The 65,786-nt window shown below is 34.1% G+C and overlaps 4 protein-coding genes across 4 annotated transcripts; 2 read left to right on the forward strand and 2 right to left on the reverse strand.

The window, feature by feature from the left end:
- Nucleotides 1–25,729: 25,729 nt before the first annotated feature.
- Nucleotides 25,730–29,700, reverse strand: LOC103502146 (ERBB-3 BINDING PROTEIN 1-like). Its single transcript, XM_008465990.3, has 8 exons — nt 29,607–29,700; nt 29,407–29,491; nt 29,170–29,319; nt 28,930–29,083; nt 26,429–26,644; nt 26,195–26,331; nt 26,021–26,112; nt 25,730–25,929 (listed from the first exon to the last, which is right to left on the reverse strand). The coding sequence occupies exons 1-8, from the start codon at nt 29,698–29,700 to the stop codon at nt 25,730–25,732; spliced, it is 1,128 nt and encodes a 375-aa protein (XP_008464212.2).
- Nucleotides 29,701–50,392: 20,692 nt separating this feature from the next.
- On the forward strand, nt 50,393–51,175 carry LOC103502145 (protein SLE1). Its single transcript, XM_008465989.3, has 2 exons — nt 50,393–50,570; nt 50,657–51,175. Exons 1-2 carry the CDS (start codon nt 50,456–50,458, stop codon nt 50,881–50,883), a joined length of 342 nt encoding a protein of 113 aa, XP_008464211.2. The 5' UTR covers nt 50,393–50,455; the 3' UTR covers nt 50,884–51,175.
- Nucleotides 51,176–54,120: 2,945 nt separating this feature from the next.
- On the forward strand, nt 54,121–55,485 carry LOC103502143 (protein EMB-1-like). Its single transcript, XM_008465987.3, has 2 exons — nt 54,121–54,289; nt 55,114–55,485. The coding sequence occupies exons 1-2, from the start codon at nt 54,175–54,177 to the stop codon at nt 55,278–55,280; spliced, it is 282 nt and encodes a 93-aa protein (XP_008464209.1). The 5' UTR covers nt 54,121–54,174; the 3' UTR covers nt 55,281–55,485.
- A 79-nt stretch (nt 55,486–55,564) lies between these two features.
- Nucleotides 55,565–60,354, reverse strand: LOC103502144 (chlorophyll synthase, chloroplastic). Its single transcript, XM_008465988.3, has 15 exons — nt 60,160–60,354; nt 59,877–59,921; nt 59,609–59,697; nt 59,435–59,522; nt 59,059–59,144; nt 58,885–58,971; nt 58,734–58,799; nt 58,575–58,658; nt 58,441–58,502; nt 57,822–57,897; nt 57,679–57,741; nt 57,485–57,566; nt 56,686–56,762; nt 56,163–56,210; nt 55,565–55,979 (listed from the first exon to the last, which is right to left on the reverse strand). The coding sequence occupies exons 1-15, from the start codon at nt 60,263–60,265 to the stop codon at nt 55,917–55,919; spliced, it is 1,122 nt and encodes a 373-aa protein (XP_008464210.1). The 5' UTR covers nt 60,266–60,354; the 3' UTR covers nt 55,565–55,916.
- Nucleotides 60,355–65,786: the final 5,432 nt, after the last annotated feature.

Here is a 65,786-nt window from a genome sequence, read left to right on the forward strand (position 1 = left end):
TCTTGTAATTCATCATTCTCAGTATGTCAACCTCAAACCGTGCCCCGAGACATGTCTGGACGAAGGAGGAGGAGGGCACTCTTGTGGAGTGTTTAATGGAGTTAGTGTCAATGGGGGATGAAAATCGGATAATGGTACGTTTCGGCCAGGTTACCTAGCCTAGTTGGTACCCATAATGGCTGAGAAACTACTTGACTGTAGAATAAAGACACTGAATGGGACATTCATATGAAGATATGTAATCCATATACAGAAATTTGTAATTCATGTGCTTGGTTTGGTGTATACTTTTTCAATCCAAAAAGTTTAGCATATGTATGTATTTGTTACAAAACCAACAATAAGAACGATTTTCTAAACAATGTCAACTACTCGTAATCAAAATTGTCTAACTAACCAAACTTTATAATAACCAGTAGAATTACGATTTCCCAAATGTATGAAGAATGTTATAAACAGTAGATTTGGGACACACACAAAAAGCTTGGTCATCAAAATATAGTATCATTCACAATTTTATGACATCAATTTGTCTATGAAACTAATTTGTGCAAGCATATATATTGTTACAAATTTAAATACAATAACATCAAAATGAATAGTTCCAACTACTAAGGCTTCAAAAACTAGAAGCTTCAAAATAATCAAAATCGTTAAAATCTTTTCTAAACAATTCAAGTTAAACTAAACAAATTCATCACACAAAGACTATTTTGGGATCATTGGTTTCTTTTCTCACTTCATCTTGTCTTTTCTTTTCTTTTTCTTTTTTTTTTTTTCTGCAAAACGTTTTGCTACCAATGATTCAACCATTGTCTCCCAATTTCTGTTGTCCAAATATTATTAGTATTTTCGTTTTCAAATTCAATACATAGAAATTAAAAACTTATACCTTTGTTTGCTTTTTTTTTTTTTTTTTTTTTTTTTGGTCCAACGCTAATTCGAGCGGCTCTCAATTTTTCACTAACCCTTTTTTCTTTCTTTAGTTAACTTTTTTTCATATCTTTAATTCTTCTTTATATTTATTAGATTATATATAGTATTCTGTTGGTGACCCCCTAAAAAATAAATGAATCCTATTTTAGTTTTATAAACTGTTGCAATTAATTTTTTTTTTTGCATTTAACATCTATCTTATAACAGCCAACATATTTCCTGGAAATATATTTTTAATGTCAAATTTATTTTTAAAAAAATAGAGTCATTGCTTTAGAATGAAAAAACATAACCTTGCACTAATCTTGAATTAACTGTGAACGAGTATAGATGAACGTCGAACAAAATGATGGATGAATGCGATGAAACCAACCTTTGTTTTAGTAACTTGATCGGTGTTATAAGGAGTTTTTGGGAAAGCAACCACAAAAAATTGAGACAAAATAGGTATAGTATGTTTTTTAATTTACCAAAACACAACCAATAACAAAATGTGCGACTCAAGCTACAAATATAAATAAATAAATAAATAACAAAGTAAACTCGTGCGTAAGTCTTGCTTTCTACTTTTTCTTTCTTTTTTTAACATAACTTTTCTTCACATTATGTTTTGTTTTTATATTCCTTTGCACTAAATATTTTTTTTCTTTTTTGAAATAATAACAATAATAATTATTATTGCCATAATTAGATCAATATTTTATTGGAAAATATGATTGTGGTGTTTTGACATATCTAATTCATTGGAGCAATCCTGATTGGAATCATGATAATTGAAAGACGACAAAAAGCTAAATAAAAGGCAAGGCCGTTCTTGTTAACTTAATATTGGGACTTCATGAAGAGTATGAGATTAGGGTTGATTGTCGTGGAGGTAGTTGGCCCTAGCTAGCTCCTATACAGTTATTGGAAATATCGAAAACGAACACGGAATGAAGTTGTGGAAAAATAGGTTAAATATTGTTGTTGTTTAAAGTAATTAGAGAAATATTGTTGCCTTTTCAATTGACCCTTTATCGTCCATTCTTTTTTCTTTATATTGATGGGGACGTGTGTGTGTGCTCCACTTTTTTTCTTAAATTTATTAGTGGACGTCTGTGTCCATCTCTTTCTATTTTTTTCTTTTTTTCTTTTTTTTTTTTAAAAAAAAAAATTAATATTAAATTTTCTTTTTTGTTCAATTTATTTTAATTTCTTTGTTTTAATCAATTTGAAGATTTTTAATTTCCTTTTTCTTTCTTGTAATCTGTCGTTTCTTAATTTACAATTATCCATTTATGTCAAACTTCAAAATTACTGATTTATTTTTTAGTAATTATTTATACTTCAAAAACAATCTAATAAAAAATAAAATGTCATTTATATTATTACAATAATTTAATAATTTTCATTATTTTAAAAACTAAAAAAATTGATGTGTCCCATAAATTAACGTCGTCAATTTCAAGTTGGTTATCGTTTTTGATTCTGAATGCTTTGATGCTCTAGTCTCTCATAATTCTCTGGTTGTTGTTGGATAGTTTAGGTATCTCTATGGTGTTTCAAAGTATAAATATTATTCATTATGTTCTCCACGACCGCATCCATGTCGATGCATGTATGTAGATGATTGGTCGGTCCCTTATTCTTTTCCAAATTTTGACGATGATAGATTGAATTGTAATATCCTAATCCAAAATGTGATCATTAATTGACTCCTAAACCATAATAACTCGTACCAACTTTTTTTTTTCTATTTTTTAGATGGTATTGTTAAATGCTGCTCAATGGCTTTTTAATTTTTTTGTTTTCCTATTTTTAGATGCTCAAGTGTTTGTTTTAAGTATTTGAATATTTTCAATGACACGAATAATTTAAATATTCGTCAAATTTTGAATATTTTTTTACGAACCACGTAGAAAAAGTAAAACCATTTATGAAATATAGTTTCAATATATTTACTATTTTTCAAAATGCTTTTGGAAAAATGTCAGATGGCTCAGGTAATTACACTAACTATTTCAAAACTAGCATTGTTTTTAAACACTCCCAAATCAAATATGCTCTTTAACAAATTAAAAAAAAAATAGAAATCACAACTAAATGTAAATGTAAAGTGGTTCATCTTCAAATTCAAAATTGAAATTTAGGATTATTATAAAATTAAATAAAGTTTAATCGATAGTATTAACTTTTTGTTAAAATATTGATATTTCCACTTTTCTATAAGTTCGATGTTGGTATTGTAGAAAAATTCACAAAACATAATAATTAAACAACCAAATATCATAGCTAAATATAAACAATCGTGTAAAAAATATATATGTAGACAAATCTAAACGATTTTACGATCGTGTACTAAAAGAATTAAAAAAAAATCGTTTAGTCAAATTTAAATGATCGTGTACTAAAAAATCTTAAAAAAATAAACGACCGTATAAACAAATCTAAACGAATTAAAAAAAAATCATTTAGATTTGGATTCAAATCTAAACGATCGTGTAACCAAATTTAAACATAATAAAATTTGAAATATTTATTAAATTTTCATAAAATAAAACTAAACTTAAAAATCAATTAAGTCTAAGGGAATGCAATGAAATCTAGAGAGGAGGAAGATTAATATCAATGATCACTTAACAACTCTATGTACACACTTATATGTAAATTCTCCCTTGTTTTTTATGAATGATATGACTTCAATCTCATGGAGAAAAACCATCCCTTCAATTACCACCAATCAACCAACCATAAGTTTCAATAATAATAGTGAATAAATTACATACATCAAAGTCGTGAGTGGAATCCTCGATCTATTTTTTTGAAATTTTTTCTCCAAACTATGTGGAGCGTTGGACTCTCGACCTCCTCTCCCCTAATTAAAACAACTAATCTAAATAGTTTTAAAAGGACCATATATATTTCTCTAAATATAGCTTCTACAATCATAATATTTAAATAAAAGCTTCGTTGAGTCGATGGGTTAAACATTGACTTGATTAACTTTAACTAAAACTCATAATTTATTGAATGATGTCTAATGACATGTAAAAAAATCTCTTGTTTGATATCTTGTTTGGTCATTATTTTAAAGAAAGATAGTAAAATATAGCAAGCATGTTTCAAGTATTGATAGATATAGCACGTGATTCAAAATAGTTTATACAATTATAATAAAATTTAGATCTAAATATCGAAATCTAGATATAATAGTCTTTCACTCATAACAATTCATCAACATTCGAGTACGTTGATAAAAGATTTCTGCTATATTTGTAATTCTTTAAAAGAGTATATATACTGGATAAGTGTCTTTCAAATTGATGTTGGTTGCTATGACCATTGTTTTAATTGCTAAGATATGCCCGGTAATATATAAATAGATCCATTTTAATTAGAGTAGGTCCAACAAAATTTTCAAATAAATAAATTTGAAATATATATTTAGTATTTCAAAATTTAATCAAATAACATTTTAAATATCAATATGCTTATAACTTTGAATTTTTTATGGAATTTATTGAATAGTAATTTGATGAAAGGACGATTTAGTGTTAGAAGGATGAAAATTAAATTATATTCCACGTTTTACAATATTAATTGATATTTTTTTTAGTACAAATAAGAGATGAAAAGATTTGAAGGGATGATTTTTTTTATGTCTATTTGAGATGTTAGGTGGTGTTTTAGTCATTGAAATTAGGTTTGTTTTCTTTCTTTTTTATTACATTACATTCAACAAATTTAACTCTCTTAATTAAATATAAAAAAACTACTTTAATTTGTACTAATATATATATATATATATATATATATATATATATAGTTTTGTTCGGAGCACCATATAAAAAGTTTGAGGTATTCCAACACTTTTCAAATATATTCTTATATTTTTTCCGATCTTTTTCCTAGTTCTCCTTACTACACTAATCCTTTTTTTTTCTCTACAAATCATTTTGATACTTTTTTATATGAAAACTTTTACAAAATACAATAATTTTAATATCTATTATGAATCAAATTTGTTGAAGATTTTGTCTAAAAGATATTGTGAAATTATTCTTTTAAAAGATAAGATAATTAAATGAAAAAAAAGATTATCCTTGATTTTAGAAATGTTGCTAATTATCTTTGAAAAAACAAGATTTATGCATATAGATCTTATGTATAAATAGGGCTTTCGAAGATAGGGTATGTGCGCGAAAAAATATTAAAAAAATTATTCACGACTGAAGGTTAACGAAGAATTGATTACAAAAGCTGTAGGAATGAAAAAGTAGTATGATCTTATGTCTATAAGATCAGCATGTTGATCTAAGTTGATATTGATGATGAGTAAGGTATATGACATAGTAGTGATTTGAGTGGTCACAGAAAAACTACAGAAAAGGATGAAGATATTGTCGCAGAAATTCACTCATGCATTTGGGGAGCCTAAAGTCAGACATCATTGAGAAGGATTACTCATGCATTCAAGGGAACCTGAAGTTTAAAGCTATTAAGCATGTTAAATAGTCATATAGTAGAACAAAGTTCATATGTTGTTTCTATGTATTTTGACTGAAAGTGAATCTTAATAAAATTACTCATCAGGGTTATGCGCAGCTCCCCAGACGTAGGCATCATTGGCTAAACTGGGTTACCAAAGTTCTTTGTGTCATTCTTATCTGTTGTCCCTCTAGCTATTACAACAGTCATTAGCTTTAGTATTAACTGAAGGTTATTTGATTATCTCACATTATTTTTTCAATTGGTATCAGAGTGGGTTGCAAGATCATGGAGATAATCAGAGAAGAACCTTTAGCTTCACATCCTCCTGTACTGGATGGTAAAAATTATTCGTATTGGAAGCCTCATATGATATTCTTTATTAAAACATTAGATGGGAGATCTCTAGTGGCATGTTATGAACCTCCGATGATTATTGTGGATGGTGTATCAGCTTCGAAACCTGAGGTTGACTCGACTGATGCTGAAGAACAAGCATCTGTTGGGAATGCTAGAGCTTTAAATGCAATATTCAATGGTGTTGATCTAAATGTGTTCAAACTTATAAACTCTTAGTAGTATAGCCAAAGAAGCATGGAGAATATTGGAAGTTGCTTATGAAGGGACTGCTAAAGTCAAGATATCTAGACTGCAGTTGATAACATCAAAATTTAAAGTCTTGAAAATGTCTGACGATGAATCTTTTTCAGATTACAATGAGAGAGTTCTGGAAATTGCTAATGAATCACTGCTGCCTGGTGAAAAAATTTCTTGATTCTAAGATAGTGCGCAAGGTACTACGATCACTACCAAGAAAATTTGACATGAAGGTTAGTGTCATAGTGGAAGCACACGATATAAATACATTAAAACTATATGGGTTATTTGGGTCTTTGCTTACGTTCGCGATAGCCATATCTGACAGAGAGAACAAGAAAGTTAAGGAAATCACTTTTAAGTCTATATATGAAGAAGAGACAACAACAAATCAGTCTGATAACAAAGCTAACATGAATGAGTCAATAGCTCTTCTGACGGAACAATTCTCTAAAGTGGTCAGGAAATTCAAAAATATGAATACTATAGGATCCAACGCTCAGAATCTGAATCACTATCGAAGAAAAGATTGTAAGAACACTACAAGAAGGTATAATGAAGCCTCAAACAGAAGGGATGGAGACTACGAGAAGAACTAGGAGAGAGAAGGAAGGTCTTTCAGATGTAGAGAAGATGGGGAAGTTGGTCATTATCAAGCTGAATGTCCCACGTTTTTAAGAAGACAAAACAAAAACTTTCAGAAAAAATTTTGTGCTACCTTGTCAGATGAGGATACGGATGATAGTGAAGAAGATAATGGCATGAATGCATTCAATGTACACGTTACAGAAACTGATTCTGATGATGAAAGTGAAAGTTCTGAAGAAAATTATGATAATGAGTTGACATTTGAGGAGCTCAAGTGTTGTGAAAAGAAGATACTGAAGCCAGAGCAATACAAAAAGAAAGAATTCAAGACCTTATGGAAGAAAATGAATGATTAATGTCTGTCATATCATCTCTAAACCTAAAATTGAAAGAAGTTCAGAATGAACATGATCAGACAATCAAATCTGTAAAGATGCTGAATTCAGGGGCTGAGAATTTAGACGTAATATTAAATTCAAGACAGATTAGTTCAAGTAAATATAGTCTTGGTTTTGACTCTTCGGTAAGAAATATTAATCCTACAACTAAAATAAAGCTTGTTCCTGCTTCAGTAAAAGACAAGTTAGATACAGTCACTACAACGAAAGTTGCTAGCCCTTCAGCTAAAACTACTAGATGGGTTTATCATCACTATGGTCAGAAAGGTCATACTATACCATTTTGCTATATGCTACAAAGAGACAAATTGCATTAGTGGAAGGTAAAGTATGGCAGTCAGAAGCATAAATCTAATTCTGCAAATCAAAATATAAGAAAAAAAGTCGTATGGTCTGGAGAGTTAAACAGTCTGGACAATGTAATATCACTTTCACAACTGTACAAGCCACGACTGATGCTTGGTATCTGGATAGCGGTTGTTCCATATACATGATTGGAAATAGATCATTCTTTTTTGAACTAAAAGAGTGTACATCTGGACATGTTATGCTTGGAGATGGTGCAAAAGGAAGAATCATTGCAAAAGGAAATATTGAGAAATATAATCTACCATGTCTAAATGATGTATGATATGTTGAAGGGCTCAAGGCAAACCTAATTAGCGTCAGTCAACTATGTCATCAAGGCTATACTGTTAATTTTAGCAAGGAAGAATGCATTGTGACTGATATTAATAAAAATGTTCTTATGAGTGGCACCAGACAAATTGATAACTGTTATCATTGGGTGTAATAATAATCATTCATGTCATTTATCTAAAGAAGATCAGACGCATTACTGATGATCTGAATGTATCAGATGAACATCACTCATGTTTAAGTATCATGAATTTTTGGAACTCTCTGTGGTGGCAGGCTTTCAATCTTTGTATCTATCTATTGATGAATTGGCTTCTATATTATCTTAAAGAACATTGTTAGTTTGGCCGATGAATGAGATTTCTGTTGTATCCTTTAGTGTTAAATTTGTCATACTCCATAAGATTGACATTACAAACTGGTTTCCTTCGTTGCATGCTTCCAGTGCAGCTAATCATTCTCAAGAATAGACATTCTTTTATGGGGGAGAAGAGTTTTGTGCAAAAAGTTGTTTTTGATGGGCCACCTAAAGGAGATGCTAAAGTTTGTTGTTTTGTGGAGTTTTATGATCATTATCAATGTTGATTGAAGAGTTTTGTGCAGATTTTGTTTTGATGGATTAAGGAGTTTGTGGTAGATGTGCTTATTCTGTTTTTGGTCAAAAGAGCAGTATATTTTATTTTTGTGATGTGTCATATGTTTTTATGCTTCTAATGATGTTGTTTCTGGTGATGTATGTTTTGACTTCTGCAATGGCTTTAGTTTTGATTATTGTTAGTTTGATGGCGTTTGTTGAGTACTTATTGATATATGCTTCTGGAAGTCTCTGCGTCTCAAGATGGTTTTATATCGATTATTTGGTTTCCTATTGATGATATTTTATTATGGGGCATCTAGTTGAACATAAAAATAATTCTTCTCTTTTTGACAAAAAGGGAGAGTTTTTTTAGATTTTTGTCAAAACGAATTAATGAGATTCTTCTTATTATTTAGATTATTTAAAAAAAAAAAGTTAAAAGGATATTTGTTTTAAAAGATAAAAGATAAAAGATCTTCCTCATAAATAGGAACCTTTTATCTATATCTTTTAAAGAAGATCTCGAAGATTTAATAGAGTGGTTATGTATTGAACTGCTATGTTTGGAATGGTGTGGGTATTACTGAACATTCAATTTGAAAGCATTATCATTCTGCCTCGTTTCTTCTTAAGTCTTCTGGTTCATCTGAACGCTGATATCCTAACTCCAAATGATGATTGTGTTGCTGAATGTTGAATGATGATATCCTGAAGTTGTTTCTGTTGAAGCTGTGCAGTTTAGATGTTGTTTTGAAGTATGTTGCAGGCCAATATCCTGAAGTTGTTTTTGTTGCTGTTTCTGTTGAAGTTGTGCAGTTCAGATGTTGTTTTGAAGTCTATTGTAGGCTAATATCTTGAAGTTGTTTATGTTGTTGTTTTTGTTAAAGCTGTGCAGTTCAGATGCTGTTTTGAATACTGGCTACAAGGTAGAGAAATGAAATGATGATTATGTTGATCTGTTGTGTTAATTATGAGGTTGGATATGGATGTTTGCTGACTGTTGCTTTATGAAAAGTCTCTGAGATGCATTGTTTTGAACCAGAAAAGAAATTCCTTTTAGATAAAAAGGGGAGTTTGTTGAAGATTTTGTCTAAAAGATATTATGAGATTATTCTTTTAAAAGATAAGATAATTAAATAATAAAAAGATTCTCCTTGGTTTTAGGAATCTTGCTAATTATCTTTGAAAAAACAAGATTTATGCATATAGATCTTGTATGTATAAATAGGGCTTTCGAAGATAGGGTGTGTGCGCGAAAAAATATTAAAAAGATTATTCACGACTGAAGGTTAACGAAGAACTGATTGTAGAAGCTGCAGGAACGAAAAGGTAGTATGATCTTATGTCTATAAGATCAACATGTTGATCTAATTTGATATTGATGATGAGTAAGGTATACGACATAGTAGTGATTCGAGTGGTCACAGAATACTTCAGAAGAGGATGAAGATATTGTCGAAGAGATTCACTCATGCATTCAGGGGGAGCCTAAAGTCTTAAGTTGTTAAGCATGTTAAATAGTCATATAGTAGAACAAAGTTCATATGTTGTTTCTATGTATTTTGACTGAAAGTGAATCTTAATAAAATTACTCATCAAGGTTGTGCGCAGCTCCCCAGACGTATGCATCATTGGCAGAACTGGGTTAACAAAGTTCTTTGTGTCATTCTTATATGTTGTCCCAAAAAAATTAATAGTTTAGATGTGCAAGAAAAAAGTAAGTTTTCTCAAATATAAAGAGGACGAAAAGGACTGAGAAAACTTATTAAACATTAATTATCAAACACTGTGCTAATAGTGAAAGATGAAAACTTTTAAGTTACAAAAAAGAACAGTCTATTAATACCCAAAGTTGTTGGAACAGTGCTCAATTTATTTGCCAAAAATATTTCTTGCTCCACAATGAGCGTTAACAAAAAGCATCGGGATAGGTCTCCTATCTCGATGCTTTTTTGGTCGGTATCAGCATGGATAGTTTATATGGGAATCGATCAAATTAGCCCTTAATTTCAAGTTTATCATTGTTTACACAAATGACATTTATGAGTGTCATCAAATTATTTTTTGTATAAATCAAACAAAATATGATAGCTACAATAGATTTAGTTTATAGATCTCACAAATTATTTAAAACAATTTCAAAGGCACATATTTATAACTTTCCATATAAATAATTTACGCAAACTATTATGTGATTTTGAGTATGGAAAAAAAATATTCTTTTTTAATTTATTCTTGTCCTTTCCATTGTCTAACAAAATTTTTTATCTTTGTAAAATAAATATTTGAGTTCTCAAATTTTAAACTGAAAAACGAATTTGTGTGAATTAATTGTTTTAGTTTTTGAAACTTAACATAGTTTTTTAGAATTGAACAAACGTTTATAAAAATAATTTTTTTATAAAAAAAAGTCATTCATATGAAATTGGGTCTCAATCTTTTATAATTTATTTTTTAAAAAGAAAAAAAAAAAAGGAAATCTCTTTTGATATTATTGAGATTTCTTTGTCCCACAGAATCATACAAATATTTGTCAGAGATACCAAAATCATTTAAAAATAAAAGAGAATACAGTAAGAGAGGATTATTAAACCATGAAGAAAATAAGTAATATTAGAAAGAAATAATACACCAAAAACATAATGCCAAACAACTTCCTCATTAACAGAAAATTTGTTGTCCCAATCACAAAACATATTTTTGGTAAGTTCAATACTAACGTACTTTTAGGTAATTCTATTCAAAAGTGTTTAATAAAAAAAAATACAATATTGATATTTAGCTCCATACTTCTTTTGAGTAAATTACATTTTTTTTATTAGTAAATTACAAAAGTGATTTGAATGTGATTAGTAGTAGGTACATGACTTCTTTTGAGTAAATTACACTTTTTTTTTTTGTTATCGAGATATGTGTTTAATGCCTATTTTGTTTCTATGGTTTAAAAAGCAACATTTTAACCCTCAAATTTAGAAAATCATTGTAAATGATCCTTAAAACTAGTTGAATATTAATTGACCTAACTAGATATGTTCATTTAACCCGCGGGCCAGGGCCGCGCAAGGACCCACCCTGAACGAGGTAGGAAATTTCCGAAAACATGGAAAATGGGAGAGGGAGGGGAGATTATTTTTTCTCCATTGACATTTTAGGGTTGAGGATGAAAAATACATTTTCAACCCTATCTCAAAAGAAAATATATATATGTATAGTTATATTTATATGTATATTTATACTTATTCATACTTATATTTATTTATAAAAAACAAAAGTGAAGAATATTTTCATGCGGGAAACCTGATCCCCATATAATCCCCGTCTCATTCCCGTGGTGATGGAAAATGGGATAAGGGCTCGAACGGGGACGAAGAATGGCATCTTCGTCCCCGTCTTGCCCGATGGGCATCTTTAGACTTAACAGATGGATGTGTTGTAAATTTCTTTTTATTGTCCTTGTCTTTAGGCCTAACGTGTTAGTGGGGTAAGCATGTGTCATCACCACTAGCACACTAGTACCTAGTTTATAGAACAGTCTATTTTAGGTTTTCTTTCTATTTTGTTCATCTTTCATTAGTTGAACGTGCTTGTATTGTCTATATATAGGCCATTTAATTGATTGATAAAATTAAGTCAAGTATTGAATATTTTCTTCTGATTTAATTAACATTGGTATCAGAGCTAGGTTGGTGAGTGATATTGGGTTAAACAAACAAAAAATGGTGAGTGATCTGAGAGTTGGGTTGGTGAGTCAAAAAAGGAGTGAGCGAATGCTTCTTTGATTTGTCTTGCAACAGCAATATATTATCATGACAACTGATAACTTTTTCCAACCAGCAATTCCTCGCTTTGATGGTCATTATAACCATTGGAGCATGCTAATGGAAAATTTCTTGAGGTTTAAGGAATATTGACAGGTTGTTGAATCTGGAGTAGTAGAGCGTGCACCTGGAGCAATATTGTCTGATACACAAAAGTCAGAATTGTTAAGCTCTTTGCTGATTCATGAGCAAAAAGTTACCAAGCAAGAAAAAAAGGAACAAGTATTGAAGGCTTCAATTGAAAATCAGTCAACATTCAAAGGAGATAGAGGACGAGCTTTATCTACAAAAACACAACTCATTCTTGCTTCTCAGCGAAATTGAAGGATGTCTCTTGGCTATGGCATTTTCGCTATGGTCACTTGAACTTTGGTGGATTGAAAACTCTACAGCAGAAAAATATAGTGACATGGCTTCCTCAAATTGAAGTTCCTGTTGAAGTTTGTGAAGAGTGCGTTGTCAGCAAGCAACATCAAGATCCTTTTCCAACAGGAAAGTCAGGGAGAGCAAAGAGACCATTGGAGTTGGTGCATTCATATTTGTGTGGTCCGATAAACCCCTCTTCAAATGGAGGATTTCGTTGATGATTATAGTAGGAAAACTTGGGTATATTTTTTGCAGAACAAATCTGAAGCTTTTATTGCTTTTAGGAGCTATAAAGTGCAAGTTGAGAAAGAAATTGGCAGCTCAATCAAAGTTCTTCACACAGATCATGGTAGAGAGTATATCTCACGTGAATTTGAAACTTTCTGTGAGAATAATGGAATCAAAAGACAGCTAACTGCAGCCTACATGCCACAACAAAATGGTGTCTGTGAGCGAAAAAATCGCACTGTTCTCAATATGGTGAGAAGCCTTTTGATGAAAAGTGGTATTCCAAGAACTTTCTGGCCTGAAGCAGTCAATTGGAGCATCCATATATTGAATAGAAGTCCCACACTTGATGTACGAAATATGACTCCGGAGGAAGCATGGAGTGAATGGAGGCCGAAGGTAGATCATTTCAAAAAATTTTGGTGTATTGCCTATACCCATATTCCAAATCAGAAGTGAACAAAGCTAGATGACAAAGGAGAAAAGTGTGTCTTTCTTGGTGTAAGTGATCAATCAAAAGCTAATCCTTGCAATAAGAAAATTATAATCAACCGTGATGTAGTTTTTGATGAAGCAAAAATATTCAATACTTGACTTAATTTTATTAATCAATCAAATGGCTTATATATAGACAATACAAGCACGTTCAACTAATGAAAGATGAACAAATCAGAAAGTGGAAAACCTAAAACAAAATCTCCTATAAACTAGGTAGTAGTGTGCTAGTGGTGATGATACATACTTACCCCACTAAAACGTTAGGCCTAAAGACAAGGACAATAAAAAGAAATTTTCAACAATGCGTAACTTAAACTGATAATTTTTCTCAGAAAAGATCAGTTTAAAGACTTATTGATTGCACAAACTCCAAGCAGCTTCCGTAACTTCTGAAATGCAGGCAACTTCAATGGTTTGGTCATTATATCAGCAATTTGATCTTCACTTTTGCAGTAGTAAAGTTCAATAACTCCATCTCTTGTTAAATCCCTTAGGAAGTGAAACTTCACATCTATGTGCTTACTCCTTCCATGTAGAACAAGATTCTTAGAAAGTTTGATGGCAGAGCTATTATCACAATAGACTTTAGTAGCACCCTCTTGCTTGAAGTATAGCTCCTCAAGTATTTTTCTCTGCTAAATTGCTTGACAAGTGCAGACTGTTGCAGCTACAAACTCCGCTTCAGTTATTGACAGAGTAACAATTGGTTGCTTCTTTGAACACCACGAAATTGCTACCAAACTCATCATGAATACATATCCAGAAGTACTCTTTCTATCACTAAGATCACCAGCATAATCACTATAAGTAAAACCAACTAAACTTGATTTTTCACCCTTCTTGTAGAATAGTTCATATTCTGAAGTTCCTTGCAAGTATCAAAAAATCCTCTTGGCAGCTAAAAGATGCATCTCTGTTGGGAATTCCATATATTTACATATAATGCTTACAGCATGCAAAATATCAAATATTGTTGTTGTCAAATACATTAAACTCCCCATAATTTGCTTATAGAGTGTCTTCCTTCCTTCAAGATCTCGAACAAGTTTAAGACCCACTTCCATAGGCATGCTTACAGGATTGCAATTCGCCATTCGAAACCTGTCCAACATCTCTTGTGCATATTTTTTTTTTAGAAATAAAAATTACACTTGTTGATTGAACCACTTCAATCTCCAAAAAATAATGCATTTTTTTAAGATCAGACATTTCAAATTCAACTATCATAGATCTCTTAGATTTCTCAATCATGGCACTGTCGTTTCCAGTAAAAATAAGATCATCCACATATAAGCAAACAATGAGTAATTTTCTTCCATCTTCAATTTTTGTAAAAAGAGTATGCTCATATGGACATTTCTTAAATCCCTCCTTAGTAAAATAAGCATCTATATGACTATACCATGCTCGTGGAGCTTGTTTTAGTTCATATAATGTCTTTTTGAGTCTATAAACTTTGTGTTCATCTTTGACCTTCACATAACCAGGAGGTTGATCGACAAATACCTTTTCTTGGAGCTCACCATGTAAAAATGCTGATTTCACATCCAACTGGAAAATAGGCCATGAATTTTGGACTGCCAAAGAGACCACCAATCTGATTGTATCATGTCTTGCAACTGGAGCAAAGACTTCTTTGTAGTCGACACCAAATTCCTGCTTATACCCCTTTGCAACTAAGCATGCCTTGTGAAGGAATGGAATTCCTAAAGCGAAAGCGTATGAACGCCGTGCAAGTGAAATTCAATTTATGAAACCAATAAATTCAAAGAAAAATAATAAACATGCTTCTCATGGAAAAGGTGAAAATAAACTAACCTTTGTAGAACCAATTGAATTGAAGGAATGGAATTCCTTTGTAGAACCAATTCTTCTTCCAAGCTTCGAGACACCACAAAATCTTCCTCGTTATTCTCCAAGTAAAGAGTCACAGAGAGTTGTGGGCTTCTGTAATTTTGGTAAGGGAAGAAGCTTTTGGGAGAATTTTGTTTCTTTGGGATACAGAGAGACCGTAAGATTGTGCTGTTCTAAAAAAAACTTTCCCTTTTTTTTTTCTTTTAAAACAAATCTCAACAATGGAGGGAAAGTTATCAAAATAACTTCCCCTTCTTTCCCACGTAGAATAACTCCCAAGGGAGTTATTCTATTCTATTTAAATATATTAATATATATGTATGTATGTTTGTATTAATTAAAATAAATAAAATCAATATAAATTTAATTACAAATATATTATATCTCATATAATATAAACTTTATATTATATCATATATAATATAACCAATGATTTAGATCTCTCATATAATCTATAGTTCTAATATGAATCGAATTCAATTTTAACCTATAGTTTATTTATGAATCTCATTCATATTATTATTATTATTTGAATCATATTCAAATATTAACTTCTCTCATAAAAAACTTTACATTATAATGTATCAAATACATTATATTAATTGTATCATATACAATTTATTCCCTTTAATCAATTTAAACAATTCAAATTAAACCAAAATAAATTTGATTCTCATTTATCCTTATTGAGCTAACAAGGGGACCTTATGGACCTACAGATTGAAGCTCCAATGAAATGAGATTAATTAATTAAACTCTTTAATTAAATTTAATCTCTATTCATTAACTATTAGTCATTCCACTAAAGACTAATAGTTGCACTCTTCTAATTGTAGATATATTTTTGTGTCCATTAGATATAACAAATCAACAGTGCAATGACCCTTCACAAATTGCTCGTAAGTATAGCTAAGCCAAAAATTACCGTTTTGCCCCTGTAGTTACATCTAACTCCTTAAGTACCATTGATTCCTCTAATGAACAATAATTATAGTCCTACTATAACTGAACTCCTCTCAAGCCAAGAGAGGGTGTGGCGCCACATTGTTCAAGTCTTGAAATCAACCCTTAAAAGAGCAATTTCTCTACTTACTCTATCTATAAAGAATGCTTGTGTAGCTGTGTTCCCAGCTCCTCAATCAGACGAATCCCCAAAATGGTAGGCATATTGAGTCGGCTACATAGGCCACTCTCACCCATATAAATCAAAGGATCACCTTCATAAGCAGGAGTTCACAACTCACTCAGGATTCAGGTCAAGTCACCTATAGTCATCCTGGTGAAATGTAGTCTCAACTAGTAACGGTGTTAATAAGAGAGACTATACATTTCATGGTCCAGTCTTATACAAACTCTTTGTATAGAATACCCCCGCTCTAATATCTCGACATGAATGATTAGGATCAAATCATTTGTAGCACTTTAGAACAATTGTAACAACTACAAAGCAGGCCGTATTCGTAGTGTCACCAGGATAAGGTATCCAGCCTTATCCATTTACTACAGACCATTTAGGTTATCACTTAAATATGATCCACTTGTATGTCTTCCACATACATGTTTAGGTTATAGAAGATAACCTTGGATGTTAGTTTATTGGTTTTGTGAGTTAATGCAATTAAATGTCAAATAAAATAAAACACTTTATTTTATTAGATAAATAAAAAGATTGTATAATATATACAATTACAAACTACAAGACCACGAGATTTAGGGCATCAACCCCAACACCTTGTACTTGTCGACTTCGCCATTCTCTTTTAATTTTGTCTTGTACACCCACTTGACCCCAATTGTCTTGTGACCTTTAGGAAGATCAATCAGCTCCCATGTGTTGTTCTGTTCAATGGCTTCGATTTCTTCATCCATCGCCCTTTGCCATTTTGGATCCTTAATAGCTTCTTCAAAAACCGTAGGATCACAATCGAAAAATAGAGCAAAAAAAATTCTTAATCAAAAACTACATCACGGCTGATTATAGTTTTCTTAGTGCAAGAATTGTAAAGCTTGTAAGCTTTTGATTGATCACTTACACCAAGAAAGACACACTTTTCTCCTTTGTCATCTAGCTTTGTTCGATGGAATAGGATGATGTGGCGTTCAATTAAAAACGAGATAGCAAAAAATTAATTTTATATACTAGTTGGGTTCTCTGAGGTGAACTTTTTTTTCTTTCACTCCTTTGTTTAGGGTCCTCTAGTTCTAGAACAAAAACTAACGTGGGGAGGAACCAATCCCCCGCTCTCTTTATCTCATTTGGTTGTGGGCACTTTTTAATATTCTTCATTTTTCTAAAAGGAAATCTAAGTTTTTAAGAATAGCAATGAACCCATTTTTCAGAGGATGCTTCACTGAGAGAAGCCAAAACGTAAAAGAAAAATCAAGCTTCCACTATATTGTGGCAGGTTTTCGAACACAGAGGGATGCGAAAGAGATGGAGGGTGAATATGCCCAAGCACTGAAATATTGTTACCAAATATATATACGAAATAGTTATGGCAGCTGAGATGGATAAATGAGAAAAATTGGATGAGACTTTGATCGGAAAGAATGATAATGAAATCAGCAACAACGTTCATTCTTTCTAAGTAATATATACAATCATGTAATTAGTAGTAACGATTGATTAAATGTTTATGTCAATATGAAGTTGGACTTATATAAATTAGGGTATGTAACATTTGTATTATTTGAATAATTTATATTGATCATCAATTGGCTGGTAGGAAGGGTGTGTGTGTGGTGCAGAGAGTAAAGAAAATGCCAGAAAAATAAAGATGATCAAGTGAAAGTGAGGTTTTAAGGAAAAGGAAATATAGGATTCAAAAAATAAAGATGCTAATTATTTGATGTCGAGAAAATGAAAGTCCCACCTTAAAAAAATAATTAAGTGTTCAATCATAAGTTATTACATATCATATTTTTGTATTTTAAAAATATATATTTATATAATACATAATTTTATTCAAAAGAATGCACGTGGGCTAAATCCAAGTATTACTCTTCTTTGAAAGCTTAGTTTTCGAAAAAGAAATTTAACACGTCTCTAAATTCCCCATGAAAAAAAGTATGAGGCTGAGAATGAATTCTCTATCCTCATCCTCCTTTCTATTTCATTCTCCATCTCCACGAAATTCCCCATATTCTCCATGAGAAATTTCTCTTCTTAGTATTTGAAGAATGCACAAAATAATTAACTTAAATCACTAATATGAAAATAGTTGTAATAAAATAGTTAGATTCTCACTTATATGTTACAAAGATATACCATTTACCTTTTTAAATTTACGTTCTTAAAATGATTTGCATTCTCTTAATGATAACAAGTAGAGTTCTTAGCCAAATTAAAAAATAAACAATAATAATAATAATGTAGTTATTGATTTACAAAATTATCCGAATATTTTGATTTAGTTTTCAAAGTTAGACTTGATTTTTTAGAATATTGGAAAAAATGGATAACAAAGAAAAGTTTTAGGGATAGAATGAGTGTTTAAAGGCGATTTTAAAAATCAAAACCAAAACGACTTTTAAAATTTTTAATTTCATAATTCGTAAAAATTAAAATGTCTTTCACGTTAAATAGATGTCTCTGCTATTTTTCTTTGTCCTTTAAAATAATGAAACTATAGGAAAATCAAGTATCAAATAATGGTCATCTTCACACGTAGTTCTTGATTTATAAGTTATAACTAAATCAAAAATCAACTATAGAGATCGATGGAGCGAAGAACAACTCAAAATCACATTTTATGCCAACAAGAACTTAGTTGAAGAAGCTAATATTTGTATGTCCTTAAGAGGTTCATTGTTCAAATCCTTCCACCCACTTATACTTATGAAAAAAATAACATTTCATATTAGTATTACCAAATGTGTCATTTTAAACACGTCCCAACAAATGTTGTATGTGATTAACCACAGTAAATTATATTTATCATATGGCAAAATAAAAACAATTTTACTACATTAATAATTATTAATTTTAGCGGTTTTAGTAGAGGTGAATCCATCCAAATCAGATTGTGCATTAGCATTGTTTTTTAACCCTTCACAAAGCCCCAAAATATGTTGAAAGCAAAAGACAAAGGTCTAATTACATTTATAATCTCATTTGAGTATATGAACGAACCCAACAACTATCATAAACAATCTTAATCAATTGCTGACCAAATTTCACAATATCTTTTTATATCCACAAGTGTCCGACTTGCTTAACGTGTACCATTAATCATTAAAACAACATTTTGGTGCCGCAAAGAGATGGTCACCACGCATGACCAATCCATTCATCTATGATAGCAATGGTTAACCAAGCTAACCTCTCAACCACAATAAATGACACGAGTCCAGTCCTCCAGTGACAACTTACGTAATTTTCTTTATTAATTTTCCAAAGTTCTAATTTCATTTTTTAATATTATTACATATTATCACGTGATCTTTTATTGTCTATAGTTTGTGTTTGCTTTCTCACAATTTTATTTAAGGACCAGATTTGCACATATTAGAGAAAAGAACACGATGGGGTTAACTTTGAGGCTAAGCAATTCATACATTCATTTTCTCTCAGCTCACAAGCTTCTTAATGAAGTATCAAAATTTCTTTTTAGAATAATATTATAAGTAGACGTGTTTATTGAGCTAGATTGTATACTTTGCCAATAAAAATATGTAGATTATACACGAGGGAAGTAATTAAAAAAAAAGGTTATTCCTTTTGATGTCTAAGAGAACCTATACTGAACCAGGCGCTAAAGATACTCATATGAAGGCTAATCAATCAAACATACAAGAAAAAGGAAAAAAACAGAGCCAAAATTGAAATGATGGGTTGAAAGGACCATCAGACCAAAAGGGGTAGAGCTCATTCCTGTGATGCACCCTCATTTCTTGTTAAATCCATTGCCTCAGCCTCTGTTGAATTGTCGGGTTTGTTGTCGCCTTTCTTACCTGAAATTTGTTAAGAAAACTTGGTTCAATAATCTAAAGATATATCCCCTTACAGTAAGGGTTAGAAAAATGATCATTAATGTTTCTCCTCCGCCCAACATTACCTTTCTTCTTCTTCCCCCCACCCTTCTTCTTTGTCTTTGTTCCAAGTGCTAACCAAGCCTTAATTTCAGGATTGTCGATAGTTTTTGTGGGCTGAAGTTCTTGCAGTGCATGAGAGGTAATTCGATCTGATCCATTAGGCATCAACAAGACTGTAAATTCAGATCAACAAGACTGTAAATTTGATGTGGGCAACGTAATCTGTTAAGACACTCCCAGTTCCTTTTCTATTTCCTTTCAAAATTCAGATTACAGCCCAAGAACTAAATAACAAAATAACACTAAGCTTAATAATATAGTCTCACTGAGCTTGTAGGAACACTCAAGCTTGCGAACAATACACACAGAGAAAAGGAAAAACAAAACACAATAACAAGGAATTTCTGCCCTCCTTCCTTGCTACCAACCAGCTACTTAAAACACAAAAAAAAAACACAAAATAAACAAACGGTAACCTGTGCTGCACTCTCCCCTCTCAGGAGGTGGCTGCCCTGCCTTCTGCTTCAAAACATTCGTACCCTTCTCTGTGCCTCCTGTCCCCCTTTTAATCCCCACTACTAACGGACTGTGGGTCCCCTCTCTGGTCCCCATCCTCCTTGCTTTCTTCCCCTTCAACACGTGCCTGCTCGGGATTGGTTTCATGGTTATGATCTTCTTTGCCACTTGTCTCCCCCTCATTGGTTTCATGTTTTTTCTTATTCTTCCTATGATACGTAAATAGAATTGGTGGCCTAGCATCACTCTCCTCTTCCAAATCCACCTTGTCCTCAAGGTGGAATTCCGGAAATTGATATTTCATGTCAGTGCAACTCTCCCATGTCGCCTCGTGTGGGGGCAGTCCTTTCCAACTGATCAAGGCTTCCCATTCCCTAGTAGATGGATTCTTGCGATAGCCGTAAACCTCTTCCGGTTGTGTGATCCATTCGTGGTTTTCATTGATGTATGGAGTCAATGATTGTACGGTTTCTCCTCTTCCGACCGCTTTCTTCAACTGGGATACATGGAACACGGGGTGGATAGCAGCCTCAGCGGGTAGTTCAAGTCTATATGCCACCTTCCCGATCCTTTCTAAGACTCGATACGGTCCGAAATACTTTGGAGACAGCTTTTCATTTCTTTTCTTTCTGATGGATGCCTGTCTGTAAGGACGCAATTTGAGAAACACCATGTCCCCTTCCTGAAATTCTACTTCCCTTCGTTTACTGTCAGCTTGTTTCTTCATCCGTTCTTGTGCTAGTTTCAAGTGTTCCTTCAAGGCCCCCAGCGTTATATCCCTGTCTTTCAGCTGCTGGTCTAGCGTTGAATTAGGTGTCTCCATATCTCCATAATAAATCAAGGGAGGAGGTAAACGTCCATAGACGGCTTGAAAAGGAGTAATTCCAATCGAACTATGATAGGTTGTATTGTACCAGTATTCGGCCCAATGTAACCACTGGCTCCACTCCTGTGGTTTTTCCCCACAAAAGCACCTCAAGTATGTCTCGACACTTTTATTTACCACCTCGGTCTGCCCATCCGATTGGGGGTGATATGAGGAGCTCCTGTTCAGCTTAGTACCTGCCAGACGGAAGAGTTCCTTCCAGAAATGGCTTAGGAAAACCTTGTCCCTGTCGGACACTATAGACCTCGGGTACCCATGGAGTCTGACCACTTCCTTTATAAAGGTTTCAGCCACCATCTTGGCCGTAAACGGATGCTTCAGCAGCAGGAAATGACTATATTTACTCAACCTATCCACCACCACCAGGATCACATCCCATCCCTTGGATTTTGGTAGTCCTTCAATGAAGTCCATGGAGATATCACTCCATATTGCATCTGGAATTTCTAAAGGCATCAGTAGCCCTGCTGGGGTTAAGGCTGATGACTTGTTTCGTTGGCAGATGGCACACTCTTCACAGTACCGCATAACATCCCTTTTCATTCCCTTCCAATAAATTTCCCCAGCCAGCCGCTTATAAGTTCTTAAGAACCCCGAGTGTCCTCCGAACACAGAGTCATGGTAGGTGTGCAATATCGTGGGAAGCAAGGTGGATTTGTTTGAGACTACCAATCTTCCCTTAAACTTCAGCACCCCCTGCTGCAGGGTGTAATGGGGTATCTCCATCCCTTGTTCTTCGATCAACCGGATGATTTCTCGCAGCGCTGGATCTTGCCTGGTTTCTTCTTTGAGGATCTCTACATCTATCAAAGCAGGAGCTGTAATTTGGTTCAGTTGTGCTGTTGGAGTTATCCTGGATAAGGCGTCGGCTGCTTTGTTTTCCAGCCCGGGTTGGTAAACTACCTCAAACGAATACCCCAAGAGTTTTGCTACCCACTTCTGGTATTGGGGCTGCACCACCCGTTGTTCCAACAAATACTTCAGCGATCTTTGGTCTGTCTTTACCGTGAACTTCCTTCCCAGTAGGTATGGCCGCCATCTCTGGACTGCAAGGACTACGGCAATTAATTCTCTTTCGTACACTGGCCTTGATCTGTCTCGAATACTCAAAGTTTTACTGAAATACGCCACCGGCTTCCGGCATTGAGTCAGCACAGCCCCCACTCCGAACCCTGAAGCATCGGATTCAATTTCGAAAGGCAGGCTGAAGTCGGGCATAGTGAGTACCGGAAGAGTCATCATGGCTCTCTTAAGTTTACCAAAGGCTGCCTCCTCTTCTTCACCCCATTTGTACGCACCTTTCTTAAGCAGCTGGGTAAGTGGCGCGGCTATTGTTCCATAATTCTTAACAAAACGCCGGTAGTAGCCCGTCAGTCCTAGGAAGCCCCTAACTTCCCGCACATTAGCCGGAGTTGGCCATTCACTCACTGCCCGTATCTTTTCTGGATCTGCTTCGATACCTTGTTCCGAAATGAAATGCCCCAAGTAACTAATCCGCGGTTTTGCAAAGCTGCATTTCTCCATATTCACATATAACTCCTTTTCTTGGAGTAATCCTAGGACCACTTCTAAGTGCTGGAGGTGCTCTTCCATCCCTTGGCTATACACTAAAATATCATCGAAGAATACCAGCACAAACCTTCTCAAATACGGCTTAAACACTTGATTCATCAGGGCTTGAAAAGTCGAGGGAGCATTGGTTAATCCAAACGGCATCACCAGGAATTCATAATGCCCTTCATGCGTTCTGAACGCGGTCTTCTCGATGTCTTCTGGGCACATTCTTATTTGATGATAACCGGCTTTGAGATCGATTTTAGAAAACACACTAGCCCCCTTCAATTCATCAAACAATTCTTCTATCACCGGTATAGGGAACTTGTCGGGGATCGTGACGTTGTTCAATGCCCGATAGTCTACACAGAACCGCCAGCTTCCGTCTCTCTTTCTCACTAACAGAACCGGGCTGGAGTACGGGCTTTTGCTCGGACGAATAATCCCTGAGGTCAACATCTCATCCACCAGTCTTTCCATTTCTTCCTTTTGATGATGCGCGTACCGGTATGGCCTTACGTTGACTGGATCAGCTCCACTCTTCAAGTAAATATGGTGATCAATGCCACGCTGGGGTGGGAGTGTTGAGGGCCATTCAAACACGCGAGCAAACCGCTGGAGCAGGGCTGCTATTGGTTCCGCGTTCATCTCCCCTGGCTCTCTATCCTGTTCATACTCTTCCAACGGCCCACACTCTATGGTTCTGCACTCCACGAGGAACCCCTGATCATCAGCTCCCCACGATTTCATCAGATTCTTCAAACTTACTCGAGCTTTGGTAAGGCTCGGATCCCCCCGTATCACCACCTTCTTCCCCTGATGATGGAATGTCAACACCAGCCTTTTCCAGTCGACTTCGGTCACTCCCAGAGAGTGGAGCCACTGCATCCCTAGGATCATGTCTACTCCTCCCAGCTGCAGAGGTAGGAAGCTATCTGTCACCTTCCAACCTTCCAAGTGCACCTCGACATCCTGGCACACCCCCTTCCCTTTGACTGCTGTTCCCGACCCCAGGATCACTCCATAGTTCGGTGTCTCCTGCAATGTTACTCCCAATCTGGTCACCAAATCTTCCGCAATGAAGTTGTGTGTCGCCCCACAGTCGATCAGAATCACTACCTCTTCTCCTCCTACCTTTCCCTTGACCTTCATAGTCCCCGGGTTATTCAATCCCACCACGGAGTTAAGCGACAATTCGATGTTTAAGTTCTCCACGCCTTGCACGTCTACTTGTTTCATCTCAGCCTCCGCATCAAAGAATTCCTCCTCCACAATCTCTAACTCTTCCCCTCCTTCTTTGACTACGAGCATCCGGAGCTCCTTATGTTCTTTCAATTTGCATCGATGCCCTGCAAAGTACTTCTCCCCACAACGGAAACACAAGCCCTTTTCTCTTCGAGCTTGGAACTCTGCGTCAGACAACCTTTTCGTGGGCCCTTCCCGTCGGTTATCCCCCGTAGCTACCTCTCTTAGGGTGATCGTTCTCATTGGCCAACTTCCACTGGTCGTTCCTTCTTTCGTGGCTGTCGCTATGGTGTTCTTAGTTTGCAGGGGTTTATGGCCCGTTTTACTATCGTAGGCACTGATCAGCCCACATTCCCTTCGGACCATTTCCCTATTTTCTATCTTCAAAGCCAGCTTCATCATCTGGGCCAGCCCATTGGGCTCCAGGGTTTCTACTTCAGACTTCAACCATGGGCTTAACCCGTTCATAAACGTTTCTTCTAACACCACCGTAGGTAGGGAAGCCACCGGAGCCAGTAGCTTGTCGAAACGGTTCCGGTATTCCTCGACTGTGGTCTCCTGCTTGATCGTTAAGAACCTGCCCACCAACGTTCCTTCCCTGGTCGCTCGGAACCTCACCAGCATTTTCTGTTTTAAATCATCCCAGCCGGCAAAAGCTTCCCGCTCTTCTTGTGATCGGTACCAATCCAACGCAGGCCCATCGAAACTGATCACCGCCACCGTGAGTTTCTCTGAATCCGTCAGGTTGTGTATCTTAAAATATCGGTCTGCTCGGAAAAGCCATGAGTCGGGTTCGGTTCCATCGAATACTGGCATCTCCACCTTCTTAAACTTACTCCGATCTACTGATCGCTCTTCCTCTGTTTTCGTTTCCAGCTTCGGCTCTTCAACCATCGCTAGAGGTGACGCCTCTGCCATGGTGACCTTGCTAGTAGATCCTTCTTCTATCTTTCGTTCGGGAGAATCTTCTTTAACGATTCCTTCAATGTACTTCAATATCACCTGCTGCTGTTGCGCCTGTTTGTCGATCTGAGAGTTCATTTCCGCGATGCTTTTGGCTAACAAGGCTATATTCTCCTCTATCACCGGTAGCCTTTTCATTTCCAACTCCACCGTCTCCAACCTTTCTTCCACTGCTTTCGTCATGGATACGTTTTGCCCAGGTATGATGCTCTGATACCAAAAATGTTAAGACACTCCCAGTTCCTTTTCTATTTCCTTTCAAAATTCAGATTACAGCCCAAGAACTAAATAACAAAATAACACTAAGCTTAATAATATAGTCTCACTGAGCTTGTAGGAACACTCAAGCTTGCGAACAATACACACAGAGAAAAGGAAAAACAAAACACAATAACAAGGAATTTCTGCCCTCCTTCCTTGCTACCAACCAGCTACTTAAAACACAAAAAAAAAACACAAAATAAACAAACGGTAACCTGTGCTGCACTCTCCCCTCTCAGGAGGTGGCTGCCCTGCCTTCTGCTTCAAAACATTCGTACCCTTCTCTGTGCCTCCTGTCCCCCTTTTAATCCCCACTACTAACGGACTGTGGGTCCCCTCTCTGGTCCCCATCCTCCTTGCTTTCTTCCCCTTCAACACGTGCCTGCTCGGGATTGGTTTCATGGTTATGATCTTCTTTGCCACTTGTCTCCCCCTCATTGGTTTCATGTTTTTTCTTATTCTTCCTATGATACGTAAATAGAATTGGTGGCCTAGCATAATCACCTGCAGAATAAATCATTGTGTGAGGAAGAGAACAAAAGAACAATGCAAGAGACAAAATTAAAATAATTTTAAAAAGGGTAAAAGGGCTTACCAGGCTTTTCATGGAGGACGGGAAATGGTTGCAATAGATCGTGATTAACACATTCGACTAGTCCCAGCCTAGCTCTTTTCTCTTCCAAAGCCCTATTAAGGTGTTAAAACCTATGCCTCAGAATTGCAGAAGCAAATGCCTCCCGAAAAAATTCATTGTCAAAACACAACCAACCTAGCAGTGAAAGGCAGAATAGGAAATTTCTGACTTATTTCACTGAAAATAAACCTAGATGCTTTCATCTTCAAGTGATAGTTCTTGTCCACAGCTCTCTTATATATAGTCGTCTGCTTCTCGTCCAACAGCTTAGGCTGTACAGATTTGTTCGAAAACAATTGGTATTGCATCATTTAGAAAAAAAAGAATTAATCAGGTGACGATGGTTATTCAGCTTAAAGGCCTTATTACCTTGCCTTCACCCGTACTTGTGACTATGTCTATTGCATAAATTTCATTCTCTTCAAACTCGGCATCATCGACTCTTGTTTCTGGATTTGAAACACTGAGAATAACCTTGTTTCCATCAATCACAAATTGCTTCAACTGGTGGCTAAGAACCCCTTCAACAATTTTGCAATCATAAGCAGCTGCAACCTTTTGAATGGCTTCTGTTACATCTTTATTCTGAAGTTGAGAGGATTTAATTAATCAATAGAAACTTTCAAAAAGAAATCATCAAGAATTCAGAGGAAAAAAGAACGGAAAAAGAAAAAATAAACAAACCCATCATTAGGCATTTATAACCATAAAAAATCCAATTATGTATTAATCATGACTAACAAGATTACACGACTTATGATGCCAATAATGATGGGAAAAAACAACAGACCACCTGAAAAAGTAACATGCCCTATCAGAGTAACTATGACAAAAGCCTCATTTGGAATATATTCCATAGCTTCAATAAAGTTTTCATCATGTAGGGCTCTTAAGCAACAACGCAGAGATAGAATACAGAAGAAACAGCTACCATTTGCCAAAAATGAGGAGTTGTAAGCACAAAATTGAAGGAATAAAAGAAAACGAATACGTACACAATATTTTAAGCACTAACTAAAATTCTTGTTTTATAGTATAAACCCTATTCACTATTATAAAACATCACATGAGTATATCATCAGGATGTATATATCTTACAACAATTTGGACAAATGAGGTTTGAGACAGACATCATCCATGGAAAGTCAACTATGAATATGGTATACCAAATTTGACCGATCACAATATAGGCAACAGGGAAAGAGGCAATTCACAGTCACAAATCACCTCGACAAAGTTGCCTTTGTTATCTGGTTATGAGAAAATGGATTGTTGATAATATAAACTCCAGCCACTATCGTTAGACATCACTAAGATTATCATGACAACATATTTTGTATAATAATTTGGGCAATTAAGACCATAGGCATCATCCTTGAGATGTCAGCTTACGATATCCCAAATTCACCATACACAATTATAGGCAACAGGGAAAAGAGGTAACCCACAAGTCACAAATCACCTCGGCAAAGTAGCCTTCATTATCCAGTTATGAGAAATGGATTATTTAACAACATCACAAGACCACAACAGATAGTCATGTATCTTATTAATTTGGACAAGTGAGAACATAGACATCATCCAAGAAAGTCAGTCTAGAACATCCCAACTTTGACCATACACAATATAGGCAACAGGGAAAAGAGGCAATCCACAAGTCATAAATCACCTCGGCAAAGTTGCCAACAATTCAGTATATTTTAGTTGCTTCATTTAACTTTAATGCTATAGGGAATATACTTCTGAATGCCCTCACTTCAACCATCAATAAACAAATTTCAATTTATATTTTACCGATTTGGACAAGTGAGATCATAGACATCATCCATGAAAGTCAGCCTATGATATCCCAACTTTGACCATACACAGTATAGGCAACAGGGAAAAGAGGCAATCCAAAATTCATAAATCACCTCGGCAAAGTTGCCTTATAATTTTGTGCATTAGAATTTCTCCAATACACTTAATTTCTATAAGTAAATATACTTTCTATTGCTTTCACTTCAACCATCGATCAATAAGAAAACTTCACAATACTGAGTGAGTACACATCAATTGACATGGTGAGCAAAAACAAATAAAAGTGTTATGTTTCAAGCAAGATCAACTATACATGGTTACACCACCATTTATTTATTTCAGAGCTTCATCAAGAAAAATAAAATCAAAGTTTAGTATTGTTAGAAGTAGGACACCAAAACTAAGAGTTAGCCTAAACTGCATAAACACTAGCACTAAAAAAATTCTCTGAAAAATATAGATCACTGAGACCATGGGCATCAGCCATACACAGTATGTCCACCTACAAGGACCCAATCTAGACCAAATTCAATATGGGCAACAGGGAAAAGAGGTAATCAACAAGTAACTGATTACCTCGGCAAAGTTGCCGCTAAAATGTCTGATCAATCTCTTCCCCATAGGTTAGACTAGACAATTCAAAAGAAAGGACTTGAGGGGATGAATCTTAGAAATTCTGATAAACAAATACCAGCATGGAACAGAGGAACTGAATCCTATAAGTTATGATAAACAAACACCACACATAGGATCCAGAACATAAACAAGTTTACAATGTCATACTCAAAAAATTAAAAATAACTAGCCAAGACTTCATATTTACAAATGTGACTTTGAAAAAGTCCTTACCATATAGAAGTATTTATTCCTCATAAGAATAGCCATGACAAAAACTTCACATGCTAAACCATAGCTTAAGATACGCAATATAACCATGGCTTAAAAAAAGTAGTTTAGAGTACAAACAATTAATCAACATAGTCTCTAGGAAGTGCACATTGATCAATGGAAATTTCAGTCCTTAAAATCGAATGACAAATGTTCCAAATAATAGTATAAAGAACTATTACCTTTTTCCCAGGCCTAACAAGCCTCAAGGCAACTTCAGCAGCAGTGTTAGCAGCTGCAATGACATCGGCTGCCCTTCCAGTTACCGGACCTTCTTGCAGAACGTGAGTGTGAGCAACTACAGCGATAAACCCATCAATATGACAGCCCATATCACTGCCGTAAGAAAAACCCATCATCAATCAACTGTCATTAAACACGCCACGAGAAAACAGCAATCAGTCAATGTATAATTTGGTTACATCTTGAGTATATCTCCTTCTTCCATCACTGTTTCATCGCTAGCCAGAGGTGAAAAGTGACCAACTGTATTGTTTACAGAGATGCAAGTTGGAAAAGCAACCCCCCGTTCTATCTTCTTCTTAACATTCTTGTACATGTTTCCTGTTTGCCTTCACAAGCAAAAAAAAAAAAAGATTACTAAAAATACGATCAAAACAGAAGGAGGAAAAAACTTAGAAGTTCCTGTTAAAACCTACTCTCTAATGAAGGAATCGCCTTTTTCGCAAATGTCAACGATTTTTGCTTTCGGCTTACATTGGGATATCACAAGCTGCAATGCCTCTGCAAGAATGTTGCGTTACAAAGAACAATGTCATAATTCATATAACAGAACAATGAAGAGTAACTATGCCGCGAGCTCAATTAGACATGCAATGGAAAGACAAAGATTACTGACTGTTTATGATCTCGGCAGCACTTTTGTACTTTGTAACAACATCCGGAGAGGAGAGATCCAACTCCATCTCCTCCCTTTCATCGTCCGACGACATTTGTTCTTGAGCTTCAGGTATGTGAAGAAGCAAATGATTTAGGATGAAGAAATGAAGTTTAGCAGCTAAGAACCACAGAAGCAATAACGCTTCGTACTTGGAAGTATAAAGCAGAGAAGAAATTAGGGTTAGCTTCTTCAATGGCCGCGTATATTTATATAGGAATGGCATTGAGGTTGTTAGGGTTTTGGGTTTTCGTCTTCCACTTTACCCCTAAAACAAAAGAAAAAACCAAAGAAACAAAAAACAAAAAACTACTTTTTTTTAATTTGTGTCAAAATACTAGCTTTCAATTTTAAAAAAAAAAATATTGTTGGTTAAAAAACAATAATAATTAGAAAAGTTTTAAAAACACCTTAACTTAAAAAAGTTTTAAGATACATGTAATATTAGTATATTAACAAAAAAAAAAAAAAAACTATGACTTCTCTTCTTAAGAAATTGTCAAAAGCATCGATTTCATCTTTCACAACTAGTAAATCTTATACAAAATTGTCAAAACTACTCTTACTTTGACCGGTAAACCAATTTTGATGGCATGGGCGTGGAAAAATGCCCCTTGCTCTCACTCTATCGACTTTTGGAAGTCCCTAACAGTGGTCTCAAATGTATACACTCTACTCATTCCTTAGTTCTTCGGTGTCTGACAAGTGAAAAGGTACTACTCCCATATGTCTTTTGTGCTCCTCGGGCTCGATGTGTAGGTGGGTCATTTCCAATATGACCAACTTGGATGAAAATCATACATTAGCTTCACCAATGAGAAAGTAAAGTGATATGTGAATGAGAAAAATAAGACTAAGAGAGTGAGGGAATGGAGTGATTTGTAAGTGTGGAAGGAAAGAGAGAAGTGTTTTTATGTGTGCACTAAGTTTTTTATTTTATTATTATTTTTTTTTTTTTTTGTATTTTCACTCCAAGGGTAAAAATACCTTATTTTCAAAAAAAAAATTGAACAAATTTCATTCTCTCTAAAGTTTGGGTCATTCATACAATTTTCACAACTGTTTTTTTTTTCTATTTTGTAGACTCTTTGTTTGTTTTGTTTTACTAAATCTAATTGTCATTTTCAGGACAACAATTGTCGAGACGATTGAGAGATTGAACTTTCTATCTTAATGATGCAAATTCATTTCAAATTAGTGACCTTACTTTGGAAAATCTATTTGTCTATTATTCCACAAATATTCTTGATTAAGAAGAAAATACTCCTTAATTTGGTTCATAGTTTTTAGGTTTAGTTTCTATATGTTTCTCATGTTTTGAAACCTAAAATTTTTGTTCTTGAGATTTTAATAATGCTTAATTTTAGTTATTGAGATAAGAACACCATTAATCGTTAGACTTAACAAAAGGATGACTAGATGATGGTTTAGACTAATTTTAAACCAAAATAGACCGATAATATGATAATTGTTTGGATTTTCATAGGGTAAGAAGTTATTTTTAAAAATAATAATAAAAATAAAAGAAACTCAAAAGACACTTTCAGCAATCCAACAAAGAAGGAAGCACATTGAAATTTGTTGGAACCTAATATCATAGAGAAGAAATCTAACAAAGATAATCCATAAACAATTTGTCAAAAAATTATTGGGAACTAATTACCAAATTATGCTAACACAAAGTAAGATTGGGATGCCTTTCTTCCCTTCCTACCCTCAATTTCCTTCAAATGTTGCTTATAGTTGGGAAATTGCCAAAAATAGGTTAAAAAAAGATGTTTAAATGACTTTTGGGACAAGTTTTCAAAAGAAAGACTTTAGGACAATTTGGGTGTGAATGGACAAAAATGTCCTTCATTAAATTTCTATCCCTCTTTATTGAATTTTTCGACTACCCACGTTCGCTTTTCCTTCTCTTTCGCGTAGAACACCTGAAGTAAAAAAAAAGCATCTCCTTTCGTTGGCTTTTAAAATTTCCCGCTCTGCTCTTCGAAGATACTCCGACTGTTCGTCGATCGTCGGTCCTCCAGTGCATTTCGTCGCTTCTCCTTTTCGAACCTAAGAATCAACTTTGAGCGTTTTCTCTTATTTCAGTGAGTTTTATCTGTAACCCATTTTCAATATATTTCCTGTAAATGTTTGGTTTTGGAATCGACTTATTTGCTGGAATTTGTTCCTTTTTCTTCAGGCTTCAATCATGACATCGACATCGACCGACGGACCCTTGTACAAGATTAATCCTTCCCATTATTTTTATTCCCTAGTAAGTTGTTTGTCTCATTTAGAAAAGACAACACATAATATTAAGGCGAAACTCAAACCCGATCAATTAGCCTTATTTAGGAAAACAAAGTTTGGGCACTTTTTGGACCTAAATATTGTCTTTAATGGGCCACTCATCCACTACTTACTGTTAAGGGAGGTGGAAGATGAAGGAAAGGATTCTATAAGTTTCTTACTAGGGGCGTTGTTTGTACTTTCAGTAGGAGAGAGTTTAACACCATAACTGGACTATGGGGTCCTAAAGAGGACTATATTCAGTTGGTTGGGAATAGTCGACTGTTTGAGAAGTTTTTCAAAGACAAGGAGTGTATTTATGTTAGCGACTTAGAGGATATATTTTTGGAATACGAGGGTGATGACGATGATATTGTGAAATTAGCTTTAGTCTACTTTATAGAGATATCTTTGTTGGAAAAAGATAGGTGAACCAAAGTCGACATTGGTATTTTCAAGATTGTTGATGATTGGAATACATTTAATAATTATGATTGGGGTCGGATTGTTTTTGGACGCACGCTAAGTGCCTTGAAAAGAGCCTTGGACAAGCAATATGCCAAGGGAAAGAAGAAATCAACATAGACAAAAAAATATACTATCAATGGATTTCCGCATGCATTACAGGTATGTGACTTCTTACTTTTTACTTCAAAACTTATGCATACATTTAAAATTAAACGATCGTTTAGCTATTTTAAACGATCGTTTAGTTTTTTTAAACGATCGTTTAGTTGTTTTAAACGATCGTTTAGTTATTTTAAACGATCGTTTAGTTATTTTTTAACGATCATTTAGTTATGTTAAACGATCGTTTAGTTATGTTAAACGATCGTTTAGTTGTTTTCAAACGATTGTGAAACCACTTGTTTATATATCTATATATATCTTGTGGCACTTCCTAAACTTGTTTGTCAAATGTCAAATAGGTTTGGGCATATGAGTCTATACCAACCATCATTGGATGTGGTGTAGATAAAGTAAACAATCATGCCATACCACGAATGCTGAGGTGGGTGTGCCAACAATCACCAAAATCCCAAACTATAAGCCAGATGTTTGACTCGTCAATGGTAAGTAGCAAGCAATAGTAACTAACTTAAGGATCGCATGATTTTGTGCTTATTTCTTTGTCCTAAATACATTTGTCTTTTTCTATTTGCAGTTTATAATTAAGGCGGTCATTGAGATGACACCTGAAGAGGAGCAGTTGAAAATTGTTTCAGGTGAACTTTTTGAAAACTTCCGCTCATCTACCATTATTCAGTCGAAGAATGGTAGTTCAAAAAGAGTAAGAGAAGTTGTTAATGATGAAGATGACTTCAAAAAGAGTAAGAAACAGAAGTCCAAGACTAAGATGAAAAAGGCTATTCGGAATCTCCAAGATCGAGTAGCGATTGTTGAAGGGCAACTTACTAGTATAAAATCTGATATTGACGAATTGAAGGGCATGATGTCAACCATATTGAAGCACATTGGACTTCAAAGAAAGGTTATGAATGAAACTGTTAAGTGTATTGACGTTAGTTGTTTCATATTTGGTAATTACTCACACGTTAAGTTGCATGTTCTCGCTAATTCATTTTGAGGTTCCATGGGGTGACGACGGAGACCGCAAGGTGTCTGAAGGCTTAGTAGATCATACATTAGAAAGTAAAGAAGTGGATAATGCTAAGACCGAAGATGTTGACACAGGCGGTACCCCTAATTGGTTGAGGATGCCAAAGGAGGATGAACACATTGAACTTAAAAAGAAGGTTTGGTTCCATGTTCTTGCTAATATTGATGTTTAATTTCTATCATTATCCACACTAATGCATTATGAGCTTCCATAGGGCGACAAAGATGTTTACACCGTTGGTACACCTCCTTGGTTGAGGTTTAATATTGAGTTAGAGAAGCCAATCGATGTGTTGAAGAAAAAGGTTGATATTGGTTTAGAGGAGCCAATAGATGTCGTTGGCGATGAGGTTGAAATTGAGGACAGTGAGAAAAAACTTCGTACTCATTTTGATGAAGATGTCACAGAGATAGAACCATTTCTCACTCAACGACCACACGTTCGGCCCGTCCATAAGAAGCGTGCAAGTGTTTACCTATCAACCCCATTCACAACTCTACCTAAACGGTCTGTGACATCAACCACCACCACCTCTCAGTCTGAACCAATTGTTTATGATCCTATGCATAAAATACTTGACGTCCATTTAGATAGACTTCGAGCTTGGATTACAGACAAGCGTACAGACGATGAGGTGCGTGAAACCTTTCATGGGAAAAAATCGAAGGTTTTTTTTCAGAGACTTGTTTATATGTCGCCGGTGGTTGGCGGATGAGGTAAGGGATTATCTTATCATTTATGCCATTATAATTTTTTTATTGTTATGGTTCTATACATTTACTGCTTACTTTTGTTTCTATTAGCATTTGGATGCACTTTTTCTTTTCATTCGCTTGAAGATTAAGGCAGCCGGGATACCTTCTTCTCAGAACTTCACAACTGCAGACACAATCTCTATGGTTTGGAATCGTCACGTTACTTTATGTATGTATTTGCGTTTGATATTTGTCTTTTGGTCTGATATTTGCATTTGTATGTTTTTCTTTGCAGCGCATTTTAGTTGCGAAGTGGCCCCTATACAAAGAATGTATTAAAGAGAATCGCCCGTTTGACTGGGAGGAAGAGTATAGGTTGGTTGACTATGTTGTCGGGTCAAAAGAGGACTTCCAAGATCCTTGGGCAAGTGTTGATTACGTTTACTCTCCATTCAATGTCCATGCCAACCATTGGGTTCTATTATGCTTGGATTTGGTAAGTTGTCAAGTGAAGGTATGGGATTCGCTTCTGTCACTTACAACTGTCGAAGAGATGACAAACATATTACTGCCCATTCGAGAGTTGGTGCCAAAGTTGTTAGATAGTACTGGCTTCTTTGATAGGAGAGGTAGATCATCGACATACAAGGAACCTTGGCCAGTTGTCATTGTTGACTCAATTCCACTTCAACGAAATAATAGTGATTGTGGCGTATTCACAATTAAGTATTTTGAGTACATAGCTGCTGATGTTGGTTTAGATACATTATGTCAAGAAAACATGTCATACTTTAGAAAACAATTAGCATTTCAATTATGGACCAACACTCCTATGTATTGAAATATTTACATAAATCACAAGTATCAATTGGCTTTTCGATTATTCTCTATGTTGCATTTCAATTAGTATCAATTGGCATTTCAATTAGTAGTATCGATTATTCTCTATGTTACAAAACTACTTGTAGCTAAACGATCGCTTAATATTTTTTATGATTTTAAGAATATCGTTAAGACTTTACTAAACGGTCGTGTAAAGATATGTGCACGATCTTTTACATTAGTGTCATACATATAAACGATCGCTTAATACTCTTCACCTGAACGTTTAGGAAATCGCTTAAACATCGTTTATTAAGAAGGATCGTTTAGACTTTATTAAACGATCGTTTAGACTTTACTAAACGATCACTTAAACATATGTGCGTGATGAGTATTTCTCTACACGAATGTTTTGTGATATGTATCTAAACGAATACAAATATTAACTCAAAAGTACAAGAACCAAATATATATTTTTTTATTTACCAAAAGTATTTATTCGCCCAAAGTTCCAGCACATATTGTTGTCTAAACAGTTTCATGTTTGGCACAGTTAGACAACCAGGGTCACTACCAGTTACAAGGCATTCAACAAATTTAGAACAGAAAATTCTACAATCCAATGAACGCCCTTTTTGTAATGTGGCCTTCGATCTGCGTATTGGCCAAGGGCCATATGTGAAATGATTTGAATGGAGGTTGACTCCAATTGCAATTGCGAGTGAGGCAATGCATCGTGCAGGCATTTGAAGTGCTTCATCAACAAGTTTCTGCTCAACATAATTTGGTATTGAGTCGAACACGTAGATCTTGCATTTTCTCATATCAGCTGCAATAGCCAACCAGTGTTCTTTTATGTTGATGCAGCTAATCACGTAGTTGACATCACCCCACCCTGATATTTGGTCGTAATCACCAACAGCTGTGTTGAAATAGTATTCCACATCTTTTACTGTCCATATAGTTAGGTGTGTTGTTGGGTCTGTCCATTCAGCTTTGTTATTATCTGGTGTCACCAGATGAGTATCGAAAATATGGTTCCAAACAATGCAGTCTGGTTAATTGATTCCAGTCTTGAAGAACAAGTAAAAAAATTTAGTCACAATATAATGATGCAGTTTAACTTCTATACAAAAAAAAAATTAAAGAATAACAACTTACTATAAACGAGGAATGTAATATTCTAAAAGAACGCTTGCAAAGTTGCTTGAGATGCAACATTTTTTTTCTGCAAGTGGGATAATAGCAAATCCAATGTCTACAAAGAAAAAATAAACGATCGTTTAGTGAATGAAATGAGAGTATAAGCGATCGCTTAAGAAATGTACATGTGATCGTTTACTTACTAAGCGATCGTGTAATATTAACTTAACGATCGTTTAGTTAATAGAAGCGATCGTTTAGTTAATATAAGAGATCGTTTATTTAATAGAAGCGATCGTTTGGGAAGAGTACTTACGTCTCCATGTACCCATGTGTTTTCTTCAAGCTGTCTGAAAAAGTCTTTCTTTCTGGTTGTGGAGACTACTTTCCTTTGTTCATGGTTTGTTTTTCTTGATCTTTTCCATTGTAAGTATTCCTTCCATAATTTTGGATCCACTTGCCACATCGGATTATATCTATCTACTTCTCTGATTTCCACATCTGGGACAGGTATTGTAGATTCTGATATGATCTTAGTAGATGTTGTGGGTGGATTACCTTGTTCATCTTCATCTTGCACCTTTTTATTTTCTATTTTACATAGCTTTCTTCTCTTTATTGGTTTTTCTTGTTCATCTTTATCAGGCACAGTTACTGGTTCTTTTTCAACCAAAGTAACTGCTTCATCATTTTTTTGAATCTCAACCTGTTTTTTTGTTGTTTCCTGCAATGTAATCGTATTAAACAAGTAACAAACTATTAATTCAAACAACTACAAATATGTTGTGTATACATACCAGTTGAGATTCTTCATTTACAATTTTTATAGTTTAATCCAATGGAGCCAATTCACATAGTGCAAGAGGTTGGCTCATAAGTGGAAGGGTAGTAATCATTTGTGGCAGGTATGTTTCTTTCTGAATTTTAGCACTTAAACTATCCGATATATCTCTTATAGTCATTAGCAAGTCTGCATCCCTGCCGTCTATGCTTATATCACTACCACATTCCTGTTGATGTTCCCTAAATAAAATGAGAAAAAAAATGAGAATAAGAAAAAAAAAATACAATTGTTAGGTATTTATAAACTAGTAAACAATGAATGAAATGTTAACCTTTGGGTTTCCTCTTAATGTTCAGTATGTTGTTGTTCAGTATGTTGTTCTTGAACAACATACTCATTGTCATTCTGATGAGTATGATCATTCCCTTGATTTTCAGTTTGATTCTAATAAACAAATAAAAACGAACATAAAATTAAAATAATAATGTATTGTTAAACGATCGTGTATAAAAGTAAACGATCGCGTAACTTTGATAAACGATCGTCTATCAAAGTTAAACGATCGTGTAACTAATGTATAATGAAAACAAATTTTACCTGGACCAATCTCTCGAGCATCTGCTTCATTTTATACAGCTCCAATGACTGGTTTGTGATTGTGTCATCCATCCTAAAACTATAGAAGTCAGTGTGGATAGATCATTACGAACTTCTTTTATTTCCTTCTTCAGTTTCTTGTAGGATTTTGAATGACTTTGTTCTTTTTTGTCATTGGACTTCTTTGATCTGCAATGTTTCTTCTTTGTGATTGGATGCATTTCTGACTGGTCAGCCACTGTTTGACTTTGTTCTCTTTGGGGCGACAGTTATGGAGATGAGTCTGATTGCTCCAATGATTTGTTCTTCATTGCTCAAATGGATTCATCGTCCTCCATTTGCATGTTATCATCCCCTCGAATTCGACTCTCCATGAAAGCCTTCTCTTGGGTCGACATCTTCAGTTTAGGTTGAACAATAGTCTGCAATGTAATTGTATTAAACGATCGTGTAATTGTATTAAACGATCGCTGACAAGTTTTACTTACATTTTTTATGTCGAATATGTTCTTCTGCGGCATTTTGTAAGATGGAGCTTGCGTACAATTCCATCTCAATATCCTAGGGATTAATCCCTTACTATTTCTTGTGGTCAGGTGCTCATTTGCAGTTGAGAGTACTTTATAAGCCCACACCTACAACATTTAAACAAATATGTTAAACTTTGATGTTCAATTGGCATTTACTTAAAGTGTATGAACAAATAAAAATCACCTGAAAAGCAAGCACGTAGCCTTTGATGTTGTAGTATGACACTGCTTTGGAACTTGTTGTCTTCTTCAGCTCGTATGCCTCTTTTTTTTCCTTGGAGACTTGTCTTTAAACTGTTGAGCAGACGAGTGTAGAAGAAAGTTGACCAATCAAAGCTTTTAAATGCTTCTTCATCATCAACTCTTCCCAAAATATCCATGTCAAGCTGTGTTTTCTTATCCTTCCCGACCATCACAGTTTCTATAAAGACAGCCAAGGCGACCTTCACAGCATCGTCATCATTTGTAAACTCAAAATTCTTGAAAATTTCCTCAATTTCCAAGCATGTTATTAGTTTCTTATTTTCTGATTCGAATAGAAGACTTTGTAGGCGCATGCTATCGCAATCTTTCTCCAGTGAATTTTTTGTTGGCCACAATTCAGTTATGATGTTGAATTCTTTTTGGGTAAAATGGACGTTCTTCCCTAAAACTAAGAAACAGATTCCATCTGCGTTACCGTCTTTAGGTATCTGCCTCAGCAAGAAATGATGGATCAACTGGCCGTTGAAGACCATGTTCACATTCAGTAATGGACCAAAAATTGTTTTGTCGAACATTTGCAGCTGTTCCTTGGTCAGTTTATCCTTAATAAGACTGTCGATCTTGTGCACTTGGCATGACACAGTGGCAGGGAAATACTTGTCGCTAGGTACAGCCATCCTGAAAATATAGTTAATCGAAAAGTAATAAATTTAACAATCTGGAGAACTATATTGAAGACAGAAGTCAAATCTGAAACCCTAAACGCTTTACAATAATAATTTAAGAACACAATGATAGTTTTTCAAGACAGAAGTCGAAACGTTTGAAATATAAAGAAAGGAAAACTGTAACGTTATAGTAGGAAAAGTTCGGGAAAATACCTTTTAACGTTGACGAAAAATATGGATTGAAACAAAAATGGTCTAAGAGAACAATGGACTAAGAGAAAACGAAGGTGAGTGATCAGTGCGTTGTGTATTGCGAAGTGACGAAAAATGAACGAAGAAGGCGGAACGTATATATCGGTTGTTTTTACCAAAGGGGCAATATTGTAAATTCGCGTACTTTTTTTTAAATGCTGAATTGCGGTTGTAAACAATTCGCGGGTGTGTTTCGTTGTTTTAAAAGATCGTTTAAAACTAAAACGATCGTATAGCTTTTTATAATCGATCGTTTAGTTAATTTCAAACGATCGATTGGTTGTTTTAAACGATCGTTTAGTTTTGTTTAACCGATCGTTTAGTTATGTTTAACTGATCATTTAGTTTTTTTCAAATGATCGTTTGGTTATTTTTACACGATGTTTTGATTGTTTTTAACCGATCGTTTAGTTTTGTTCAACCGATCGTTTAGTTGTTATCAAACAATCGTTTACTTTAGTTTTATTTAACCGATCGTTTAGTTGTTTTCAAACGATCGTTTGGTTGTTTTTAACCGATCGTTTAGTTATTTTTAAACGATCATTTAGATATTTTTAAACGAACATTTAGTTATTTTTAAACGATCCTAAAACCAGTTTCTTGTGTTCCTAAATGAATAAGCCAATTGTTATTTTCGTCTTCTTCATCCATCTGAAAGCACAGAAAGTAAGAATGTTGGGACACATCATTAAGAAAACACATCATTAACAAACATTCATTAATTAGTGTAATAATTAGTACATTGGTAGAGAAATTTCTAATCTTGTATGCTCGACTTGTCGGTATATGAAATTGGATTGGTACACGTTAATCTGTTGTGACCTATTTGTTTACACCAACCACACTTATGCAATTTCAGAGCTTCACCAACACTTGGAATCCTCTTTTTCTTCGGTCGACCAACTCTTTTGACTACTTTCGGAGGTAAAACAGTCATATGTACGTAGTCTTCGCTTGTCTTCCAATCTGACTGATTCCCAACTGGGTAGACGACCTTCACATATGCAGCCAACAAACATTCATTAGTGTAATAATTAGCACATAAACTATAAACATTTATATTACGATCCGGTGCTGCAGCAATGACATGTGAGCATGGTAGTTGCTCAGCTTGAAACTCTTTGCAGGTGCATTCTTTAGTCTGAAGATTTACGACCTCCTCCTTATCTAAATCTTTGACATAAAATTGGTAACAGTCAATTGGGTTGATCTTCATTGTCAAAGCTCCTTCTTGTTTCTTTTGAATAACTAACTCTGCCCATTTGGTCAATGTAGACGTCACTTTAATGCCTTCTTCTCGACGCTCCCAAAACCAACGTTGTAGCAAAGCTCGAACATTTTCAAGAAATGAAGCAATAGGCAAATCTCTAGGTTATTTCAGTATAGAATTCATGGACTCTGCTATATTTGTTGTCATCATGTTATATCGTCTTCCTGGGCAGTGAACACGAGACCACCGTGCTATTCCAATATCATTTAAATATTTCCCTGAACCATTAGGAAATGCAAGAAGATGTCTCCACGCTTCTACAAATGTTGATTCACGATATGTTCTTGATGCATTATAAAACAAAGTAGCAACCGTGTTATTCTTATATTTATCATGCAAATTTTGACTCAGATGTTGGACACAAAGGCCGTAGAATGCATAGGGGAAAACTGATGAAATACCCTTGGAGAAGCATGTTTTCCGATCTGTCACGAAGTCTAGATTAGGCACCTCCCCTATTGCACCTTTCAATTTTTCTAAGAACCACTGTATTGAGTCATCTGTTTCTTTATCAACTACTCCAAAGGCTAGAGGATAGATCTTATTGTTACCATCTAAGCAAACGGCCACTATTAACTGACCCCGATATTTGTTCTTAAGAAATGTTCCGTCCATGACTATGACCGGTCTAATGCAATTTAAGAATCCTCTAACACAAGGACCAACAGCTATAAAAAGATATTTAAAGAAATGATCATCTTCGAGTTCCATGTGAAATATTGTACCTTGATTTGTAAATTTGAGTGTTTCACCATATCTACGCAAAAGATTATATGACTCTTCAGGAGACCCTCGCACTCGTTCATATGCATTTTCTCTGGCACGTCATGCTTTCTCATAACTCATATTTATGCCATAGTCTTACCTCATGTCTTCTATGATATCACGTGGTTTGTATATGCGACCGGGTCCCTTGAATTTGGACTTTATTAATTCTCCAACAACCCAAGATTTTGCTTGCTTATGGTCACGATTCAAAAACTCAAGAGAACATGAATGAACTTTCACATACTTTTTAATCTTGAATATATTTGAATCCTTCAATCTAACCGCTCGCAATCTCCAAACACACTTGTTGTCGATGCATCTAACGAAAAGAATCTCTTTTGTAGACTTTTTTACTACAAACTGAATTTTTTTCATTGCCAACACACTTAATCTCATTGACAAATCTCTCTTGCAAAAAAAGATTTGTCCTACATCCAACTCTTCACTTGTAGAGCTTTCTTTGGACCAGCCACTTTCTTTTGTCTTCAACTTCCGACTAGAGGAGTTGTAGTCAACTTTACCTTTTCCTTTGCAATCTTTTATAGGAGCATCTCTTTGTTCTGGGATGTCAAATAATTCATTGTACATCTCAACTGACTCCCATGTAAAAGTATCATCTTTTGAATGATATGACTCATATGATTCCCATATAGCCGAATTGGTCCCTATCATGTTATCACACAAGCCAACCTGAACTTCACCAATATCAACTTCATTCTCATCTAATGTATCCATTCCAATTGGAGGATGAGGGTTTAAATTTTGAACTTGGTTGCTCCCAGATACTGAATTGTAATCTTTATTTAACACTTTCATGCTTCGGTTGCTTGTAGGCTCAAATGATAGGTATAGGGGGACCTCCAATGGATTTTCACTAAGAATATAAAACTTCAAATCACGGTCATTGCTTAACTCAAATGAAGGAGCTTCATTTTCCCCTTTTATCTCATATATACATCTTATCTTTATGTCGAACTTTGTAGGGTCAACTTCTGCAAGATCATATAATTCATACTGTAAATCTTTGTGCGTTATTTCTTTACTAACAACAATGCCTTTCAACACTCCTCCTTCATATTTTCTTCGTCCCTCATCCCATGCACCACCGTGATGCACTAAAATCCGAACATGTGCCATCCTTAAACTACCTTAAGTAGTTTTGTATCTTCAAAAATTGATTTGAACTTAAGAACCTACAAGATGCGTGCAAGATGTAAAGAAATAACAAAAATAACTGCAAGATGTGTGCGGGCCTAAGAGAGTTACTAAACATGCAAAGAATAGCTCTAAATGGATTAGGAGGTGTACCAATTTGATTTTTAAATAAATAGTGAAAGTTTGGAACGTGCGAGATACGTGCAAGATAAAGCATGAGAGCCTAAGAGAGTTACTAAACATGCAAAGAATAGCTCTAAATGGATTAGGAGGTGTACCAAGTTGATTTTGAAATAAATAGTGAAAGTTTGGAACGTGCGAGATAAAGCATGAGGGCCTAAGAGAGTTACTAAACATGCAAAGAATAGCTCTAAATGGATTAGGAGGTGTACCAAGTTGATTTTGAAATAAATAGTGAAAGTTTGAAACGTGCAAGATACATGCGAGATGTGTGCGAGATACGTGCGAGATAAAAAAAATACGTGTGAAATAAAAAAAAAAACTTCATTCCTTCTATTCCTATTGCTTACTCCTCCTCTATTTGATCCAACTAAATCCTCATCCTCTAGTTCAATTCATTTTTCACTACCCATTGAACTTTCTAAGAACCTAAAATCAAACTTTGACTAAACTAATTTACGGCAAATAAGTCCAATTCCAAAAATCAGACAATTACGGATGAAAATAGCACCAAATACCCCAACCAAACATTTACTTACAACAGATAAATTAAAAATCGGTTAGACATGAAACTCACCCAAATAAGAGAAAACGCTCGAAGTTGATTGAATGGTTCGAAGAGGAGCGACGAAATGCACTAGACAACGATCGACGAAGGGCAAGCGACGAAGGCCAAGCGACGATGGGCGAAGTAGGTTCAGGTGTTCTACGCGAAAGAAAAGAGAAGGGAAAGGGAACTATACGCGAAAGAGAAGGAATCGATCGTGGAGAGAAGGGAAAGCAAACGTGGAAGAGGGAAAGGAAAAGAAGGGCATTTTTGTCCATTCACACCTAAATTGTCTTAAAAGTCTTTCTTTTGAAAACTTGTCCCAAAATTCATTTAAACCTCTTTTTTTAACCCATTTTTGGCAATTTTCCCTTATAGTTTTATAGCACTCCAAGAGAAAAAAAAAAACCATCTCTCCAAGCATAAAAAAAAATCATCGGAAGAAAGTGGTCGGGATAATACTTTTGTCGACGGTTATCTTAGTACCGGGAGATTGGTCTATCTGTTGACGTTGTATGCTTAGCAGTCGCCATAAACTTTAGAATAATTTCATTTTTTTTAAGAACTACTAAAGGTTTAAACGACCCGTCAGAATATACTATTACCGCGAATGAGAGCATTGCAAGTTGTGAAGAGAATTTTTTGTTATCTTAGAAGTATATCTGATGTTGGTTTAGTTTATGGAAATGACACAAAGTATTGTTTGGTGATCAGTTATTCTGATTCTAACTATGTTGGAGATGTTGACAGCTAGGGGTCTATGAGCGAGTATGTGTTCATTTTGGTTGGTTCTATTGTTAGTTGAAAGGCAACCTTATAGCCTATAGTTACTTTGTCAACTACTGAAGTAAAGTACACAGCGTTGACAGAAATTGCTAAGGAGGGAATATATGGCTAAAAGGGTTAGTTGATAATCTTGGTTTGCATGCATCATGACCAAATTGTTGTATACCGTGAAAGTTTGAATATATGCCTAGCCAAGGATCAAGTTCATCATGACAGAACTATGCATATTGGTGTGAGATGTAACATTTTAAGAAATGAGCAGAGAGTTAAGATGATGAAAATTGGTACTATTGATAACATGATGATATGTTTACAAAACTGGTTCCATGCAAGGCAAGTTCCAACATTGTTTGGACTTACTAAATGCTTTTGATTGTCAGTGGTCCCTTATGGGACACTTTTGAGACAAAAGGGAGAAAGTATGTGTATGCCCGACAATGGTTGCTTTATGTTACGTTTGGTTTTTTATTTTTTATTTTTTTTTGTAAAATTTGATACATTGTTATTTAGGAGAAAATTCAAGTCATGGTTGAGATTTGTCGAGAGGCCTTGAACTTGTTATGTTGTGTACGAACAATCCAGGGTCGAGGGGCGATGATATCCCAAAAGCTTTTTAGGAGGCAACGTCTTCTAAAGCTTTTTAGGTTTTTCTTAATTTTACATATATGTAGTTATTTATAATTTTGTCCCAAGTATTTAGGGACAGTGTTGGAAGCGTTTGTTGGAAGCGTTTGTTGGAAGCGTTTGATGAACACCCCAAATAAATAATCACCAAATAGAATATTAGATAGAAAATAAAAACCTTTTTGGAAGACTTGTTGTGTGTATTCAACTCACACTTGGATAATTTAGATTACAACATTTCAATCCTATTTATAGGATTGTCATAAGAATAACTCATATCACAATTAAATACAACAAATTAAATCCTACATTTAACTAAGGTGAAACTCTTACTAAATTAACTCTAACATTTTTAACTCACATCCTTCTCTAACTTACATAAATTAACTCACATATAACTTATTTATTTAAAATATGTTTAATTTTCAACATCCTCCCTTAAACATGTTTTTTTTAAAAAAAAACTCCAAGCAAAGTTCTTAAGTTGTTAAACACATTAACTTTGAGTGGCTTCGTAAAAATATCTGCAATTTGATCTTCAGTCTTCACATGTTCAACTTGAACTTCCTTCCTTGAAATGCAATCTCTGATGTATCAATGTGTTTGCTACGATCATGGAACACAAGATTCTTTGCTAAAGCAATTGTTGACTTATTGTCTACATGAATCACAATTGGATCATCTTGTAGAATTCTAACTGTCTTTGACAAATTTCTTAACCAAACTGCATGACAAACACATGAAGCTGCAGCAACGTATTCCGCCTCACAAGTGGATAATGTCACAATAGGTTGCTTCTTAGAACTCCATGTAAATGCAGTATTGCCAATGAAGAAAACATATCCACTAGTGCTCTTTCGATCATTGTATCTCCAGCCCAGTCACTATTACAATAGCCTTCAAGCTTGAATTCTTTAGATGAAGAATAAAACAACCCATAGTCAAGCGTACCTCTGAGGTAACAAAGAATTCTCTTTGCCACTTTCAAATGAGTAGTTGTAGGAGATTCCATAAATCGACTCACCAATCCAACGCTGGAAAGAATATCTGGTCGTGTGCAAGTTAAATATCTCAAACTCCCAACCAAACTTTTGAAATATGAAGGATCAACATCATCTCCTTCTTCATGTTTGGACAGTTTGGTCCCAGTTTCAATCGGAGTTGCGACAGGCTTAGAATTCATCATATTGAACTTCTCTAGAATTCTCTAGTATATCGTTCTTGAGAGATGAAAATTCCTTCCTCTGACTGCTTCACTTCAATGCCAAGATAATATGGCATTAGCCCTATATCTGTCATTTCAAATTCTTGGGTCATCGCGTTCTTGAGATCTTCAAACATGCTTGCACAATTTCCTGTAAAAATTAAGTCATCCACGTACAAACAAACTACCAAAATATCTCCATGACCATTAACCTTAATATAAAGAGAATGTTCATAAGGACGCCTCAAATACCCATTATCAAGGAAATATTTGTTGATTCTGCTATTCCACATTCTTGGTGCTTGTTTCAATCCGTATAATGCCTTCTTCAATTTTAGAACTTTATCCTCTTGGCCTTTCACAGAATAACCAGGAGGTTGTTCCAAGTAGACTTCTTCTTCTAGATATCCATTCAAAAATGCCGATTTGACATCCATCTGAAAGATCTTCCAATTATTTTGTGCAACAAGAGCAATTAACAACCTTATAGTTTCCAAACGAGCAACGGGAGCAAATACTTCATCATAATCAATGCCTTTTCTTTGAGAATATCCTTTTGCAACTAATCTTGCTTTGTATCTCTCCACTTCTCCCTTTTCATTTCCTTTTATCTTGAACACCCATTTGACACCTACTGCTTTCTTTCCATTTGGAAGAGTAGAAAGTTCCCACGTATCATTCTTTTTTATGGATTTTATCTCTTCATCCATAGCAATCTTCCATTTGTCATTTTTCAAAGCTTCTTCAAAATTCAAAGGTTCACTGTCACCAAATAGACAAAAAAGAGTAAGGTTATTAAAACTTTGACTTAACTCTTCAGTTTCATCATATATGTCTCGTAAGCTTCTCATGCCACGAGGCCCTTCACTTGAACTTGCAAATGATGAAGATGTGCTTTGTTGTGGAGAGATTGGCGATGTTGGTGGAGAAGCAATGTCACTAGGCTCATCACGTTCGTCGGGAAAAAACAAAAATTTGTAATCTTCTGGTTCGTCATTCCAATTCCATGATGCTTCTTCATCAAACACAACATCTCTGCTTACGATCGTCTTCTTTGTAACAGGATTATAAAGCGTATAGCCTTTTGAGCTTGCATCATAGCCAACAAACACATATTTCTCACTTTTATCAAGCTTACTACGCTTTTGATCAGGTATATGCGCATAAGCCATGCATCCGAATACTCTCAAATGACCAATGGATGGTTTTCTTCCTGTCCATGCTTGTTGAGGAGTTTTGTTCCATAAGCTTCTAATAGGGGAACGATTTGACAAGTACACTGCACACTCAACAGCTTGTGCCCAAAATTCTTTTGGCATCTTCTTGCACTTCAACATGCTTCGAGCCATGTTAAGTATTGTTCGGTTCTTCCTTTCAACAACACCATTTTATTGAGGAGTACATGGAACTGTCATAGGTCGACGAATTTCATTTTCTGCGCAAAAAGTTTTGAATTCATTTTAAGTGAATTCACCTCCCTTGTCTGATCTCAAAGCTTTAATGTAATAACCACTTTCTTTTTCAACAAGAGCTTTAAATCTCTTGAACATGCCAAATACTTCTAATTTCTCCTTGACAAAGTAAACCCAAGTTTTCCGGCTGAAATCATCAATAAATAATAAGAAATAATTATTCTTACCAAAAGAACTTGGTTTGATCGGTCCACAAAGATCCGTGTGAACTAACTCCAGTGGTCTCCTTGCTCTCGAAGATGATTCTTGTGGAAAACTCTTCCTTGATTGTTTGCCATGAAGACAACCTTCACAAAGTTGATCTGGATGTTTGACATATGGCAACCCTTTCACCATGTTCTTCCTGGCTAATAATCTTAAGCCATCAAAGTTCAAATGCCCAAATCTCAAGTGCCAAATCCAATTGGGATCTTTCAAACATGACTTTAAACATTGAGCAACATCAGTTTGAATGTTTAATAAAAACATTCTATTTTTCGTCATTTGCACTTTAGCAATAATTTTGTCATGATTATCTCTTATCAAAAGACTATAATCCTTCATCAAAATATTATAGCCTTTCTCTAAGAGTTGCCCCAAACTCAAAATGTTGTTCTTCATATTAGGCACATAATAAACATTAGAGATAAACTCATGCTTCCCATTCTTCAAATTGATCAAAATTTTACCTTTTCCTTTAACTGGAATTTTTGTGGCATCACCAAATACGATATCTCCACCAACAGATTCATCAAGTTCCATAAACATTGATTTACTTCCACACATGTGATTGCTTGCGTCACTATCGAGATACCATGCACTGTTTTCACATGTTTTCGCACCTTTGCATGCTAGAAACAATGAGGAATCACCGCTTTTTTCATCTTTCTCAGCATAATTTGCATTTTCTTCAACTCTATTTATGCATTCCCAAGAATAATGGCCGAATTTATGACAATTATAACATTCAACCTGTCTTTTGTCATACCTCCTGTCATTATTTGATCTTTCCCCACTTGACCTCGAATAATGTTGTCTTCCTCTACCTCTTGATGAATTTGAGTTTGAATTACTCTCATCAAATTTTCTTTGATCGTAGCTTCCTCGATCTCGATCTTTGCAATCACCACGTCCACGATTACCACCACGTCCTCGACCTCGATTTCCTTTTTCTAGGCTTTCTTCCTTGTCTTTTAATTTCAACTTTGATTGAAAAAGTTGTTCAGTCATCTACTTATTCTTCTTAAGAAGCTTCTCTTTATGGGCTTGTAAATAATCCATAAGTTGATCAATGGACATTGTACTCAAATCCTTTGATTCTTCAATAGCTACAACGATGAAATTAAATTTTTCATCCAATGAGCGAAGTATCTTTTCTACTACTTGCTCATCGCTTATTGTCTCACCAAATCTTTTCATTTCATTTACTACTGCTAGCAATCTTGAAGTATAATCTGAAACTGATTCAGACTCCTTCATATGTAGTGATTCATAATCACTTCTCAACTTTTTAAGGCGAACCTTCTTGACTCGATCTACTTCTTTATAAGTATTCTCCAAAATTTTCCATGCTTGATATGCAGTAGTTGCTCCAGAAATTTTCTCAAATTGTTATCATCAATGACTTGATGAATGATGGTGAGAGCCTTTTAATCTTTTTTTCTTGTATTTTGTAAAGCTTCTCGTTGAGCTTGATTCAAAGCTGCATAACTTTCTGGTTCTTCATAACCATTACTAACAATGTCCCACACATCTTGTGAACGAAGTAGAGCTTTCATTCGAATACACCAACTACTATAATTTTCTTTCATAAGTCGAGGTACTTGGAAGGGAACTAAATTGTTGTTTGCCATTTGCAAAACCAATTTTTTTTACTCCAAACTCAAGCTCTGATACCACTTTATTGGAAGCGTTTGATGAACACCCCAAATAAATAATCACCAAATAGAATATTTGATAGAAAATAAAAACTTTTTTGGAAGACTTGTTGTGTGTATTCAACTCACACTTGGATGATTTAGATTACAACATTTCAATCCTATTTATAGGATTGTCATAAGAATAACTCATATCACAATTAAATACAACAAATTAAATCCTACATTTAACTAAGGTGAAACTCTTACTAAATTATCTCTAACATTTTTAACTCACATCCTTCTCTAACTTACATAAATTAACTCACATATAACTTATTTATTTAAAACATGTTTAATTTTCAACAGACAGTGTATATATAACTCCCTAATCTAGTGGTATCGTATTGTATTTTGAAAACCTTATCTAATTATATTTATTGTTCATCTGGCATGTGAACGATGTAGCTAACACAATATTTAGTGAACCACGTGTATATATATATATATGTGTGTGTCAATTTTTACGCTTTACTATTACTTAATTATTTGATTTCGTAACAATTGGTGTTAGTTGATTTAGGTTATGTTTGGGTTGGCATTGGAGGAGTGTTTTGCTTTGTTTAGAAAATAGTTACACTCTAAATAATTTATCATAATTATAGGTTTAAAGTAATTGTTTGCACAATTTAACTAATATTCGGAGTTTAATTGGTTTGAAGTTTGAAGTTAATATAGAGCATATTTGAAGCTAAGGTAGCTATAGTATATTTTCTTATATTTGGAGTATATTTGAAATTTAAAACTTGATTATGATTATTGCTTTCTCAACTTGTTTCAAAGGTGTGGTTGAACAATATGTAAAATATAATAAATGTAGGGTGATTGTTTTTGCAATGACAGTTTCATTTAGTTGAAGTATACTGCTCTTTTTTTTTCTTGGTTCAAATACAGTCTTGGTAAAATTTGTCTTTTTCTCTTTTGTTGTTAAGTTGTTTTAGCCCGACCCTTACAAAACAATGCAGTAAATTTGAATCAATAGAAAACAAAAGGCAACATCCATATCTCTGTGTAAACTAAATGGCGGTTGCGGTCGAGTATTGTTGCAAGATGATGGGATGAGTTAAACACGTGTCAGTAGGAAGCATGAAGACGACAATGCTAATGAGGTGTCATAAACAAATTGCTGATATTGCACCCCAGTTTGCCGCGTTAGCCTTATTACGTGTCCATTTTACAAACTCCTGTTTCTTTCTTTCTTTCCAAAATTTGCTTTTCTATATAACCTGACTGCTCCTTCTCATTATTTCATAACACATTACGTCTACTATCTGGTGATCCAAATCTAATAAATATATATAACTAAGAAAGAGAAAATGGCATCGCAACAGCAGAGGTCGGAGCTGGACGCTAAGGCTAAGCAGGGTGAGACTGTGGTTCCTGGTGGAACTGGCGGCAAAAGCCTTGATGCTCAAGAACGCCTAGCCGAAGGTTATTCCTTCGTGAGCTTTACTATATATATGTAAATTTTTGTTTATAATATGATGGAGTTTGTTAATTGTTTTATCATGGTGAAGGTCGGAGCAAAGGCGGGCAGACAAGGAAAGAGCAACTGGGGCATGAAGGGTATCAAGAGCTGGGACATCAAGGGGGAGAGGCAAGAAAGGAGCAAATGGGCCAAGAAGGCTACCAAGAGATGGGCCGGAAAGGGGGGCTGAGCACGATGGACAAGTCCGGTGGCGAGCGGGCGGAGGAGGAAGGAATCGAGATCGATGAGTCGAGGTTCACAACCAAGAACCGTTGACTGGCCATTTCAACTTAGGGATGATCTTAATGTAATGTTTGCATGCATGCATGTGGTCTGTTCTTGTCGTTTCGTCCTATGTAATTTAGTAAGGTCGCTTTGTAATTTTATTTCCTATGTTTATCTTTTCCTTTCCTTTTTTTTCCTTTTTTATTTTACCTTGGCCACATGTACGTCGGTATTGTGGGTTTAGGGTTCAAGGTTCTGGACTTAAAAACTTATGATCGAATTTTGTTATATTACGTATCATAATGGAAAACAAGAACAAATAGTCTCTTGAACCTTAATTGAACTATGGCCTCTTCTTTTCTTCTTAATCGACTACGACAATAAAATTAGTTGAGGGTGCGTTGGATAATTTTTTGCAATTACGGAGACATTTCTAACCATGCGGTTTGAAATCAAAAGGAAAAACAAGCTGTATGTACAGTTCGGATTAGTATTTTCTAAAAATGTTTAAGTTCGACTATTTAAATATCTAACGCCACACCAACCACATTTTTATGAATAAATATGATTGGTTCTTCATTTAGGTGAATATTGTAAATACCAATGGATCATGTTTTAGAGAGACTTCTTAAACTCCTATTCATTAAATTATTATAGATTTCAAATTATGAGAGTTAAAGAAAGTCAAGATCATCTTTGATCAAATCATATTTTTTCTTTGCTGGGAACATTTTTTCTTTAGTTCTTTAAATGATGGTGATGTTTTGAACATAATTAAAATTGACTAAAAAAATAATAATCGATTTTTAGATGATGAGAAATTAAATTGATTTTGGAAAAATATTAAAGGAGTTTTCTCAAAAGGATAACCCAAAAACTTTGAAAAAAAATTTACTGACCCAATGATACACCATCATGGTATTTTTAAACAATTAAGGATGATAAAGGTTTGATAAAGGTTTGATAGAAGGATATCAAGGCTAGATAACAAACTCTGAAAGATGGCGAGAAAATAAAGTTTCATATATATGATAGATGATTAGAATGTAATGAACTCTAAATCATCATATAATAAACTTTAAATAATAGATGATCAGATAATAAACTTTAAACTTTAAATAATAGATTATCAGAATTCTATTCAATTGTGAAATAAATAAAATATCAGGATGTGTGTATTAAACTTCGTCTTTTTTTTTATAAAGTTTTTTTACAACAAAAATCCAATGGATTTCAAATTTATGCAAAATTCTTTTCCATTTCGAGAATGTCTAATGTATGATTTACGTCTTCTATGCGAGAATGTCTAATGTATGTTTTACGTCTTCTATGCGAAAATGTTTGATTTTCATAAGTTCGTCTGGATTATTATTCAAAAGGTCAAATAATGTATGTATATTGCATCTTTTGAGACAATTATAGATCCTATGAGGCAGATTGGTCAATAAAAATATATTTTAATGCTCTTTCTTTTTTTTAATCATTTGATAACCAGAGTCATTCTTTAATAAATGATCACTAGGAGTCAGATTCAATAGAATTTGATCCATCCTTTTTTCTGTCGTTAAGGTGGAGAACTGAATCAAGAATTCTCTTTCTTTATCATCAATCGAATCACTGTTCGAGACCCAGGATTGGATTTTCTCATCAATCCAATCACCGTTCACATTTTTTCTTATCAATGAATATATCTCTTTACTTGTATGACTTAGATGTCTCGTATTTCTCGAAAAAGCGATTCGATTGATGGAATTTGGTATGATACTTATGAGATCGATCGGATTGATATTCCAATCTTTCTTCTTCGAACGTATTGATTTGACCCCATAAGCGGGACCGCCACCCCATAGCATGTTGCCACCAGAAGCAGAACCCCATATTTCTTCTAGAGAATCTCCTAATTGTTCCAGAGCAACTAGAAAGAGATTCTTTAACCAGAAAGAATTCCTGGGATACCTATCCAGAAGTTTTCGCAACTCAATCACGTATGATGGAATCATCAAAGATTTGATCTTTTCGAACACTGTCTGTAACTCACTATAGGCTCGAGAAACAAAGAGAAGATGTGTACGAACGAGATATACAACAATAAGAATCCCAATCTAATACTCCCATCCGAAACGCTTATTATTGAATAATATATTTTAATGCCCTTTTCTATCCTTCATGCAGGATAACCGTATAGTGAATAAGACACTTTAAGTGACTTACTTGATAAGGAAATAAGACACTTTTAAGTGACTTACTTGATAAAGGAAAAAGGTTCGGTAATAAATTTTAAACGATAGCAAGAAAGCTTCATAAATAAAACTATATAATTCAAACGATCAAATAATAAACTCTAAACAAATTACAAGATAGATAACCGTACAGTGAAATAAAATACTTCAAATGATCATGTTAACCGTAATAAACGTTCGTATTAGTTATAGCAAGTGATCGATCTTGTAGTTTAATGTAAATCGTGTTGACCATAGTGAACGTTCATGTTAATTATGGTATGGTAAGTGATCTTGTAGTTCAATGTAAATAATCGTGAAAAATTTTAAATCTAAAAAATTTTAAATCTAAAGATTGTATGATATTTAGATATTGATACATGGTTGTTTAGAAATATAATGATATATAATACAATGATATATAATTCTTTGTTAACACTTTCTACGAACCTTCTAACGAAGTTCTTCTCAAATATGAGGTAGATGAAATAATAGAAAATTTGAATAAAACCCCAAAAGGAAAAAGGAGCAAAGAAGTACAAGACTCTCCTGCAATATTTAAAACCAACAAAGATTTTTAAAAAAATATTAAGTGTTTTACAGCTTTTTCTTATCTTGTTATACATGCTGTGAATTTAAGTAATTTTCGAAAGGATTTGGGTGATATGATAAATGAGTTCTCTCTTTTTTGGCTGAGTAATGGACGAAAATGAATCCTAAAATTGTTAATAGATTTATAAAGAACAATTATCAATAGATGACCCAAATGACAATTTTTAGTACGAAAACATCATACCATCTATACATATATACTCACTAAAATCTAAAATCTTATCATACTACGAAGCGGATGGGCAGTAGGATTTTAGAACTGCTTTTTTCTTAACACGTGTCATAAATAGGAAACTAGAAGAAACATATTGACTGAGTAAGCACCTACGTGTCAGGCAGAGAATGTTCTACAATTCGCTATCAGCCACGTAGGCAGTCCGGAGTGTCCATTTTCGCCCTCTTTCTAGGAGGTAAGATTGATAAGATTTCTATATAAACCCAAAGGGACAAGAAGAAACGGATATAGAAACTTGAATGTTCTGTTGATCAAAGCCAAGTATCTGGAGAAAAGATGTCGTCGGAGCAGGAAAGAGGTGAACTCGACGCCAGGGCCAGGCAAGGGGAGACAGTCGTCCCCGGTGGAACTGGAGGCAAAAGTCTCGAAGCTCAGGAGCACCTGGCTGAAGGTGTGCCGCCGACTTGTCCACTTTTCAAACTTGGTTTTTATTTATTTAATACTTTTTTTAAAACTTGACCATTTAACTAACTTTTATCGTCATAAAATATTGTTAATATTATGTGTCAGTAGTTTTTGAAAGATTTCTTTGGTTTTTCATAACATATAGTTTACATTGTCTCGGTTTAAACTAATAATTATTGAACTTTTAACTGGCTGCTAAGCTCACATCTTTATTGAGTCAGCTGGATGTTATACTAAGACTATGATTTTATGTCCCTATAAAATCTTATCTGCAACAACAAAAAACTGAAAGTTTTTAGACTTGCTATAAGTTCTAGGTTCAAGACCATCTTTTTTCTTAAAAGTCCAAGATCGTGTTTAACATGTTTACGGGTCGGACTGCAAAAGATCAAAAAGAAAAATTGAAGTACGACACCTCTCCAACTTACCTTTTTTTGGTTGTAAAAACCAAACCAAAACTCTCATCATCTCAACAAAACTCAAGAAAACCTACGTCCACACAGCTCAATTCTTAACATTGAAAATGGGTCGGCTGAATTTTTAACATTGAAAAATGGTGGCACACAGCTCAGTTCTTAACATTGAAAATGGGTCAATTTTAACATTGAAAATGGGTCAATTTTAACATTGAAAAATGGTGGTTTTTGCAGTTTACGCATGTTTAAAAATATCATATAGTTGCAAAATCGAGTTCGTGATAACTTCTACTTTTCAAGCCCATTCCAACCATTGAAGTGAAAAGTAGCGACTCATTCATGACAATACTAATGACTAACGTAGTGATTGTTTGACGGTGAATGGTGATGGCAGGGCGGAGCCGTGGGGGCCAAACAAGGAAGGAGCAGCTGGGACACGAAGGATACCAAGAGATGGGCCGTAAAGGAGGGCTAAGCAACACAGGTATGTCTGGAGGTGAACGTGCTGCTGAGGAAGGTGTTGAGATCGACGAATCCAAGTTCACGACTAAACAAAAATAGAAAAACACCCTTTTCACAATGTCTCTTGAGTATGAACTTCTATGTTCCATTTTCGTCTATAGTTTTTCTTTTTTTTTTTTTAGTGCCTACTTTCTCTAGGGAGTATCTAGAATAAATAGTCGTCTTTCAAGGCTTTTTAGCCTACGTCAGGTCTGTATATGGATGTTTCTGCCTTGAGTGAGCAGTTAAGGTCGGACTTTTTTTAGAGTATCTGCCTACAAATGCCACATATGCTAAACAAAAGGATTGACGATGGTTAAAATGAAATGTTCAAATGAAGCAAGTTTTTCAAGAAAAACAGGGTTGGTTGGTTGGTTGGTTAATTGTTATGGAATAAAACGTATGCATTATGATCCTTATTGCAGCTCGTAGTAAGAAGGCATCAATGGTAGGGACTCGCGTGTAACAGAAAACTATACCTAACCTAAGAACTGATAGTGATACAATCCTAAATCAAAGCTTTGAAACATGTTGGTAGAAATCCAAAACCTGCTGTTGCCAAACAAGGCAAAAATTTAACCTGAATTGAGCCGGTTGCTGTTGGGGGAGCGACAAGACTTGGCTTCCTGCTTTCTCTGGCCTTGCATTTGTCTTGCATGCGATTAGGTGTGTGCTTAATTCTCTCCGATGTTGGGTTCAGTGGCTGGTTGCTAAAGCAGTGACCAACAGACCTAGCACAAGAAATGGCTGTGCGCTGGCCTGAAATGTTATTGCAAACTGAAATGTTATTGCAAACATAAGGTCGAATAACTGTGTCCCAAAGTTCGACAGTTTGGCGTCGACATGGGCTTTTGATTTCTTGGGGAACTGTAATGTTTCGATGTTTCATCACAGCTCTAGTTTCTATAAATGTAAATCTACACCTCGAGTAAGAATGAGTACCTGATATTTGACATCATACTTGACTGGGTCCTTGAGGAAGTATTTGAACTATTAAGAATTATGATAATATGGATTAGTCGAGTATTCAGGTTTTTTTTCCATCTACAAGGGAAGTGCAGCTAAAGGCCTGATTATCGAAGCATACACATCCATCCAATTATAATTACATGTAATATAGAGCGAGCGGTATCAAATATTCAATTGAAAATAGGACAATAGAATACTGTATGGTTGACCAGATAGCTAACGGAATTTCAAATAATAAGACCTCACATTACTATACAGTTGATCCGATCCTGTCAATTTTAACGAAATTTGAAAGACATGTAACCTGACTTTCATATTAAAAAGTGTTTATCTTACACGCATACTTTTGTTTTAAGTTGCTAAATCATAAAGGGGTCACTATACTGAAAGCTCCTACATACATGGTATGTAAGGTTGTACTCAACTATGTTCAGTTCAGTAGTGCCTGCCTAGCCAAGAGAAGACTGAGCATATGACAATTCTTTAAAGTATTTACCTGGAAAAAAACTTGGGGACCAATAAGAGCAAGCAGGGCTAATGCGTAATACGGCTTGCCGGCTCCCAACAGATAACCTGCAATAAGTGAACATCATTAGTAGTCATGTTCATTTCAAATATACTAGAGCGAACGGTCTTTAACCAATTTTCAAATCGAAGTCTTGGATCTATTAGACTTTATACTAGTGCTTGTGATTTCTCAATCTACATCGCGAGTAGATAATAATTCTTCTGATCTGACATGGCAGGATAATAGTTTTAGCTTTTAGTATCGAAGTCCCATAAGTGGACTCCTGCAATAATGTCACAGAAGTAAGGAAGTTGAGAATCTAAGAGAAGTTTTGGAACTTTAGCTGCGAAGGACGTCATCTTTCTGACGTGATTCAGGAATTATTTTGCAAGAGAAGGCAAAGAGAGGCCGAGCAATTCATCCTTCCAACAACCAGAATGCCAAAAGTTTAATTTTGTTTGTTGCATACAAAGTTTTGGGACCGTTGTCCTTATGTCAGTTAACCGCTTCGCTGAGAGTCGAAGATATATCTTGTGGATGTACGGATATTGGATGATAGGGCACATTTGTTACAAAATTATTTGAAATGATGCATGTACAAAAAGATGAAGCCCAAACAAGGTGAAAATCCTTCAAAATGTAAATTACTGAAAGGCAGAAGCCAAGAAACGAGCAAGTTGCTTTTTAATTATCTCGGTACAGTCAGAAAATGGTATAGTGTGCTTTAAACTTGCGCATTGTTTTAAAGAGAGAATCTCTTAGGAATAAAAAGCGTTAAATGAGTTACCAGCAACAGACAATTGCGTTATGTCAATAGCCCCAACGCAAATCCATTTAGCAGTTTCAGCACCAAAAGCTACCGGAAGTGACTGTAGGGGCAGTAAATAACAAAAGATGACAATAGAATAACAGAACAAAAACAACCGGATAAGGCCTAAACTAATTTAACGTAATCAAAAAGTGTTTTTTAGAATGAAATACCTGAAGTCCTAAAGCTCTATCGCCCTCAACACTTTTGAAATCATTTACTATGGCTATTCCTAACTGATTAGGACAAAGCAGAAAGTCGGATTAGGATCGGATTTTGTGAAGTTAGGAACTCAAAAATAAATTGAGGAGCATACACCAGCTATGCTGTACAAGAGTGTGAGAACGATAATATCAGGAGTGAGAGTTCCAAACAAAGCTTGACCTGCCCACCTGAGATTGAAAATTCGCTGTTACTGGAAAAGGAAAACTTATCGCATTATAAAGAATGGAAAATTTGTGATAAGTACGATTAATGTGGAGCCTGGAACAATCCAATAGACTTTACACAGAAAAGAAATAGCCGATAACTGCAAAGCGCTAACTAGCCATCGATTGATGGTTCCATGTATTGGACTTGAGTTCAACACTCAAGGCCGTATTCAAAGTGCATTATAAGCGGATAAAGTAGTAAATTTGTGCAGGTAAAGTGTCAATCATGGCAAATAGATTTCATGGTCAATACATAGGATACATCTTTCGATCAGTTTTTTGCCAAGTTAGGGATAACAATATGCTCAAAAGTAGGACATTCAAATGAGTGATCATTATAAAGAAGAAAATTGACTTCAGATGAAGCAAACTAAACACAAAGAAAGTTTTCAAATTTTCACATGAAACACAATCGACTTCATCAACCAGTCAACTACTGATCGACTTTGTCCATCGCCAATGCATGTCAATTTACCAATAACTACAGATGACAGGATTTCTCACCATGGTAAACTAATATAACTAGCTCCAAGAGCAAAATTTCCAATCCATCCATTTTGTTTTAGCTGCAACCACAAAATAAATGTTCTTAGCATTCAGAAGATCCAGTTTAGAAACAATAAACTTTTGTTTGTTACCTTTAGAGGTGGAGCAGAGTATATATATGACAACAAAGAGCCACCTAGAGCAAGGTAAAAGACTATAGGAAAGTCATGTCCTGCCTGAGAAGAAAAAGGACGAAGTTCAGGAAAAACAGTCCATGTGAAAGATGAGTTCCACGAATTCAATGAACCTACCCACACATCTAACAAACCAGCCAAGCCAAGTCCTCCTAGAAGCAACACCCATATTTGAGTTATAACCTGATCAAATTTGTGAAAGGAAGAAACCAGTAAGGAAGGACAATATATGCCTCTGTCAATGGATATCAAGTGGTTTAGCTCATACCTCATTCTCAGATATTGCACCAGATGGGATTGGACGATAAGGTTCATTAATTGCATCAATCTCTCGATCATACCAATCATTGATTGTCTAAAGAACCAAAGTACCATGTCTATCTTATTTGTGCTTGAATACTTTCATGAGTCATAGGAAATCTTTACATCAAAGAGAGCTCACCTGCGTATATCCAGTGAGAAATGGACCAGACATAAGCATGCAAGCAATTGATTTTGCCACATCCTCAATAGTCCAATGGAAGTTACCTGTAAAAAATATTGTATCGTTGAAGCCATATTCAATAGTTCAATGAGCTAACTAATCAATAAAGCATAGTAAAGGTCAGTTAGTACTATCCCTAATTGATCTATATGCGTAATCACTCATTTGACCACCATCTGATGCATTTGACCATAAAGTAGACAACACGAGAATAGAGAAGAACTCGCTAATTTTCATCATTACTAAGAAGCAAGTTTACAGCAATACGTGTTAGTAGTTCATCAACAACTTTTAATATGCAATTCTAGCGTCTAAGTTTGTACAAAATGAGTACCAGAAGCAGCAGCACCACAAACTACCCCCCAAACCAAGGGCGGCCATGTAACAGGCTTTGTCAATTGAAGACGAATCTTCCATTTATTCTGCATAAAGTGCACATGAAAAATTTATTGACGACTTACATTCAAATCTTCCTAAAAAACAAGCTGAGAACAAGTAGGTAACTCACTGTTTCTTGCGCAGCGCCTTTAATTCCAAGAAGCTGGTTGAAGCTCGAACCACCACTTGCCGGCGCTTTATCTGGTGCCTGAGATTTAACTGGTAAAAAAAAATTAAGAAAAATGTAAATACAACAGCTCAAATTAAATCGATTCTTCAAGTTTCGAGAAATCTACGCTGCCAAGATTCAAATTGTTCCACCAGTCGACATAAAAAAAATTAAAAAAAAAAAAAAGAAAGGGAACCAAACAATGTTAAAGAAAAAACACAACAGGTACCTTCATTCGCGTCAGTTTCAGCTGCAACAACCGATAGCCTCCTTCCTAGAACAATGAACAATCGTCGTTACCAATAGAAATAAGAACAAAGACTTAATATCTCAAAATCGACATTGAAGCCAGAGAAATCCGAGAAGAACAACAGGAAAATTGGTAAAGTCATTCAAGTAACAAAGAGTTTAAAAGAAAACGATCATTCTTAAATTCGAAAGGTAAGGGATATAAGTGGGTTTCAATTCTGTTTCGTTGGAAATCAGTAAAGCAATTAGAGAGTGAAACTCACTAGAAAAAGAAACAGAAACTGGGGATAGAGAAGGTTGAAATCGAACTCTATTGGCTTGGATGCTGGATAATCTTACAGATGGAGGTGTATTTAGTGTCAACGCCATTGAATGAAGCACCGGATAGTGGCGGAGAGAAAGAGAGGAAGTGGTAAGGGAGTTGATAACTTAACCAGCTTAGGATGTGAGGAAACAAAAAAAATTTAAAACTTAAAGTTAGTTTCTTGTAGGGGGTATTTTTACTCTGTATCTTAGCTTACGGTAAATAATGTGTTCTCACTTGCGTGGCACCTTATTATGCGTTTGGCTTTCTCTTCTTGGAAAATCGGAATCTCGACTCACGTGGTCACGTGTATGATTTTCTTGATTTTTTCTTTTTTCTTTCTTAAATTGGTTGAAGAAAATTCATTTTGTGAAGTTTTGAAGAAAATTCATTATATTAAAATTATTGTTATTACTGTTCTGTCAATCTCTAGCTGAAGAATTACTCTTCGTTCATAAACTCAACTTTGTAAAAAGGTAACAATTTAATTATCGGACGAATTTTGTATCAATGTGTATTCATAATAATTGGGCTGGGCCACTGGGCTTAGTGAGACCAGCTTTCGAGTCGGAGGGCAATATTGTCGGACCATGTGGATTCGGCCTTTTAATTATTTTCTTTTCTTTTTTCTTATCAATTTATTTTGTTCCATTAGAAAATGTTATAATCTTTGATCAATTTCATGAGTAATTATTTGGTGAATCCCTCCAAATATACCTCTGATGCCCCAAGTAAAAGTATCTCAAATTTATGTCTACCGATCGTTAAGAGTATGTAAAAAGAAATTTAACACTTATGAGACAGACACATTGTGACAGCCTCATTGAATAATTTGCTCAACTTCGTATTTACTTCAAAACAATTAAATTTTACCTCAAAAGTTAGTTATAGGATACAAATATATTTTTGTTTGAATTGTATGATTTTCTTTTAATACACTTTTTAATAGGTATTTGAACTTTTTATTTTGTGTTTATTTGCCCATAAACTCTTAATCATGTATTATAAGAGGCTCATACTATCTTTAGAGATAAAATTTGATTGTTGATTGTAAGTATAAAGTTGAAACTTATTAATTTTAATTTTACGTTGGGTAAATAAGTGAATAAGAAAATATATTGGAATAGTTTAATAGATAACTTATTAGATATCGAACTTTTTAAACACGAAATTGAAAGTATAAAGATATATTAAATATTTTTAATGTTTAAAAACTTAATAAACATAAAATTCAAAATTTCTAAAATTCCTCTAAATTTGTTTTTTTGAAGTTTTTGAAGTATTGAGGATACATAACTGAAAATTTAAAAAACACAATGTTGAAGGGAAAAAAAGAAAACACGAAGCTGAAAGTTGAAGCAATGATTTAACTTTTATTATTGCTTGAGGAGATAATCAATGCCTTATCCAACTATAAAATTTAAAATGTTTGAAGTATTTTTAAATATACTAAAATAAACCTAAGTATCTAAAATTAATAATAATAAAATTATATTGTTGTATTTTTATAAATATCTAACATTCATAAATTAAAAATGTTTAAATCTTATATTGGTCGTTAAACTTTTGTATCTTGTTCTATTTTGATTTTTGAAATTTTAAAAGTATATGTTTTAGCACATGAATTTCTAAAATGAGCATATTTCGTCATTGTCATTAAGATTCCATTTAGGATGCCAAATAAGATAACCGCCTCTAATAATCTAGGATTTTAATTTTTAATTAAAGGTTAAATGATAAATTGATGTTTTATTAGACAACTTAAAAAGTCATTGTCTTCTAGATTTTTGATTGTCACCATTTTGACGCATGGTAATTATATTTCACTTTCTGATGCAATTCATCTAAATATATATTTTTTACTGACTCAAGTTTGTTGAGGTGTTTTTCTTTTATTCCTCTCAATTATTTCTTTTTCCTTTTTCAAGGTTTTATGATTATTACGAGAATATTTGTTTATAATTTCGTTGAATTTATTTTAATCAAGTGTTATACTTATTTTATTTTTCTAGTTTATTTTGCACTCTTTATTTTTTTTCTACACAATGTCATTCTTCTGATTTGCTTTAAGATTTCAATCAGAAAAATAAATAAATAATAAATAATAAATAAATGGTGGGAAATTGGGGAGGAGACATAAGAGATTAAAGTTTGGAGAGAAAAAAAATTAAATTAATTTTTAATTTAGGTTTATTTAATTTGAGTCTGTTAACTATATTTCTATATTGGTATAAAAGATTTATAGAATAAATGAAAGGAATTGTCAAAATGTCAAAATGGACAAACTATTCACTTAATGGCAAAATCAGATATAATGAATTTTTGTCATTTAGTAATTTTTTTTGCCATAAAGTGTAAATAGTTTGTATTTTTTTTACTATTATTGAAAAATCCATAAATTAACAAGATTTATTAATTATTCATCAGTTAATTATTATGACAAATCTAGAACCTAATCATTAAAATATAGAAAGCCATGTAATGATCAAGGTAAGTTTTTTTTTATCAAAAGTGATGGAGCAAGAAAACAAAGTTTTGACACTAAAATAAGATTTTAAGTTTAAAAAAAAAAAAAAACCTAATAAAATTCATGATTGGGTATAAAGATGAGGGTTAGGATATAGCAAAATATAATTCATTATTTGTCTCCTCCCAAAAAGGGAAAAGAAAAGAAAAGAAAAGAAAAGAAATAAGGTAAGGTAAGGTAAACAAGATTTATTAATTTATTAATTAGTGTAATTAAAGATAAAGTTTTAAGTACAAATCCGACTCCGCAATAATTTCAATCATCTAACCTTTCTTATAATTTTAAAACTCTTATATGAATATTAATGGAGCACTACCTCTATTTCTTCCATTTTTCTATACCCCATTTGGTTTGGTCATTTAATTTTAATATTATCATTATCATTACATAAAACAAGCAGGCAGCTTTCAATCATTTTTCACCTTCTATGTATATATATATATATATATATATATACTATTTCTTTCTCTTTATTTTCATGGCCCTTTCTTCTCATTAAATAATTAAAAGGTAAAAATATAGTAATATAAATAAAGTTTGAAAATGATTTTTCACTATCTTCAATTTGTTTTTTTAGGTTTTTCCATACAATTTCAAATATATATACCAACTAGATCCAACTAATTTAAAATACATCTAACATCAATATTTTAACACTCTCCAAAATGTTGAGATTTTTATATATAAGAGATGAATAGAAAAAATATATTCTAACTAATAAATTTGAAAGTTTTTTCTTTCTTTTTATATATATATATAAACTTATTCTTTGTCCACGTCATTTTGGGTTACTTTTTCTTCTAATTAAAAATAATAATAAAAAGTGCAAACAAAATATTGAAATTAAGTTGTTTATTGAAAGAGATATACATAGGTTTATGGTATTAAATTTTTGTACCATGGACATTTTTTCTTTTTACAAATTCGATAGCTATGTGTGAGATGAAATAAAATTTTCATATTTTCCTTAAAAAAAACCAAGAAGTATGGTAAATAAACATTGTAAATAAACATTGTTAATTGATATGAATATAATTATCGTAAACAAATAATAATTTTTTAAGGTATATTCATGTATCTCAACATTTTCTCAACAAAATCGAAAAAAAAAAAACTCACATTTTTATTGTCATCGACATTTTAAAATTTTTGTTGGATTTATTTTTAGGTTAATTTTTTAAAATATAACAAAAAAAACCAAAATAGTTATGGTTTATGTAACAAAATAAAAAAAAACTTATGAAATCGATTATTTTTTTAAAAATTTCAGATTTCTCATTCCTTTCCATATTCTTTCTCTTCTTCTGCAATTTTCCTTTTTCTTTTCATTTTCTTTCTTCCCTTCTTCTGCAATTTTTCTTTTCCTTTTTCTTTTCTTTTTTCTCTTCTTCTGTATTTTTTATTTTATATTCTTTTTGACATCATGATCTTTGTTTTCAATTAATCATAAATCTTATATTATTTTTTTTGATCTTGAACAAAAATGATTGGGATATTAGTAGAGGATCATTTAGATTTGATATTTGTACAAAATCATGTACCAAAATATAGAAGATCTTAAAAAAAATCGTCTAGATTTGGGTACGCGATCATGTAGCCAAATCTAAACGGCCGTGTATCAAATATAAAAAATCTACCAAATCATGTACCAAATATATTACGCACTTGAGCATCAATTAATCATGTGTTGATTGGAGTATTTTCCATTGTAGGACCGTAAGTTTTTCCGTTTTCAAAATTGTTGAGTGTAATGATTTTGTCAATTTGTTATATATATATTTTTTTAAATCCCATACGTTATTTATTTTTTATTCCAAAAAGATTATTGTTTAGAAATAATTAAAAAGGGTTTAAATTTTTAAGAATAACAATAAAAGAACAAATTGGTTTTTTATAATTTAGAAAAGAAAAAAAAAAAGGTAAACCCAATAGAATGTATTATATTAATTTGAGTATATTAAAAAAAGGAGTTTGAGAGAATGATTTGCTTTGTCGTTTCTTGACTTAAAAAATCCCAACTAAACCCAATAATCAAACATAGCTAAATGGTTTCTTTATATTATATAAAAAAAACATCACTATTAATTTCAATTAATATTAATTAACTTACTATCACTTAACAATACATAATTGAAAAGGATTGTTATTCAATTCTACCAACCATTTAGGCCAATGGAAGAGGTTTGTTATTGTTATTAACTTATTATATATTTCTACAATTCATGGACGTAGTCTCCCCACGTTTTACCAAGTTATTATTTTAATGGATTTTCATTTTTTGCCTTCTAAATATGTTTAAACTCCTTGTATAAAGTGATTAATTAAGATGTTTATTTTACCACCCCCCAAAACAAAAAAAAAAGTGTTTATTATTAGTGTTTCTAGAGAAATATTGAATTTTAGTTGTTATTGAAAACAATGTTGTCCTGTAAATGTGTTTTGACTTTTCATAAATCATTGAATAAAATGTTCTATTGTGAATGGTTGATAGTACTGTTATGGGAAAATGTTGAGTTTTAATTGTTCCTTCATAGTCATGTTTATTGCTTTTGATCAATTTTTTTCCCTACTCCACATCAAAAGTCATTGCTTAATGAAAAGTAGTAAAATCTCACTAATATTGGTATTCTCAAAATACGATAATATGATATGCATTATGGAAAAACAGTGAGATAATCAAAATATCCTCTAATTAATTCTAAAGTAAATTACTGATGAAATAGCTAGATGACCAACATAAATAAATAACACGTAAAGCTTTGATAACCCAATTCGATGAATGTCACTTACGTCTGAAGAACTTTTTCAGTTCAAATAAGTAATATTATTAAGATTCAAAGTTGTCAATATGAATCGATACAATAAGCAACTTTCTTCTTATGTAACTTAAAGAATTCAGATTCCCCTAAATTCATGGTTGAATATTCTTGAAGATAAAATCAAGCTCCCCTTTGTTTAGTGCCAATTCTCAATAATCAAATCTTCATTCATATTACTTATCATCAGCTTCAACATATAGTAATAGCGGCTTTTCTCAACTAATGAGAATCAATCAATTT

The sequence above is a fragment of the Cucumis melo genome, chromosome 8 (assembly GCF_025177605.1).
Source record: "Cucumis melo cultivar AY chromosome 8, USDA_Cmelo_AY_1.0, whole genome shotgun sequence".
Lineage (NCBI taxonomy): Eukaryota > Viridiplantae > Streptophyta > Magnoliopsida > Cucurbitales > Cucurbitaceae > Cucumis > Cucumis melo.

Excerpts from the sequence above, each read along its gene's own strand:
- LOC103502146 (XM_008465990.3), bottom strand. The coding sequence starts at position 29,700 with ATGTCGTCGGACGATGAAAGGGAGGAGATGGAGTTGGATCTCTCCTCT. Across the intron at positions 29,320-29,406 it reads GGCGATTCCTTCATTAGAGA|GCAAACAGGAAACATGTACA; the intron begins GTAGGTTTTAAC and ends TTGCTTGTGAAG. Across the intron at positions 26,113-26,194 it reads ATTCTGCCTTTCACTGCTAG|GGCTTTGGAAGAGAAAAGAG; the intron begins GTTGGTTGTGTT and ends ACACCTTAATAG.
- LOC103502145 (XM_008465989.3), top strand. The coding sequence starts at position 50,456 with ATGGCATCGCAACAGCAGAGGTCGGAGCTGGACGCTAAGGCTAAGCAG. Across the intron at positions 50,571-50,656 it reads TCAAGAACGCCTAGCCGAAG|GTCGGAGCAAAGGCGGGCAG; the intron begins GTTATTCCTTCG and ends ATCATGGTGAAG.
- LOC103502143 (XM_008465987.3), top strand. The coding sequence starts at position 54,175 with ATGTCGTCGGAGCAGGAAAGAGGTGAACTCGACGCCAGGGCCAGGCAA. Across the intron at positions 54,290-55,113 it reads TCAGGAGCACCTGGCTGAAG|GGCGGAGCCGTGGGGGCCAA; the intron begins GTGTGCCGCCGA and ends TGGTGATGGCAG.
- LOC103502144 (XM_008465988.3), bottom strand. The coding sequence starts at position 60,265 with ATGGCGTTGACACTAAATACACCTCCATCTGTAAGATTATCCAGCATC. Across the intron at positions 58,503-58,574 it reads ACTCTGCTCCACCTCTAAAG|CTAAAACAAAATGGATGGAT; the intron begins GTAACAAACAAA and ends TTGTGGTTGCAG. Across the intron at positions 55,980-56,162 it reads AGTATGATGTCAAATATCAG|GCCAGCGCACAGCCATTTCT; the intron begins GTACTCATTCTT and ends ATAACATTTCAG.